Consider the following 72,089-nt stretch of genomic DNA (forward strand, 5'->3'; position numbering starts at 1 on the left):
TTAACATTTATAAAAAAAGGATATTATTGGGAGAAAAACGATTGTTTTTATATACAATTGTTAATATATACTTTGTTTAGAACAATTGTTTATAATTGTTTATAACTTTATTAAAAAATATTAATAGGTAAATGAAAGTTTCAAGATTTATTACAGTGGAAAAAAAAATTGTGCTGGAGAAAATGAAATCTTCACACTTTGTTGCTAATTTGCAATTTGTTTATAACAATTGTTTATAAAGTTGTTAAATAATAGTCAATTATTTTTATCTCAAAGATTCATTAAGAGAACAGTAAAAAAGTCGGTGGAAGAAACTATATTTTTCCACTTCAATTGTTGTCAATTCTTAATTTGTTTATAGCAATTGTTTATAAATTTTGTTATAAAATTGTTTATAAAATTGTTTATATTTGTTTATAACAATTGTTTATGAAATTGTTTATATTTGTTTATAACAATTGTTTATGAAATTGTTTATATTTGTTTATAACAATTGTTTATAACAATTGTTAAGTAATAATGTTAAACAATTTTTATTCTTCACATTCAATGCAACTATAAGAATAAGAGCACTATGGAAGCAAAAAATTTTCTTTTTATATTTGTGTCTTTTAAAAAACAATTTGTTTTCTAAAATTTGTTTAAAATTATTGTTAAATTAGTCATAGCGATAAAATTTCATCATAGATGTCAGTTTTAAATACTAATTTCAATAATTTACGAAGATGAAATATGTCAAAAAAATTTGTTTGTTTCCCCAATTTAAAATTTTAGATATTTTGTCCGCCATTTTCGAGCAGTTATTTTGAATTTCGAAAAAATTAAATAAAAGGTAAAAAAAATGTAAAAATAAAAATGTAAGCACTTTGAAAGCGATATTTTGTTATTTCAAATATTTTCTGAACTGATTTCCAATCAAAAATATAATTGTAATAAAAAAATGTAAAAAAATTTTTTTTGTTTAAACAATCATAATTCTTTTAATTCGTCAAGTGCGTTAAATTTTCTTTACAGATTCTGAAAGAGGATTGAAAAAATACATAAGAAACTAAGTATTAATTCTTTTTATCCCATCATCTTTGAAATAATCAAATTTTAATTTTCTGTTGTTCTTAATTAATAACAATAATAAAAAATTAAATTTTAATTTTCCGAAATTCTTAATTAATAACAATAATAAAAAATCAAATTTTAATTTTCTAAAGTTCTTAATTAATAACAATAATAAAAAAATTAATTTTTAATTAATAAAATTCTAAATTCTTGTTACATTCTACATATATATATAGTATAGTCGATAGTAAACGAACAATGAAAGAACTAAGGAATGCGTTGTCTACGAGCGCGTAAAAAAAATGAAAAGAGGATCACGATGTGACTTTAAGGGGTTGTTCGGAATTATCCATGGCGAGAGTATACGTGCTCTTTTTTGAAATATATATTCGTTGAACGAGAAGGGGCAAAAAGGGAGTAGGAGACGGTGATAAAACCATGTGAAATGAATAAAGATAAAAAAAAAGAATACAATGGAGCGAACCTGCACACAAGATATTATAATAAACGTATATTACAACTCGGGGTAGGTATTTATTTTCTCTTCGGAAATTTAAAAAATTGGACCCTGTGGTCCGCTCTCTACTCTAATATTTCACTTCATTGACAAAAATTTAAGAATGTGCCTTTCTTTACCTTTTTTTTATTTTATTACATCAAGGGTTTAAAAAGTATTTTTTCAATTAAAGCCAAAAAAGACGAAATGTTTCAAAATTGATATAAAATTTCTTTACCTTTTTTTATTTTATTACATCAAAGGTTTAAAAAGTATTTTTTCAATTAAAGCCAAAAAAGACGAAATGTTTCAAAATTGATTAAAAAATTGATTTAAAAATTAACTAAAAAATTGATTTAAAAAAATTTGATTAAAATTGATTTAAAAAATTTGATGAAAATTTTGTCAGAAAATTTCGTGGATCAAAAATGAAAAACAGAGGGAGGGGAGAAGAGTGGGGGAAGATGAAATAAAGAGTCTTTCTCTCTATTTCTCTTTTTTCTACTCATGAACGATGCGGTAGCTTACGGAGCCTATGGACCTAAGCGCCGTACTGCATTGTGCGAACACGTAGCGGCAATCATTATTATTTATTACACATTTCAAGCCGCCAACCACTGACTTTTCACGTCTTCCGCTCTTCATATATATGTACAATATACATGCACAACCGAAACGATACTCTTCTTCTTCGTCGTCGCGTCGCCTCCAAACGACGACAGTTGGTACCTGCTACAAAAGTTCCAGATGTTCGTCAAAAGCATTCTGCGTGTAAATAACTACCGCTTTGGTTCGTGTTTAGTCGACATTGCGCAGATTTTATTGCCCGAACGTAAAAGTAAGAAAACTGGTATACTGTTAAAGGGAACAAAAGGAGCATTTTCTCTAAGATAGATATGTAAAAAGGCAGACGTGTATTTAGGCATGTAACGGAAATTCACTTGTGGTGCAAGTTTTTTCACTTTTTTTGGGTGAAAATCGGATTGAAAATGGGATGATTTTCTTGATTGACCTCCTGCAAGCTTTGTAAACCTGCAGCAAGATAAATACTTCCTTTATGAAGAAGCAATAGAAGATAAAATGTAATAATGCTGCTGAATGATATTCAGAAGATGTTGTTGCTACTGATTTTTATACAAATTCTTATGCTACTGTTAGTGCCAACTTTGGATCTTCTGCAAATGCTAATGATAATGCTAAAGACAATGATGCTGTATGATACTCATAAGATGTTGTTGCTACTGATTTTTATACAAATTCTCATGCTACTGTTAGTGCTAACTTTGGATCTTCTGCAAATGCTAATGATAATGCTAAAGACAATGATGCTGTATGATACTCATAAGATGTTGTTGCTGCTGATTTTCACAAATTCTTATGCTACTATTAGTGCTAACTTTGGTTCTTCTGCAAATGATAATGATGATGCTAAAGACAACGATGCTGTATGCTACTCAGAAGATGTTGTTGCTACTGATGCTAATGCTGTTAGTGACAATTTTAATTCTGCAAATGCTAATGATGATGCAAATGCTTAAGCTAAAGATGATAATGCTGTACGGTATTCAGATGATGTTGATGATTTTCATAAAACTGTTTATGTTGTCAGTGCCAAATTTACTTCTGCAAATGCTAATGATGAAGCTAAAGATGATAATGCTGTACGGTATTCAAATGATGCTGCTGATTTTTATACAAATGCTTATTTTGTTGGTCCCAATTTTAATTCTACAAATGCTAATGGTAATGCTAATGGTAATGCTAATGGTAATACTAAAGGTAATGCTGTATGTATATTCAGATGTTGATGCTGATGGTTTTTATACAACTGTTTAAGTTGTCAGCGCCAAATTTACTTCTGCAAATGCTGATGATAATGCAAAAGACAATAATGTTGTATGACACTCAGAAGATGTTGTTACTGCTGATACTTCTACTGTCATCATTGACGAATTTCAATTCTACAAATGCTAATAAAGAAGCTAAATATAATAATGATGTGTGTTATTAAGAAGATGTTGTTGCTGCTGTTTTTTTTTTAATAAAAATGTTAATGCTAAACAATAATAAAATAAAACGAAAATGTTAATGCTATTAGTGCCAATTGTAATTCTGCAAATGCTAATGATGATGCTAAAGACAATAATGCTGTATATAACAATAATACTCAGATGTTGTTGCTGCTGATACTTCTGCTCTTAGTGAAAATTTCAATTCTGCAAATGCTAATGACAGATTTCGCACTTGATAATTAATTTTAAAAAAGTAGCAAAAATACAGCTTTCAAACTAAAAAAAAGTAGTAAGAAAGTAGCTATCGAAAAATTAAACTTGACGAAAAAAAACTCGTTTTAGACACTTCACAAAACTGACAAGAATTCCATTCTATATTTCATTTTCCTGACTTTTTCCTAATTTTCATCAAAAATATATACTTCTTTCTCATCCTGACGCTAATAATTATTGAATTCCTGCAACGAATTTTATTATTCATTAAAGAATTCAAATATTTGTAAAAATAATTTCCTTCTTGCGAAAAATTTTATGAAAATTTTCAAATAATTGATTTCTTTCGACTAATTTTATGCAAATTCTAAATTGAATAATTGAATTCCTGAGAAATTTTTATTATTGATAAAAAGAATTAAATTTTTAAGAAGACTTTTACAAAAAAACTTTTTAAATAATTTAATTCTGTTTGGAAATTTTATGAAAATATCAGATATTGAAAATCATTGAATTGCGAAAAGTTTTTTAAAGTAATTAAATTTTACAAAAGAATTCTATTAAAATTTTTGAGAATAATTAAATGTCTGTATGGCATTTTATAAATTTAAAAAAAAAATAATTAAATTCCTAAAAAGAATTTTATTATTTATAAAAATAATTGAATTCTTGCGAATGATTTTTTTTAGAATTTTGAAAAATAATTGAATTTCTATAAAAAAATTCATTACTTTTAAAAATAATTGAATTCTTGTAATGAATATTGTTATTTATGAAAATAAATGAATTTTGCAAGGAATTTTATTAAAATGTCTCAAAACAATTAATTTTTTGGAAATAATTTTGTTATTCATCTACATAATTAAATTCTTTCGATGAATTATTTACGTAAATAATTGAATTCCTGGAAAGTATTTTATTAAAATCTAAAAGAATAATTGAATTATTTAAAAAAAAGTTTAATTAAAATTGTATTCATAATAATTGATTTCTCTCGAACAATTTTATTAAAATAATTGAAAATAATTGAATTTCTGTGAAAAATTCTAATATTTTTGTAAATAATTGAATCCTTCCAAGGAATTAAAAAGAAACTTTTTTTTTAAATAATTGATTTTTTCTAGGAATTGAAATTAAATTTTTAAGAATAATTACATTCTCTATTTTCTCTTAAACAATTCCTGTAAAATTGTATTAAAAATAATTGAAATCCTACAATGAATTTTATTATTTTTGCCAATAATTGAAATTTTAAAGAGTATTTTATCAAAATTTTCAAAAACAATTGAATTCTTAAGAAGAATTTTATTCTTTATAGAAATAATTGAATTTTGCAAAGAATTTTATTAAAATGCCTCAAAATAATTGAATTTTTGGGAATAATTTTTTTTTAACGACATAATTGAATTCTTTCGAAGAATTATTTATGTAAATATATTTGAATTCATAGGAATTGGTTTTTTCCAGGAATTGAAATTAAATTTTTAAAAATAATTAAATTTTGCAAGCAATTCCTGCAAAATTGTATACCTATTAAAAATAATTGAAATTCTGCGATGAATTATATTATTTATGAAAATAATTGAATAGTTGCAAAGTAAGTATTTTATTAAAATTTTCAAAAATAATTAAATTTTTGAGAATAATTTTTCTATTTATGTAAATAATTGAATTGTTGTAAAAAATTTAATTGAAATTTTAAAAAAAAATTGAATTTTTGTGAAAAATTTTGTTTTTTTTTTAAATAATTGATTTCTTGTGATGAATGTTGTTATATATTTATGAAAATAATTGAATTTTGCAAAGAATTTTATTAAAATGCCCTAAAATAGTCGAATTTTCTAGAATAATTTTATTATTTATCTGTAATAATTGAATTTTTTCGAACAATTATTTATGTAAATAATTGAATTCTTGGGTAGAACTTTATTAAAATCTAAAAGGATAATTGAATTATGTCAAAAAAATTTAATTAAATTGTATGTAAAATAATTGATTTTTTTCGATCAATTTTATTAAAATATTTAAAAATAATTGAATTGTTACTAAGAATTTAAAAAAAACATTTATTTAAATAATTGACTTTTTCTAGAAATTGAAATTAAATTTTTAAGAACAATTACATTTTTTGAGCAATTCCTGTAAAATTGTATTAAAAATAATTGAAATCCTGCGATGAATTTTATTATTTATGAAAATAATTGAATATTCGCAAAGAATTTTATTAAAATTTTCAAAAATAATTGAATTCCTGAGAAGATTTTTATTATTTATGAAAATAATTGAATTATGGCGAACAATTTTATTAAAATGCTTAAAAAGAATTGAATTTCTGTGGAAAATTTTGTTATTTTTGAAAATAATTGAATTTTTCATAAGAATTTTATAAACATTGTTTTAAATAATTAATTGTTTCGAAATATAATAAATAATATGAAAATTTTATTTTAAAAAATTGAATTCTTGTGGAAAACTATTTATTTGTGCAAAATAATTGAATTTTTTGACGTATTAATTAAAAATGAAATTAAAAATAATTGATATTTTTTTATAAGTTTTGTTATTTATGAAAATAATTGAATTCTTGTTAAAAGAATTTTAACAAAAATTTTTGTAAAAGTTAAAATTTTTATGAAAATTGTTATTATTAGTGAAAGTAATTGAATTATTGTGAAGAATTGTGTAAAAATTTTATGAAATAATTGATTTTTTCGAAAATTTTTTGCTATTCTAATTTAATTAAATTTCTGTGAATGCAGAAATAAAAGAATATGATAATAATGATGATATTGTTAAAGATAATTTTGAATATTCTCTTAATAAAATTACAAAAAACACATCTTCTCTAATGTCACTAAGTAAATATATTCTTGCACAACGAAAAAAAAATTACTATTAGTCCAAAAAGATTATTTGCAAAAAAAAAAAAAATTTCCACAGATAAATTGAATTAAAAAAATGTTTTCTATATTCTCTCCCTCTTTCACTCCTCTCGAATGCGGCAGACCGCAGTGAATATAAAATAGCATTTAGTTAAGCAGTTATAGTATTTCTAGAGATTAGAGGTTATTAAAGTTAGTGTCCCTGTATTTATCTTGAACGTTCGTATATAGAAATCCTCTCAACTTTTTTGGGCGTGTGGGCTGACTTAGTTTGGATGTTTTTCAACCCCACGGATCTTATGGGTCCCGCACACATAAACGTACAAACATATATATAGCAACATGAATAACATGCTATTATACGTGTCTGGAGGAATATAAAAGAGAAGTAAAGAAATACACCAAGAAAAAAAAAGAAAAAGGAAAAGTGACCATTGTTTTAGAAATTTTTATCAATTTTAAAAAACTGAAAGATAAAAAAAATAGCAGAATTCTAAAAATTGATTTTCGATTTTTAGAAATTGGAAACAATATTTTTTATTAAAAGGAAAAGGAAAACAAAAGGGAATACAAAAAAGTAATTTTAACTGATGGAGACAATGAGTGAAAGACAGAATTATCAGATTATTATAGTTAATGTTATACCTAATTTTATTTTTAGTTCCGATAAAATTAATTTCACTCGAGGCGCTCGTCGCGTCGTCCAGGACTCGTGGCAACAATTTTGGAAAAAAGGTTTAAATTTACAAAAGTTTTGATGCTTTGGGCGAATCTCCCATATTATATATAACGAAATACATGCGATGGAAGAAGGTAAAGAAGAAAAAGGGTGAGGGGGTGTATTCGACGGTATATAATATTCAATAGGTGCGCGCTTCTCGAGAGGCAAAATCTTCCAAGAAGCCAATGTAGTATTTTTTATTTTATATTTTATTTTTATTTTTTAAAAAGTTTTTTTAGCTATAATGGAGCACTGAATTGGGATATAACGTGTCTTAAATTGTCTAATGAGTGACCGAAGGGTACTCTAAATTCAAGGTCACTCACTTTTTTCCTATTCCTTTCAAAGGGACGCGCGGATCATCATCTAAAAACTTTTTTGCCAACCCCAACAGGAGAAAAAAAAAAATAAAATTCCTCTTTCTAGGAAAATAAATCTCATTCTCTTTTCTTTTTTTTTATTTTTTATTTTCCAACTGACCCCAGAGACCTGTGACCAGAAGGCATAATAATCTCTATATAGATACACGAAACTATGTATATAGAAAAAAAGAGGGGGATTTTTTTTTCTCTAAATTATTCTTTAAAAGAATATAAAAATAAAATTGGGACAGGGGAAAAATATATATGAGAGAAAAAGAATTTAATTTTTAAGTCTTCCCCTCATGTGGGAAATAAATTATTGGAGTTTAGAGTACCTAAGGTAAAATTTAATTTTGTAAAAAATGAAAATGGTAAAATATAGAAAATAGGAAATAGTAAAATATAAATAAGGAATAAATATCAATAAAGTGCAAAAAGAATTCGTTTATAAATTTTTTTTCCATATTTTATAAAAATTAGTTATCATCGTAAATTAAAAAAAAAAATTCCCAGCAATCAAGAAGAAGCAGTCATCGTCTTCCGTGTAAAATGAAATTTCGTGTGAGAAACCACAACGAATTTCGTAAATAATATACACTTTTGACGATATTGGCTTCAAGTGTCCCTTCTGGCAAACCACAGGAATCTTTGGCATGTGCGGCGATTTGGACAGAAAACAAAAAAAAAATCACCTGCTTCTGAACATGCGATAACATTATAAAAACGAAAGAAAAAATTAATTTTCTATAACTAGAATTTCTGACTTTTCAAAAGTAATGTTAAAAATTATTCCAAAGAAAAATATATTCTCAGAATTTTAGTGGAATTCGGTTAAAATTTTCCAAGAGTCACTTTCTGATACTTAAATCTTTCCAAAAGTAAGATTTATCAAAGTGGTAACTTAAAGAAAAGTCACAATACAAAAAAAAATATTAAATAACTTTTCTTGAACCCCAACTTTTCTTGAACAATACATTTTATCTAATCTTTCCCTTTTTTTAAATATTTTGTCTTTTGAGCAAAATGGAAGAGAATATTGTGGTTTCTTCTCTAAAGATACGATAATGTTTTCGAAAGGTATAGTGATGGACAAAAGAAAATGAAGAGAAAAAAACTCAAACAATTCATATTCGATACATTATAATATTCGTGTATAAATGGTTGTTGTATATAGACGCAGAGTCACAATGAACCGTTGACCTATAACTTTTCTTTTCACATCAGACAAAAAAAATAAGAAAAATGATGATTCTGGGAAGAGCAAGATAAGAGGAATGATAATAAGCTGTAAGTGGGACAGGTAACCGCAACGATAAAGGTGTTAAGGCACCTGAAAATTATGCATAGGCATGCACATAACTGTCTCTAAGAATCTGCAAAAAAAAAAGAAGAAAAAGTAAAATAAAATAAAAAAGAAAATGTGACAACTGGAAATGGCAAAAGATTATTGTTTTGATTGCGGATGTTGGAAACATATGTTGAAGAAAAATTAAGTGATGATTTTAAAAAAGATGCTATTCAATCGGTTAATTGGTACAATTAACTACAACAACATCAGGGTTTGCATAAATATTTGCAGTGACAACAACATCAGAAATAGTGCAGTGAAACTAGCAGTCGCGCTAAGCGTAAATGTATAGGCGGCGCAACACAAAAAAGAGCAGGGGCACAACAAATCACAATACACATTTTAACAGACAAAAACATAAAAAGAAAATCAGAAAGCTTCTGTACTACTAGTAATAACTCTGTAGTCCTTCATAAAAAAATTATAAACAACCAATATTATTATAAACAATGCACACAAGTCGACATTATTTATCGAAAAAGGACTTTTTTCGAAAAAGACTAATTTAAATAAAATCTAAAGGGGAAGAAAACGTCCAAACTTCTGGTATTTACTCTCAAGACATAGACATTGATTAAAAAAATTAAAAACCACTTAAATTGTTTATTAACAATAGAATCTTTTGAAGCCCTTAGCTTCGCAAAACTCGAAAATTCGATTGTCTGCTAATTGGCGGATGGAGTATTTTGACTAGTAAACTTGACAAAATTATTTAAAAAATTAAAATTCTTGTAAATAGTCATCTGGTGAACAACAGGAAACAACAAAACCAATTGTTTATTAACAAATAAAATTTTTAAAGCCCTTAGCTTCGCAAAACTCGAAAATTCGATTATCTGCTAATTGGCGGATGGAGTATTTTGACTAGTAAACTTGACAAAATTATTTAAAAAATTAAAATTCTTGTAAATAGTCATCTGGTGAACAACAGGAAACAACAAAACCAATTGTTTATTAACAAATAAATTTTTTAAAGCCCTTAGCTTCGAAAACTCAAAAATTCGATTGTCTGCTAATTGGCGGATGGAGTATTTTGACTAGTAAATTTGACAAAATTAATTAAAAAATTAAAATTCTTGTAAATAGTCATCTAATGAACAACAGAAAACAACAAAACCAATTATTTATTAACAAATAAATTTTTTAAAGCCCTTAGCTTTGAAAACTCGAAAATTCGATTGTCTGCTAATTGGCGGATGGAGAATTTTGACTAGTAAATTAGACAAAATTATTTAAAAAGTTAAAATTCTTGTAAAAAGTCATCTATTAAACAACAGGAAACAACAAAACCAATTGTTTATTAACAAATAAATTTTTTAAAGCCCTTAGCTTCGCAAAACTCGAAAATTCGATTGTCTGCTAATTGGCGGATAGAGTATTTTGACTAGTAAATTTGACAAAATTATTTAAAAAATTAAAATTCTTCTAAATAATCATCTAATGAATAAACAAGAAACAACAAAACCAATTGTTTATTAACAAATAAATTTTTTAAAGCCCTTAGCTTCGCAAAACTCGAAAATTCGATTGTCTGCTAATTGGCGGATGGAGAATTTTGACTAGTAAATTTGACAAAATTATTTTCTTAAAAAAAATTCTTGTAAATAGTCATCTAATGAACAACAGGAAACAACAAAACCAATTGTTTATTAACAAATAAATTTTTTAAAGCCCTTAGCTTCGCAAAACTCGAAAATTCGATTGTCTGCTAATTGGCGGATGGAGAATTTTGACTAGTAAATTTGACAAAATTATTTTCTTAAAAAAAATTCTTGTAAATAGTCATCTAATGAACAACAGGAAACAACAAAACCAATTGTTTATTAACAAATAAATTTTTTAAAGCCCTTAGCTTCGCAAAACTCGAAAATTCGATTGTCTGCTAATTGGCGGATGGAGAATTTTGACTAGTAATTTTGCCAAAATTAAATTACTGAAGAAAATTCTTGTAAAAAGTCATCTATTAAACAACAGGAAACAACAAAACCAATTGTTTATTAACAAATAAATTTTTTAAAGCCCTTAGCTTCGAAAACTCAAAAATTTGATTGTCTGCTAATTGGCGGATGGAGTATTTTGACTAGTAAATTTGACAAAATTATTTAAAAAATTAAAATTCTTGTAAATAGTCATCTAGTGAACAACAGGAAACAACAAAACCAATTGTTTATTAACAAATAAATTTTTTAAAGCCCTTAGCTTCGCAAAATTGGAAATTTCGATTGTCTGCTAATTGGCGGATAGAGAATATTAACTAGTAATTTTGCCAAAATTATTTTACTAAAGAAAATTCTTGTAAGAAGTCATCTATTAAACAACAGGAAACAACAAAACCAAATGTTTATTATCAAATAAATTTTTAAAGCCCTTAGCTTCGAAAACTCAAAAATTCGATTGTCTGCTAATTGGCGGATGGAGTATTTTGACTAGTAAATTTGACAAAATTAAATTACTGAAGAAAATTCTTGTAAAAAGTCATCTATTAAACAACAGGAAACAACAAAGCCAAATGTTTATTAACAAATAAATTTTTTAAAGCCCTTAGCTTCGAAAACTCAAAAATTCGATTGTCTGCTAATTGGCGGATGGAGTATTTTGACTAGTAAACTTGACAAAATTATTTAAAAAATTAAAATTCTTTAAAATAGTCATCTATTAAACAACAGGAAACAACAAAGCCAAATGTTTATTAACAAATAAATTTTTTAAAGCCCTTAGCTTCGAAAACTCAAAAATTCGATTGTCTGCTAATTGGCGGATGGAGTATTTTGACTAGTAAATTTGACAAAATTATTTAAAAAATTAAAATTCTTCTAAATAATCATCTAATGAATAAACAAGAAACAACAAAACCAATTGTTTATTAACAAATAAATTTTTTAAAGCCCTTAGCTTCGCAAAACTCGAAAATTCGATTGTCTGCTAATTGGCGGATGGAGAATTTTAACTAGTAAATTTGACAAAATTATTTTCTTAAAAAAAATTCTTGTAAATAGTCATCTAATGAACAACAGAAAACAACAAAACCAATTGTTTATTAACAAATAAATTTTTTAAAGCCCTTAGCTTCGAAAACTCAAAAATTCGATTGTCTGCTAATTGGCGGATGGAGTATTTTGACTAGTAAACTTGACAAAATTATTTAAAAAATTAAAATTCTTCTAAATAATCATCTAATGAACAACAGGAAGCAACAAAACCAATTGTTTATTAACAAATAAAATTTTTAAAGCCCTTAGCTTCGCAAAACTCGAAAATTCGATTGTCTGCTAATTGGCGGATGGAGAATTTTGACTAGTAATTTTGCCAAAATTAAATTACTGAAGAAAATTCTTGTAAAAAGTCATCTATTAAACAACAGGAAACAACAAAACCAATTGTTTATTAACAAATAAATTTTTTAAAGCCCTTAGCTTCGAAAACTCAAAAATTCGATTGTCTGCTAATTGGCGGATGGAGTATTTTGACTAGTAAATTTGACAAAATTATTTAAAAATTTAAAATTCTCCTAAATAGTCATCTAATGAACAACAGGAAACAACAAAACCAATTGTTTATTAACAAATAAATTTTTTAAAGCCCTTAGCTTCGAAAACTCAAAAATTCGATTGTCTGCTAATTGGCGGATGGAGTATTTTGACTAGTAAATTTGACAAAATAATTTAAAAAATTAAAATTCTTGTAAATAGTCATCTAATGAACAACAAGAAACATTAAAACAAATTGTTTATTAACAAATAAATTTTTTAAAGCCCTTAGCTTCGAAAACTCGAAAATTCGATTGTCTGCTAATTGGCGGATGGAGAATTTTGACTAGTAAATTTGCCAAAATTATTTAAAAAGTTAAAATTCTTGTAAATAGTCATCTAATGAACAACAGAAAACAACAAAACCAATTATTTATTAACAAATAAATTTTTTAAAGCCCTTAGATTTGAAAACTCGAAAATTCGATTGTCTGCTAATTGGCGGATGGAGAATTTTGACTAGTAAATTAGACAAAATTATTTAAAAAGTTAAAATTCTTGTAAAAAGTCATCTATTAAACAACAGGAAACAACAAAACCAATTGTTTATTAACAAATAATTTTTTTGAAGCCCTTAGCTTCGAAAACTCGAAAATTCGATTGTCTGCTAATTGGCGGATGGAGTATTTTGACTAGTAAATTTGACAAAATTATTTAAAAAATTAAAATTCTTCTAAATAATCACCTAATGAACAACAGGAAACAACAAAACCAATTGTTTATTAATAAATAAAATTTTTAGAGCCCTTAGCTTCGCAAAATTGGAAATTTCGATTGTCTGCTAATTGGCGGATAGAGAATATTGACTAGTAATTTTGCCAAAATTATTTTACTAAAGAAAATTCTTGTAAGAAGTCATCTATTAAACAACAGGAAACAACAAAACCAAATGTTTATTATCAAATAAATTTTTAAAGCCCTTAGCTTCGAAAACTCAAAAATTCGATTGTCTGCTAATTGGCGGATGGAGTATTTTGACTAGTAAATTTGACAAAATTAAATTACTGAAGAAAATTCTTGTAAAAAGTCATCTATTAAACAACAGGAAACAACAAAACCAATTGTTTATTAACAAATAAATTTTTTAAAGCCCTTAGCTTCGAAAACTCAAAAATTCGATTGTCTGCTAATTGGCGGATGGAGTATTTTGACTAGTAAACTTGACAAAATTATTTAAAAAATTAAAATTCTTTTAAATAGTCATCTGGTGAACAACAGGAAACAACAAAACCAATTGTTTATTAACAAATAAATTTTTTAAAGCCCTTAGCTTTGAAAACTCAAAAATTCGATTGTCTGCTAATTGGCGGATGGAGTATTTTGACTAGTAAACTTGACAAAATTATTTAAAAAATTAAAATTCTTGTAAATAGTCATCTAGTGAACAACAGGAAACAACAAAACCAATTGTTTATTAACAAATAAATTTTTTAAAGCCCTTAGCTTCGCAAAACTCGAAAATTCGATTGTCTGCTAATTGGCGGATGGAGTATTTTGACTAGTAAATTTGCCAAAATTATTTAAAAAGTTAAAATTCTTGTAAATAGTCATCTAATGAACAACAGAAAACAACAAAACCAATTGTTTATTAACAAATAAATTTTTTAAAGCCCTTAGCTTTGAAAACTCAAAAATTCGATTGTCTGCTAATTGGCGGATGGAGTATTTTGACTAGTAAACTTGACAAAATTATTTAAAAAATTAAAATTCTTGTAAATAGTCATCTAGTGAACAACAGGAAACAACAAAACCAATTGTTTATTAACAAATAAATTTTTTAAAGCCCTTAGCTTCGAAAACTCAAAAATTCGATTGTCTGCTAATTGGCGGATGGAGTATTTTGACTAGTAAATTTGACAAAATTATTTAAAAAATTAAAATTCTTCTAAATAATCTTCTAATGAACAACAAGAAACAACAAAACCAATTGTTTATTAACAAATAAAATTTTTAAAGCCCTTAGCTTCGCAAAACTCGAAAATTCGATTGTCTGCTAATTGGCGGATGGAGTATTTTGACTAGTAAATTTGCCAAAATTATTTAAAAAGTTAAAATTCTTGTAAATAGTCATCTAATGAACAACAGAAAACAACAAAACCAATTGTTTATTAACAAATAAATTTTTTAAAGCCCTTAGCTTTGAAAACTCAAAAATTCGATTGTCTGCTAATTGGCGGATGGAGTATTTTGACTAGTAAACTTGACAAAATTATTTAAAAAATTAAAATTCTTGTAAATAGTCATCTAGTGAACAACAGGAAACAACAAAACCAATTGTTTATTAACAAATAAATTTTTTAAAGCCCTTAGCTTCGAAAACTCAAAAATTCGATTGTCTGCTAATTGGCGGATGGAGTATTTTGACTAGTAAATTTGACAAAATTATTTAAAAAATTAAAATTCTTCTAAATAATCTTCTAATGAACAACAAGAAACAACAAAACCAATTGTTTATTAACAAATAAAATTTTTAAAGCCCTTAGCTTCGCAAAACTCGAAAATTCGATTGTCTGCTATTTGGCGGATGGAGAATTTTGACTAGTAATTTTGCAAAAATTAAATTACTAAAAAAAATTCTTGTAAACAGTCATCTAATGAACAACAAGAAACATTAAAATAAATTGTTTATTAACAAATAAATTTTTTAAAGCCCTTAGCTTCGAAAACTCAAAAATTCGATTGTCTGCTAATTAGCGGATGGAGTATTTTGACTAGTAAACTTGACAAAATTATTTAAAAAATTAAAATTCTTGTAAATAGTCATCTGGTGAACAACAGGAAACAACAAAACCAATTGTTTATTAACAAATAAATTTTTTAAAGCCCTTAGCTTCGAAAACTCAAAAATTCGATTGTCTGCTAATTGGCGGATGGAGTATTTTGACTAGTAAATTTGACAAAATTATTTAAAAAATTAAAATTCTTCTAAATAATCTTCTAATGAACAACAAGAAACAACAAAACCAATTGTTTATTAACAAATAAAATTTTTAAAGTTCTTAGCTTCGCAAAGCTCGAAAATTCGATTGTCTGCTAATTGGCGGATAGAGAATATTGACTAGTAATTTTGCCAAAATTATTTTACTAAAGAAAATTCTTGTAAAAAGTCATCTATTAAACAACAGGAAACAACAAAACCAATTGTTTATTAACAAATAAATTTTTTAAAGCCCTTAGCTTCGAAAACTCAAAAATTCGATTGTCTGCTAATTGGCGGATGGAGAATATTGACTAGTAATTTTGCCAATATTATTTTACTAAAAAACATTCTTGTAAACATTCATCTAATGAACAACAGGAAACAACAAAACCAATTGTTTATTAACAAATAAATTTTTTAAAGCCCTTAGCTTCGAAAACTCAAAAATTCGATTGTCTGCTAATTGGCGGATGGAGTATTTTGACTAGTAAACTTGACAAAATTATTTAAAAAATTAAAATTCTTGTAAATAGTCATCTGGTGAACAACAGGAAACAACAAAACCAATTGTTTATTAACAAATAAATTTTTTAAAGCCCTTAGCTTCGAAAACTCAAAAATTCGATTGTCTGCTAATTGGCGGATGGAGTATTTTGACTAGTAAATTTGACAAAATTATTTGAAAAATTAAAATTCTTGTCAAAAGTCATCTATTAAACAACAGGAAACAACAAAACCAATTGTTTATTAACAAATAAAATTTTTAAAGCCCTTAGCTTCGAAAACTCAAAAATTCGATTGTCTGCTAATTGGCGGATGGAGTATTTTGACTAGAAAATTTGACAAAATTATTTAAAAAATTAAAATTCTTGTAAATAGTCATCTGGTGAACAACAGGTAACAACAAAACCAATTGTTTATTAACAAATAAAATTTTTAAAGCCCTTAGCTTCGCAAAACTCGAAAATTCGATTGTCTGCTAATTGGCGGATGGAGAATTTTGACTAGTAAATTTGACAAAATTATTTTCTTAAAAAAAATTCTTGTAAATAGTCATCTAATGAACAACAGGAAACAACAAAACCAATTGTTTATTAACAAATAAAATTTTTAAAGCCCTTAGCTTCGCAAAACTCGAAAATTCGATTATCTGCTAATTGGCGGATGAAGTATTTTGACTAGTAAACTTGACAAAATTATTTAAAAAATTAAAATTCTTGTAAATAGTCATCTGGTGAACAACAGGAAACAACAAAACCAATTGTTTATTAACAAATAAATTTTTTAAAGCCCTTAGCTTCGAAAACTCAAAAATTCGATTGTCTGCTAATTGGCGGATGGAGTATTTTGACTAGTAAATTTGACAAAATTATTTGAAAAATTAAAATTCTTGTAAATAGTCATCTAGTGAACAACAGGAAACAACAAAACCAATTGTTTATTAACAAATAAAATTTTTAAAGCCCTTATCTTCGAAAACTCAAAAATTCGATTTTCTGCTAATTGGCGGATGGAGTATTTTGACTAGTAAATTTGACAAAATTATTTAAAAAATTAAAATTCTTCTAGATAATCATCTAATGAATAAACAAGAAACAACAAAACCAATTGTTTATTAACAAATAAATTTTTTAAAGCCCTTAGCTTCGCAAAACTCGAAAATTCGATTGTCTGCTAATTGGCGGATGGAGAATTTTGACTAGTAAATTTGACAAAATTATTTTCTTAAAAAAAATTCTTGTAAATAGTCATCTAATGAACAACAGGAAACAACAAAACCAATTGTTTATTAACAAATAAATTTTTTAAAGCCCTTAGCTTCGAAAACTCGAAAATTCGATTGTCTGCTAATTGGCGGATGGAGAATTTTGACTAGTAAATTTGCCAAAATTATTTAAAAAGTTAAAATTCTTGTAAATAGTCATCTAATGAACAACAGAAAACAACAAAACCAATTATTTATTAACAAATAAATTTTTTAAAGCCCTTAGCTTTGAAAACTCGAAAATTCGATTGTCTGCTAATTGGCGGATGGAGAATTTTGACTAGTAAATTAGACAAAATTATTTAAAAAGTTAAAATTCTTGTAAAAAGTCATCTATTAAACAACAGGAAACAACAAAACCAATTGTTTATTAACAAATAAATTTTTTAAAGCCCTTAGCTTCGCAAAACTCGAAAATTCGATTGTCTGCTAATTGGCGGATGGAGAATTTTGACTAGTAAATTTGCCAAAATTATTTAAAAATTTAAAATTCTCGTAAAAAGTCATCTCTTAAACAACAGGAAACAACAAAACCAATGGTTTATTAACAAATAAAATTTTTAAAGCCCTTAGCTTCGCAAAACTCGAAAATTCGATTGTCTGCTAATTGGCGGATGGAGAATTTTGACTAGTAAATTTGCCAAAATTATTTAAAAATTCAAAATTCTCGTAAAAAGTCATCTCTTAAACAACAGGAAACAACAAAACCAATGGTTTATTAACAAATAAAATTTTTAAAGCCCTTAGCTTCGCAAAACTCGAAAATTCGATTGTCTGCTAATTGGCGGATGGAGTATTTTGACTAGTAAATTTGCCAAAATTATTTAAAAAGTTAAAATTCTTGTAAATAGTCATCTGGTGAACAACAGGAAACAACAAAACCAATTGTTTATTAACAAATAAATTTTTTAAAGCCCTTAGCTTCGCAAAACTCGAAAATTCGATTGTCTGCTAATTGGCGGATGGAGTATTTTGACTAGTAAACTTGACAAAATTATTTAAAAAATTAAAATTCTTGTAAATAGTCATCTAGTGAACAACAGGAAACAACAAAACCAATTGTTTATTAACAAATAAATTTTTTAAAGCCCTTTGCTTCGCAAAACTCGAAAATTCGATTGTCTGCTAATTGGCGGATAGAGTATTTTGACTAGTAATTTCGCCAAAATTAAATTACTGAAGAAAATTCTTGTAAAAAGTCATCTATTAAACAACAGGAAACAACAAAACCAATTGTTTATTAACAAATAAATTTTTTAAAGCCCTTAGCTTTGAAAACTCGAAAATTCGATTGTCTGCTAATTGGCGGATGGAGAATTTTGACTAGTAAATTTGACAAAATTATTTTCTTAAAAAAAATTTTTGTAAACAGTCATCTAATGAACAACAGGAAACAACAAAACCAATTGTTTATTAACAAATAAATTTTTTAAAGCCCTTAGCTTCGCAAAACTCGAAAATTCGATTGTCTGCTAATTGGCGGATGGAGAATATTGACTAGTAAACTTGACAAAATTATTTAAAAAATTAAAATTCTTGTAAATAGTCATCTAGTGAACAACAGGAAACAACAAAACCAATTGTTTATTAACAAATAAATTTTTTAAAGCCCTTAGCTTCGAAAACTCAAAAATTTGATTGTCTGCTAATTGGCGGATGGAGTATTTTGACTAGTAAATTTGACAAAATTATTTAAAAAATTAAAATTCTTCTAAATAATCTTCTAATGAACAACAAGAAACAACAAAACCAATTGTTTATTAACAAATAAAATTTTTAAAGCCCTTAGCTTCGCAAAACTCGAAAATTCGATTGTCTGCTATTTGGCGGATGGAGAATTTTGACTAGTAATTTTGCCAAAATTAAATTACTAAAAAAAATTCTTGTAAACAGTCATCTAATGAACAACAAGAAACATTAAAATAAATTGTTTATTAACAAATAAATTTTTTAAAGCCCTTAGCTTCGAAAACTCAAAAATTCGATTGTCTGCTAATTGGCGGATGGAGTATTTTGACTAGTAAACTTGACAAAATTATTTAAAAAATTAAAATTCTTTTAAATAGTCATCTAGTGAACAACAGGAAACAACAAAACCAATTGTTTATTAACAAATAAATTTTTTAAAGCCCTTAGCTTCGAAAACTCAAAAATTCGATTGTCTGCTAATTGGCGGATGGAGTATTTTGACTAGTAAATTTGACAAAATTATTTAAAAAGTTAAAATTCTTGTAAATAGTCATCTAATGAACAACAAGAAACATTAAAACAAATTGTTTATTAACAAATAAATTTTTTAAAGCCCTTAGCTTCGCAAAACTCGAAAATTCGATTGTCTGCTAATTGGCGGATGGAGAATATTGACTAGTAATTTTGCCAAAATTAAATTACTGAAGAAAATTCTTGTAAAAAGTCATCTAATAAACAACAGGAAACATTAAAACCAATTGTTTATTAACAATTAAATTAACAATTGATTTTTTTGTTGGCTTTTGTTCATTAGATGATTATTTACAAGAATTTTCTATAGTAAAATAATTTTGGCAAAATTACTAGTCTAAATACTTCATTCGCCAATTAGCAGACAATCGAATTTTCGAGTTTTGCGAAGCTAAGAGCTTTAAAAAATTTATTTGTTAATAAACAATTAATTTAGATGTTAAATTATGTTTGTAGAATGTTTATATTCTATTCTATAGTAAAAGAATTTTGCACGATAAAGAAGGAATTAAGAGTGGATCATGTCTTATTATGGAGTTGCGACGTCTATGGATTTGTTAGGCTTCTGGCGGATGGCGGGTCGCTAGCTTCACGGCACCAAACTTTTATGCCATCAGAATCAGAATTTGTACATTTAACTTAACTTTATCATACTTAACAATCATTAGGATTAGCCTAATGAGAATTAACAAACATCATGCTAATTGACAAACAATATCATTATCTTAATGCCAATTTACTATCATCAGGATTAGCTTAATGGTATTTAACAAAGATGATAGGATGATATTAGGATGTTAGGATGTTAAGATGATCTTAATGCTAATTAATAAACATTAGGATTATCTTAGTGCCAATAGACAATCATTAGGATTAACTTTAGAACCATTATCATTTAGTTATACCATTATCAGAATTTGTACAATAATCCGTAACATCAGCAGCATTAGCATAAATATCTGCAGTGACGATACAATTAGAATTTGTACAATTGTATGCAATAACATCAACAACAAATGCATAAATGTCTTCATTAACAACACAATCAGAATTTGCACATTTATTCTTAATAGCATCATCGTCATTTGTAAAATGTTTCCTAGTGGAACATCCATTGGCATCATTGTCCGTAATTCTGACTATTAGTAATTAATAATTGGTAATAATCAGTTGTATTACTTTTAGCATTAGCTTTAGCGACGCAGTTTTAAATTTATCTATATTATTATCTTTAGGTTTTGCTTCAGCATTAGGTTTAACATTAATAGTATTATTTATTTTAGCATTAGGTTTAGCCACAGCTTTAGCTTAAGGTTTTTCTTTTGTATAGCTTTATCGTTACATTTAGCTACAGGTTAAGCATTAACATTATTGTCTTTAGCTCTACCTTTATCTTTATCTTTAGCTGTAGGTTGTGTTTTAGCATCAGCTTTATTTTTAGCTGTAGGTTCTGCTTTAGCATTAGGTTTATCTTTACCTGTAGGTTCTGCTTTAGCATGAGCTTACCTGTAGTTTCTGCTACAGCATTAGCTTTATCTTTACCTACAGATTCTGCTTAAGCATCACCATTAATAAAATTATCAGCAGTTGCATTATAATCATTACCAGCATGACTTTAATTATATGCTATTAAAACAACATTCTTAGCACTACTAACATCACCATATAATATTCCTCTACAGAAAATTATCATAAAACACAACAATGATCACATCATTACAAATTAACAATTCCCGGAATTATCATCAATTTTCTCCTAAAATCCCAAAATCATCCAATTTTTCTAAATTACAACCCATATACTGCACAAGGGTCAAGATAATTTACTAATAACCCATTGATGCTAGAGTATATATAATTTTTAAATATAATACACTGATAATTTCTAATAATACAGCCTTAATTTTTAATAACAATGATTAACCATATACAATAATTATATCGATTCTATCGGAAATAATTCGTAGGAGACGAGATGTTTTTTTTCTTGCTTTCTTGTTTTTTGGTCTTTTTTCTCCAAGGCGTCATATTTAAAGCCTTATGATTAGGATAATCGTCTTTCTTTGACACACGCGAGGACCGTATAAGCGTTAGCAATTTTTTCGCTCACGGCGACAATCAATCGCGTGCCGTCTCGGCTAAAAAAAAAAAGAAAACAGTTCGAGAAGTTTGAGAGAAAACCGTGGAAACGGTAATGATCTCTCTTTAGAAAAAAAGGATGAAGAAAAAATACAAACCCTGTAATTTTCAGCCTATTCCCGCATCACGAATCGCCGAAAAAAAAGAATCTTGGGTAATTTTTGTTTCCGTCTCGCACATATCGTTTCTTTTAAGATAATGATCATTTCTTCATTTACCGGTATGTTAAAAATTGTATACTCACGAAACATTTTTCTTTTTCTACATTGAAATATACTTTTTAAGCCCTGTTTCAGCTTTAGAATTAATTTTATAATTAGTTCCATTTATTTGAGAAAAATAAATACTTTCCTATCAGATATATAAAGTATTTTGTTTCTTGTAACAAAATCAAAATGTCCCATGAAACGAAAATTGAATTTATTTCTTTCCATTTCACGAGAAATGATTGGCAAAAGGTGTTGACCTTGATATCGAAATAAAATAGTACCGGAAATCCTCACCCCTAACCTAAGACCTGAGCCGTGAACCACGAGATCACGTGGCCCGAGGCGCACGAGCCTTATTGTTTCTTCATTGTATTATATTCTCGGTTGGACACCTTTTCCGTAAGACGACTTCCGTTGGGGGTCATTCGACAGGAAATCGCCACCCGAATGTTTCCCAGTGATTGTCCCTATGCTAATTAAATTGCCTCTGTGTCGATTCCTGTATAGTTTTATATATAATATATATGTGTATAAATTAAACGGAATTTTACTGACGACATTTTCTTGTGATTGATCAAATCATCATCATCATTATCATCATTGCACATACTGTTCCATTTCTGCTATATAATGAAGAGGATGAGACTTTTATGAATTGACAGTTTGCATTTTGTTTTGGTCATCGAATCTAATATTGTGTCTGCAGTGAAACGTCTTTGGAATACTTAATTATGTGAATACGAATGCTTTTGAAAATCTTAATTGTTTGTAATCATGATGAAGAAATTTTTATTTTACTTGTTTAATTTTGTTTTTGATAAATAAAAATGTCAAGAGCTGTTTTAGTAAGTGTTGGAATACAACGATAATTATTAATATCAATGTCAGAAATGAATCTTGAAGGAAAATTGTGTGGAAAGGGAAACCAGGTAAATGCATTACCTGAGTCCCACTTAGGGTTGCAATTTTTCGTTAGTCGTACAAAAACGGTCCTGCGGTAAATACATAAAGTTGTACGGTTCAAAATAAAGTAAAGCCTAAAGAACCCATGAAATCTATGTTAAATACTAAATTATTAATTGTTCAATAAAGTCTCAATATTTGTATCTTAATTCCTTTCTTTTGTCTCACACGTGTAATATTCCTACATATTTCCTGTAAGTTCCAACAGGTTATGGGCCCAGGTAGATAAAAGGAAAGGAATAAAGTGTTAAAATAAAGTTTAAGTGAATTTTAACTTCAAGAGAACGATTAAAATAAAGAACAGTGTACCAAGAGATATAAAGCTCAAGTGACAATTCGGACATTAAAGTGAATTGAATAAAAGTGACAATTTAAAGTTTAAAGAATTTTAAGTAATAAAGTGTTTGTTATTTCACGATGGCTCAAAGTTTTAGACCAAGTTTTCAAATAGAGAAGCTGAACAATGATAACTACGCCGTGTGGAAATATAGAGTTAAACAAATGCTTGTTAATTTGGAAATATGGTCAGTGGTGAATGAAGAAATTCCAGAAACTCCGGACGCGACTTGGAAAAAGAAGGACGATCAAGCTTCTTCCACCATAGGTTTGCTTGTGGATGATAACCAGTTAGTTCACATTATCAACGCCAAGTACGCAAAAGACGCATGGAAAGCTCTAGAAGATTATCACCAAAAGTCTTCGGAAGCAAGTATTGTTCATCTCTACAGAACTTTATGCAGAATGCGATTAAGTGAAGACGGTGATATGGAGGACCATGTCAATAAAGTGCAAAATACGGTAAACAGACTAAATGCTTTAGGTGAAGAAATCAGAGATAAGTTTGCGGCAGCAATGTTACTAGAAACTCTACCAGATTCGTACGATACGTTAGTGACAATGTTAGAAGGTAGACAAGAAGCACTTTCATTGTCGTTAGCAAAAAGTAAATTAATCGACGAATACAAAAGGCGGAAAAATAAGAATGCGCTAAATGAAGGCTACAGTAAGGAATCAGCAATGAAAGCTCAAGTCACATCGGAAATAGAATGTTTCTTTTGCAAAAAGAAAGGACATTTTAAAAAGGAGTGTGAAAAATATAAAGTGTGGAAACAAAAGCAAGATAAAGCGAATACTGTTTCATATGTGGATAAAGATGACCAATTTGCTTTTACAACAAAAGACAATATGTGCTCAAAAGTGTGTAGTGCAAGTGAAAGCATAAAGGACAATTGCTGGATCATGGACTCAGGAGCAACAAGCCACATGTGTAACAACAAGGAATTTTTTGAAAAACTCTTTTGTGAAAAGAAAGGGAAAGTGCAGTTCGCGGATAAAGCCGAATTTACAAACGTCGAAGGGATCGGTTCCGGGACACTTAAACTTGTAAACAACGGCAAAGAAATCGCAATAAAAGTGACAGATGTTTTGTACGTGCCAAAACTGAGTTCAAGTTTATTGTCGGTAACTAAGTTAATAGAAAAAGGTTTTAGTGTACAATTCAAAGATAAAATTTGCAGTGTTATTAGCCCTACAGACGGAAAGGTGAAAGCAACAGCGGTCTTGACAAAAAATAAACTCTTTGAGTTGCAGACTAAAGATTCGAGTGAAAAAGAAGTAATAAAAGTTAAAGAAGATATCCAAAATAAACATGCAGTGCAATTAAGGAAAGCGACATCGAGGCCCGTCAATCCAGGTATAAAAGTCTCAGCCGTAGCAGGAAACAACGGTCAGTACAAATCCGGAAATATGGTGTATGTCGATTGGATCCAGGTAAATATAGACGAAAAGGGCAAGGATTTGCAGAACAATGTAGGCAATAAAAATTCAGATGAAAAGCAAATAGAAGAAGAGGATCAAAATTCAGGGAAAGAAACAAGTGTAGAAAGTGCATCGGAATCAAATTATTCATCAGAATCATTTGAGTCATTCACTGATGATGAAAGTCATCACGAAAATGACAATGGGTTAAGAAGGTCGAGTAGGGAAAATAAAGGTATACCACCGGAAATTTATGTGGATTTATCAAATGTTAAAAAGTGAAATCTATAGAACAGCGATACAGAACAAAAAGGGGTACTAAAGACAATAATTTAAAGGACAATAAGTTTAGAGTTTAATTCTTCAGTGTATTTGCATACAACTAAATTTCAGTTAATGCTTTTATAGTTTTCAGATGTGTAAAGTGTTCAATTCAGTTTTATATTATGAATTTATTTAATACAGAATAAAATTATCGTTGAGGGAAAGTGTTGGAATACAACGATAATTATTAATATCAATGTCAGAAATGAATCTTGAAGGAAAATTGTGTGGAAAGGGAAACCAGGTAAATGCATTACCTGAGTCCCACTTAGGGTTGCAATTTTTCGTTAGTCGTACAAAAACGGTCCTGCGGTAAATACATAAAGTTGTACGGTTCAAAATAAAGTAAAGCCTAAAGAACCCATGAAATCTATGTTAAATACTAAATTATTAATTGTTCAATAAAGTCTCAATATTTGTATCTTAATTCCTTTCTTTTGTCTCACACGTGTAATATTCCTACATATTTCCTGTAAGTTCCAACAGTAAGTGCTAATGATACTACAATGGTAATTAATAAACAGCAGAATGATCTTTATGCTAATTGACAAACATGAGGATTAGCTTAATGATAATTCACAAACATTAGAATTATTTTAATGGTAATTAACAAACATTAGGATGATCTTAATGCTAATTGACAATTATCAGGATTAGCTTACTGGTATTTAACAAACATTAGAATTATTTTAACGCTAATTGACAAACTTTAGGCTTAACTTAACCATACTTAACAAACATTAGAATTAATTTCTTGATAATTAACAAACATTAGGATGATCTAAATGCTAATTAACAAACTTTAGCTTTAGCTGAATGATAATTAACAAAGATTAGAATTACTTTAATGGCAATTATCAAACATTAGGATGATCTTAATGCCAATTGAGAACCATTAGGATTATCCTAGTGCCAATTGAGAATCATCAGGATTAGCTTAATGATAATTAACAAACATTATGTTTAGCTTCAGAACCATCATCATTTAGTTACATTTATTTATTATTGTGTCATTATAATTAATTTCAGTAAAACTTTCAAAAATCTTATAGCAACATTTTCAGCAATTGAAACAGTATTATCATCCATTACAGCAGCATTAACAACCATTACAACAGCATTAGCAACAATTTTAGCAGTATTATTAGCAATTTCAGAAGCATCATCAATCACTGCAGCAGCATTTTTGAAAATTTCATCAGCATTATCAGCAATTTCAAAAGAATTATACTATTATCAACCACTACATCAGTATTATCAACAATGTCTTTATCATTATCACCAATTTCGGTAGTATCTTCATTAATGTCATTAGATAACAAAACACCCAAAACAATTTCTCTAGATGATAACAAAATGATTGATTATGATGACAGTGCATCATCAATAAAACCCATACAGTAACATCATTATCATTCAGCATCATGTTGAGTTGTACAAGAACAAAAATAATGAAACAAAGATGACTCCATATCTAATGGCATTAATGGTATGAAGGAAACTCCTGTTTCGATATCCATTATTTTAGAGGAAGAAGAATTTATAAGATCTCGTAGAATGGTAGCAGTTGGTGAGACGACTCGAAAAGAGGAACCCTCTCGTCTATACTATACTTCCTTGTAGATTTTCTTAAAAAAGGGAAAATGGAGTTCACCCTCTCTTAGTGTGTATAGGCTCGCCTATGCAGAGGCACGTAACACACCACAAGGGGAGAAAACGAGAATCGGGGTCGATCGATTTTTAAAGCAACCGCAATATTTGACAGCTACAGCATCGACGTTGGTTTCGGCGCCACCTGTTTCGAAAAAAAACCGCAGAACCCTCCTTCCCTTACGTTCATTCGTGAATTTTTTTTTCTCTCTGTCTTTCTCTCAGAGAAAATCCAAATTCACCCACACACATTCAAGTAAAAGAGAGAGTCCGAGAGTGCAAGGGAGAAATAAAAAGCGAAAGAGAGAAATTTGCTCGCGTGTTTGCTTGCAGAAATTCACGTTGGGTGTTCTGCACCATGCCGGCAGACACGTCGCCAATAAGTGAACATCGGTTGCGTTCTACACCCTCAACCGCCCCCAACAAACGTCTCCCCTTGCCATCTCTTTCTCTCTCTCTCTCTCTCTCGCTCGACCTCTCTTTGACTCGAAATCCCAACGCTCCCGCACCATTGCTACATCGGTGGTTCGCAACATACCGCAACGATCCCAGTATTCCATCCCTCGATTAGAAGCTTACTCGTTTTCCACAACTGAAGCACTTGTGTGTTGTCAAAATAAAACTGTTTTTAAAATAGCTTACAGGATTTTGTATTCTGTTGCTTTTGCGTTTAATCTCGAGACGGATTTTGGCTTTTTGGCTGGATTGCAATTACTGTCTGCGGGGTGTTTGTTTTCCTCAATGCAGTATTTGTACTGTTGTCTTTAACAACAATCATTAGCGTCTTTATAATTATTTTCAAGAGCTTTTGTACTGTCATCTTTAGCAGAAATTTCATTAGCATCTTTATAATTGTTTTCGAGAGTATTTGTACTGTCATCTATAGCAACAACCATTAGCATCTTTATAATTATTTTTGAGACCATTGTCATTAGTATTCGGATTGTTGTCTTTAGTGGTAAAATCATTAGCATATTCATAGTTGTCTGCAGCAGCAACATCATTAACATTTGCAAAATTACTTTTAGCAACAACATCATTAGCATTTTCATTGTTGTCTTCAGCAGCAACATCATTGGCATTTGCATTTTTATCTTCAGCAGCAACACCAGTAACAGTAACAGCAACCAGTAATTGGTAATATTTCTGTTAGGAACATTATTAGAATGATTTGCAACATTACTTTTAGGAACAACATCTTTAGTACATTAGCAATATTTCTTTTAGGAACAACATCATCAGCATTATTACCAATATTTCTTTTAGGAATAACAGTATCAGCATCATTACCAATATCTCTGTTGGGAACAACATCATTAGCATCATTACCAATATTTCTTTTAGGAACAATATCATTACCAATATTTCTGTTAAGAACAACATCAGTAGCATGATTTTCAACATTACTTTTAGGATTAGCATCATTAGCAATATTTATTTTAGGAATAACATCATCAGCATCATTACCATTATTTCTTTTAGGAACAACATCATCAGTATCATTACCATTATTACTGTTGGGAATGATATCATTAGTATCATTAGCACTATTTATTTTAGGATCAACATCAATAGCATCATTAGCACTATTTCTTTTAGGAACAACATCATCAGCATTATTACCAATATTTCTTTTAGGAATAACAGTATCAGCATCATTACCAATATCTCTGTTGGGAACAACATCATTAGCATCATTACCAATATTTCTTTTAGGAACAACATCATTACCAATATTTCTGTTAAGAACAACATCAGTAGCATGATTTTCAACATTACTTTTAGGATTAGCATCATTAGCAATATTTATTTTAGGAATAACATCATCAGCATCATTACCATTATTTCTTTTAGGAACAACATCATCAGTATCATTACCATTATTTCTGTTGGGAATGATATCATTAGTATCATTAGCAATATTTCTTTTAGGAACATCATCATCAGCATCATTATACCAAACTCCAAACTCTTTGAAAATTAATTAAGAAAATGACAAATTTGAAGTGTTGGGCAAGAAGCTTTTCCTATGTTTCACTGTCACGCCAAAAAGTATATACATTAGAGGAGAGAAAGGCAGAAGAAGAAGAATAATAAGAAAGAGAAGACGAATTAAGGAAGAATAAGGTGTCATTCTAGTAGAAAAAGAGCAGGGGTGACGGGTTGGAAGTGATGTACGTCCGAACAGAGAGATAGGGATGACCGAGCTTACATATAGTCTTTGGAACAGACGCACACACTATGACTATATACATATTGTAGCTTTTGGATGACGTTACGATGCTATATGCGCAGAGTGTTGCAGAGAGACGTTGATTTATACCAGTGCCAAGTCAAGGGCGAACTTTGAATAATCCCCCACAACTCACAACTTTTAATCTTTCACCATAAAACAAAAAAAATCTACATTTTCTAATTTTTACTCTAATTTTTTGGATGCACCTCACAGATGCATCCTTTAAAAACTGCTTCTCCAAACATAAAAAATGTAATTTATTCAAAAATATATATAATTAATGATATTATATAAAAAATAATAGGGAAAAATATATTTATACTTCTATATTTAAAGAAATAATGGATATATATATATCCTCACCATAGACCTCGCGTATAGTCGAGGATCGCATATATGTACATGGTCGTTATGTTTTATGGCTAATTGTTTTATTATCTTTGACATATTTCCAGTTTACGGCCACGGCCCCGCCGTTTTGTTTCATGGCTGTCTATTGTGTGTGATGAACGCCGCTTTATGTGCGCCACCCCGTAGTGTATTAGTTGTAAATATATATATATACCAGGCCTACGCTGTATATATACATATACGCAACTCTCTCGCTTCAATGTTCACTTAACGCTCCAACAATGAAAATTAAAGACGAGGAAAAGTGTTTAATGGCATTTTGGAAATTCATCAATCTTTTTCACTTTTTACACGCACTAAAGTTGCTTTTTCTTCTTCTCCTTCTTCTTTCTTAATTAGCCGCACGACAATGGACAATTTTTTTCCATAAATTTTTTTGCATCTTGTATATATGTACAATATATAAACGCTTGAAAAAAGGGAAAAATAAATCAAAAATTTGTAATAGTTTTAGTAATAAAACAAGTTTTATATGAAAGTTTTAATAATGCACCTATATTAATGATAATTAATTTGTTCTATTAAGATTGAATTTTGATTTCATCTCTTTTAAAAATAAAATCTAAAAAAATTTCTCTTGTAAAAAAATAAAAATGTCAAAATCATTTTTAGTGGCTTTGAAAATTCTTGAATAATAAACAGACTTCGCACTCATCTACTAAAACCAACTATTTACTATATACTTTTTTACGTTATACTACTATTTGGGTACTTTTTTTTAGATTTCAGCCACTAAAAGATACTATTTCTGATTTTTTTTGAGAATTTACTTTAAAATCACTAATACTAGAAATAAAAAAACTTCTAAAATATTATAGTCTCAAATTCTTTAAAACGATTCAATTATTTTCAAAAAATATTCGAAATTCATTTTCAATATCCAGTATTTTCAATAAAAGCAAAAGAATTCAATTATTTTTAAACAAAATTGATAAAATTCATCCAAAATTCAATTATTTTCATAAATTATAAAATTTTCACAGAAATTCAATTAATTTAGAATAGCGTTTAAAAAAAAAAAATTCGAAAAAATGAAATTAATTAATTATTTAACAAAATTTTTATACAATTTTTTACAATAATTCAGTTACTTTCACTAATGATAACATTTTTCATAAAATTTCAATATTTAAACAAATTTTTGATAAAATTCTAAGCAAGAATTCAATTGTTTTCATAAATAGTAAAACTCATCGAAGAATTTCAATTATTTTAAGTACTATTTTAAATTCATTAATCGAAAAATTCAATTATTTTGACAAATAATGATATCCACAAGAATGTCTTTATTTATAAACATTATAAAATTCTTCTGAAAAATTCAATTATCTTCAAACAAAAAAATTTTCTTACAGAAATTCAATTTTTCTTAAACATTTTAATAAATTCTTTAGCAAAGATTCAATTATTTTTCATAAATAATAAAATTCTTCTCAGGAATTCTATTATTTTTGAAAATTTTAATAAAATTGTTCGAATAAAATCAATTATTTCAAAATACAATTTTAGTTAAATTTTTTTTTGAAGTAATTCAATTATTTTTTTAGATTTTTATTAAATTTTTCGCAATAATTGAATTATGTCGATAAATAACAGAATTATTCCCGAAAATTCAATTATTTTGAGCCATTTTATTAAAATTATTTGCAAAAATCTATTATTTTCATAAATATTCATTATAAGAATTCAATTATTTTTTAAAGTAGGGGAATGTAGTCAAGGTTGGCCTACTGTCTAGGTAGGCCACTCGCGTTTTTTTGTCAAGTTCACTAGCGCCACCTACGCGCATTTTTGTCGAAGCTTGTCTTAGTGAAACCTAACTTTTTGTTCAATTACATTTTCGGAAAATCGAAAATTGTGTTTTCTGTGACGTCGGTACAAAAAAAGCTCAAAAAAAGTTTTGTGCATAATGTGAAAAACCATTAATAAAAGATAAAAAACAAATTGAATCGTCAAGGCAAGTATGCAGAAAATTTGTGGGACTCATGGTTGAAAGGAAAACAAAGTAAAAAATCGAATCCCGAAACGTATTTCTTTATGGTTACAACAATTCGGTAATGTTACTTACTGTCAAGGTCGGCCACTATGTGTTTAAAATGCGCAAAGTTGAGGACGAGCTACTTCATTTGCAAAAACTGCAATTCTGTATAACTCATAATATAATTGATCATCTTATTAATATTTTTATTTAATTTTATTAATATTTTAGTGCAAAACTTTTTTTTATTTATATTTATTTTTTTATATTGTTTATTGTTATTATTTTGTTATTTCATTAAGTTACAAACTGTAAACAATAAAGAATCAATTTTCCGTAACTCCAAACATGTTATTTTATTTTTTAACGATTAATGCCCTTTGAATTTTAAACATGGCCGACCTTGACTGTAATGGCCAACCTGGACTACAAATTTTTTTTTTTTTAAATCTTTATAACTTTTTCATTTTTAAACCTGTCAATTTACTTTGTACAGAAAAAATGTTCCTATTAAACAGGACTTTCCAACCATATACTTCAATTGTCCAAATTCATTTTTAAAAAAAAGTTATAAACAAAAGTCAAAAAGGTGGCCGACCTAGACTATGTTCCCCTAATATATTTTTTCTTGGAATTACAATTATTTTAAAAAATTCTATATTATAATCGTTCGCAGGAATTAAATGATTTTCAAAAATAACAAAATTCTTCACAGAAATTCCATTTTTTAAACATTTTAATAAAATTTTTCAGAATAATCCAATTATTCTCATAATTAATAAAATTCTTCTCTGGAATTTAATTATTTTTGAAAATTTTAATAAAATTCTTTGCAAATATTCAATTATTTTCTTAAATAATAAAATTCATCGCAAGAATTCAATTATTTTTAATAGTACAATTTTATAGGAATTGCTCAAAAAATTATTAAAAATTTAATTTCAATTCCGTAAAAAAATGAATTATTTAAATAATGTTTTTTTTTTAAATTCTTTGGAGGAATACAATTTTTTTTTAACAAAAATGTTAAAATTTTTCACAGAATTTCAATTATTTTCAATTATTTTAATAAAATTCATCGAAAGAAATCAATTATTTGAAATAAAATTTAAATTAAATTTTTTGAAATAATTGGATAATTTTTTTAGATTTTAATAAAATTCTTCCAAAAATTCAATAATTTACATAAATATAATTCTTCGAACGAATTCAATTATGTCAATAAATAACAAAAAATTATTCCCGAAAATTTAACGATTCTAAAGTATTTTATAATAAAATCCTTCCCAAGAATTCAATTATTTTCATAAATAATAAAATTCTTCTCAGGAATTCAATTATTTTTGAAAAAAGAAATTTAATAAAATTCTACACAGACATTTAATTATTTTCGAAAATTTTAATAGAATTCTTTGTAAAATATAATCATTTTTAAAAACTTTTCACAATTCAATGATTTTCAATATCTACTGTTTTCATAAAATTCCCAAACAGAATGCAATTATTTAAAAAATTTTCTGTATAAATATCTTTGTAAGAATTTAATTCTATTCACGAATAATACAAATTTCTGAGGAATCCAATAATTAAAATTTGAATTTGCCTAAAATTAGTCGTGAGAAATCAATTATTTAAAAATTTTCATAAAATTCTTCGCAAAAATTAAATTATTTTTATAAATATCAAAATTTTTTCATGAATAATTAAATTCGTTGCAGGAATTCATTTTTATTAGCAGGATAAGAAAGAAGTAAATATTTTTGATGAAAATTAGGAAAGAGGGTGGAAAATAAAATATAGAATGAATATTATAGAATAAAATGTAGAATAAAATATATGAAGTTTTGTCAGTTTTTCAAAGTGTCTAAAACGAGTTTTTTTTTATGGTCAAGTTTAATTTTTCGATAGCTATACTTTCTCACTACTTTTTTTCTAGTTTGAATGCTACTTTTTTAAAAATTAATTATCGAGTATGAAGTCAAAATAAATTTCATTCGATTTTTCCAAAAAGCTTTCGCCATCTTGGTTCGGCCATTTTGAATTTTTGAAAAGTGGCGCTGATTACCATATATACAATCAGAACCCTCGAGTTACAATGCTGTACCATTTTTTGGACATTTTTTATCCTTACACTCGAACCTTTCCAACATTAATCAGAAATTGAAGGCTATAACGCGAAAAAGAAGAAGAAAAAAAGAAAGAAAAAAGGAGTTAGAGAAGGCAGGAAGTATTTATTTGTTTTAAGAAGGCAGGCATCCTCTCTTTCAAACGAATTCCTCAAGGGATGGTGAGGAGTTGCATTCTTACGAGGCGTCACGTATTAGGAGTGTGGGTTTGTACGAAGGGAAAAGGCGATATATTGGCATACCATACAAAAAAGAATTTTCACACTGTCCATTGGTTTGTGCGCTGTCTCCTTTGCACGTGCATTGTCCTTCCTTTGCCCGCACATAATACAAAGGAAGGAGTGCACGTCTATCCGTCTGTCTGTCCCAACTGTCGTGCGAATGTCGTCTTTTCCTATACGACCTTCGGTGCGGTCAGACTCTCTCTCTCTCTCTCTCTCTCTCTCTCTCTCTCTCTCTCTCTCTCTTTCGCAGTTCTCAATTGCGAATAAGCTGATGGTGTAGGAGGAAGGGGGGGGGGTGGGGGTTTGTGATAGATGTCCTCCTAGCGTTGGAATGCATGGAGGTCCTGACACACCAAAGACGTGATGGCATTTCATGTCCTTCAAACCACCAAAAAGACTTCTAATGTTTTTCTTGTCCAATATATACTCTATACTTGTTTAATCTAATTCGAAATCGATTTTTATTTGCAGACCATCCAAAGTGAAACAAAAATACATGAAAATTATTTCCAGCCACTTGAAAATTCCTTTCTATGGATGGGTATCCACCTGGATTGTTGCTGGAATGTTGCTGAACAAGTCATTGTTGAGGTGCATTTTAAAGTTCCCATTTTGAGATGCATCCAAAAGTATTAAGTGCATTCTTAATTGTTTTGTTGATTTGCATTTTAAAACATCACTTTTAAGCTGCATCCAAAGGACCAAGGTGGAAAAGTTAACGTTAGTTAACGTTAGCTAATGCTACTAACGTTAACTAACGTTATAGACTAACATTAGGCTAACGTTAACTAACTCTAGACTAAAATTAGGCTAACGTTAGTTTAACGACATTTTTTGATCACTAATATCAGATTATAACGTTAGTTAACATTAGTCTAACGTTAGACTACTGTTAGTCTAACGTTAGTTAACGTTAGTCTAACATTAGTAACATTAGCTAACGTGAAACTTTTCCACCTGGGGAATTAAAACCAAAGTACATAATTTTAAGTGCATCCTTAATTTTTGAAGTGCATCCAAAAGAATTAAACCATCAAAGTTCTTTTAAGTGCATCCTTAATTTTTTATGTGCATCCAAAAAAATTAAATTAAAAAACTTTGAAGGCACTTTCTTAAATAGTTTTTGCATGCATTTTAGTGCGCGACACATTTAGAGGTGCATCCAAAAGAATTCAAAGCACCATAAAAATTCTACAACTTGTAATTAAATAAATTAATAAACCAAGAATAAAAAAAAGAAGGCACAAAGAACTGCAAATCTGAATCGACAACAAAAAAATCAAACTTTTAGTTCACTAAAAAGAAACAACACAAATCTGGTGCAATTTCTATAAGAATATTTTTCTCTCGTCTTACAAGATATACATACATTATAATAAGCATTTCTTTCTCCTTTGAAAAAGTTTCAAACTCTGAATCATTAAACAAGTGACATTGTCTTTACAAACAATAGAATTAGTCCTGCACATTAGTATAATCATTTGTCTCTGAATTCATTATATTGTCGACCCTCTATTTTCTCGTGGCGACCCCATCGTTTCAAATGGCCATTTCTTTCTGCATGCTTGACTTTTTTTTTTCTTAAACCCTCCCCATACTCTTTCTTTTAACGTTGAGGGTTAGAAAAAAAATAATTTCTTTTTTCTTCACACTGTCCGGAGAAAAATTCTCTCCTCCAGTGCCCAACCCCCCCTCACCAATAAACGTTATTTGCCCTCGAGGAAGCATCGACTATCGACAGATGCCTTAGAGACTCTTATTAAAAGTCATTTCGTTGGTGGTTCACCCCACTTGTTAGAAGACACGGGGAGAAAGATCGTTTCATTTAAATACTCTCCCGTCGCGAGTCATTTATCATCCCACATTTGCTACACAACAATATATACTCCCTGTAACTTCTTTTTCTTCTTCTTCGATTTTTTTTTTTTTATTCTTTTCTGCGGGTGTAGACTAAACATTTTTTGCCACACACTGTAAAAATAATTAATTTTTGAATAGTGCACCTTAAAAGATAGTTTTTTTAATACAGGTGCATCTGTCACTATTCTAGCGATGCACCTCACATTTATGCTTAAAAATTCAACTCAAATATTCGTTAAAGTTATATATTTAACAGGTAATATTGTTTCTTTTATTCTTTGTAATTAAAAAATTCACAGGTGCACCTGAAAAATAAAATTCAGAAGGAAGAGAAAAAAAATCATGTGGGATGCACCTCAAAAATATAACTCGAGAATATTGCACTTTGCTAGTGTTTTTTAAGAGTTGACATTAAGAGGCCCTCCTCCTAGTTCTTAGTCATCATCGATGCACCTCACAGATGCACCTAAAAGTCAATTTAGTTTACTCTATAGAAATTTACAAATAATTCCCAAAATAAAATAAACTAAAAATAATAATAAATAAAATAAATAATTTCCTTTAATTAAAATAAAATTTCACAAACACCTGTTTGTGATAGGCTACAATCCATCACAAACAGTTTGTGAAATTTTTTCAAATTTCTTAAATCTTTGAAAACTCGTAAATTCTTTGTAATTTTTTTATGCAGTTTTGCAAATTTTTGCAAAGAAAAAAATTTAACCAACGATAAAACTATAAACTATTCTTTTTCTCAAACGAAAAATTCATTTTTTGAAAATTTTTCGAAAACTCATAAAATTGCCTCAATTTTGAAAATAATTTCAAAAAAAAAATTCTTAAAACACTTTTCAAATTGAAAGTCATTGTTACTAAAATTTGCTTTTTTTGAAAATTCATATTTAAAAAAATAATAATTTTATTTACAAAAAAGACGTTAGCAAAAATTTTCGAAAACTCATAAAATTGCGTTAATTTGAAAATAATTTCAAAAAATATTCCTTAAACATTTGTCAAATTGAAAGTCATTGATACTAAATTTGATTTTTTGAAAATTCAATTTAAAAAAAAAATTTTTTATTTACAAAAAACTATTAGCAAAATTTTTCGAAAACTCATAAAATTGCGTTAATTTAAAAGTAATTTCAAAAAATATTCTTAAAACATTAGTCAAATTGAAAGTGATTGGTTTAAAAATTTGGTTTTTTGAAAATTCAAATAAAAAAATAACAATTTTATCTAAAACGTTAGCAAAATTTTTCGAAAACTCATAAAATTGCGTTAATTTGAAAATAATTTTAAGAAATATTCTTAAAATATACATCAAATTGAAAGGACAAAGTACTAAAATATTTGATTCTTGAAAATTCAATATTGAAAGAAATAAAAATTTTATCTTAAAAAAGAGACGTTAGAAAAATTTTCGAAAACTCATAAAATTGCGTTAATTCAAATATAATTTCAAAAAAAAAATATTTTTAAAACACATGAAATTGAATGCAATGTGCACTAAAATATTCGATTTTTTAAATATTCTAAAAAGGAAAAATAACAATTTTATCCAAAGAAACAGGCGTTAGCACAATTTTTCGAAAACTCATAAAATTGCGTTAATTTAAAAATAATTTCAAAAAATATTTTTAAAACATATGTCAAATTGTAAGCACTGCAATTGGTACTAAGATTTGATTTCTTGGAAATTCTAATTTTAAAAAAATATCAACCTTATCGCAAAAGAAGCGTTAGCAAAATTTTTCGAAAACTCATAAAATTGCGTTAATTGAAAAATAATTTTAAAAAATATTCTTTAAATATTTGTCAATTTAAAATTCATTGGTACTAAAATTTGGTTCTTTGAAAATTCAAATTGAAAAAAATAACAAAAAAAGCTAACGTCAAAAAATACGTTAGCAAAAATTTTCAAAAACTCATAAAATTGCGTTAATTTAAAAATATTTTCAAGAAATATTCTTAAAACATATAAGTCAAATTGAAAGGACAGAATACTAAAATATTGGATTCTTAAAAATTCGATATTGAAAAAAATCAAAACTTTAGGTTTCCAAAAAAAGTTGTAGCAAAATTTTTCGAAAACTCATAAAATTGCATTAATTTAAAAATAATTTTAAAAAATTATTAAGCACTGTAATTGGTATTAGAATTCGGTTTCTTGAAAATTTCCAAATTGAAAAAATAACAATTTTATCCAAAAAAAGGCGTTAGCGCAAAATTTTCCAAAAACTCATAAAATTGCGTTAACTGATATAACACGGCAAAAACGACTCATAATAAAATTTTATACCTCACCAAAGATTTTCATCTCAAAGGAGAATTCTAACAAGAAATTTATGTACCTTTTAAAGTTACACCTTGCTTTGAGTATAAACTACGATCAAAGAATTTTTGAGTATGAATTTTAGTAGGAAAAAAAAAATATTTTGTACTGGGGGGGGGAGGAAAAGAGAGTTTCCAAGGCAAGAAAAGGGCGATATGCACGAGTGACGTTCTCGATGGAAAAATTAATAGAATCATTTCGCTGAACTGCTCGCATTCGTTCGCACACACACACACACACACACTAACACACAAAAAATCCACGACTAGTATATATCTAGTATTAAAATGTGTGTCGAGAATGGCATGGAAAAAAATAGCATGACTTTTTTTCTCCCTTCCAACAAAAGCCATCCGGGGATAAGGAGAGTTTTATGCGCTTAAGCGACTCGACTAAGATTTGTCACGAGCTATTTTGCCAACTCGTGTCAAACTTGTGAAACCACTCAACGATAAACGCGGGAGAATTGATACTGAATTCAAGGGAATTATTCTTAATTTGGCAAATTAAAATTAAAAGAAGAATTTTTCTTTTGAAATCAATTTTTTGTTTTGGGAAAATTTTGTAATCAACTGTTTTTTTGGATAGATTTTTTAACGCGAAAGTGTATTTTTCTTAGTCTTTTTTTTTTTTTTTGTTTTTCGAAATTTTTTTTAAACTCTTAAAAAATGCGTTAATTTTCTACTTGAAAATTATTTGAAAGTAAAAATTTCTAAGAACGAAAGAAAGTGTAATAACTCTAATTTCATTTAATTATTTCACTATTTTTTCAAATCAAAAAAATTTTAAAACTTTTTTGAAACTTTTAAAAAAATTTTTGAAACTCATAAATTTGCGTTAATTAATAACTATATGAAAAATATTCACAAAACAGTGACTGAATAGAAATTTTGTAATTAAATCTTTTCATTGCACTTTTCAACGTAAAAGACGATTTTTTTTAGAATTTTTCTCATTTTCGAAAAAATTTTCTTAAAACTCATAAAAATGCAAAAACTGCTATACTGAAAACTATTTTTTTATTATTTGTAACGAAAGAAAAATATAAATAACTGTGTCAGAATGATTTTTGTATAAAATTTTTAAAAATACGAAATATTTTTTTTTTTAAAAGTTGAAACATTTAACAGTCTTTTAAAAAACTCATAAAAATGCGTTAATTCACTGAAAAAATTATTTTTTTGCACCTATTTACGAGACTAAAGTTTTTCGCAGTTCGTTTAAAAAAATCAATTTATGAAAATATTTCTATCAACACTCGTGAAATTAATTTGATCATTTTTTAATAAAAATGCGTTAATGACTCATAAAACGAATAATGCTGGGAAATATTTTTTACTGTCGAAAAAAATAAAGCTGAATAACCGTCAGAATTTATTTCATATAAAACTTTTAACAATAAAAAATATTTTTCTTGCTATGTTGTATTTCAAATATTCAACAGGATTTTTAGAAACTCATAAAAATGCGTTAATTCATTGAAACAAAAGTTTTTTGTTTCTTTTTTGTCAGAACCAAATTTTTTGGTAGTGTATTTAAAAAAATCCCTTAAAAAATAATATTTTCTTTCATCATTCGTAAAATTCATTTATCCAAATTTAAGAAAAAAATAAAAATGCGTTAATGACTAAAAAAAATTTTTTTTATTAACAGAAATTCGTTAATGACTCAAAACCAATTTTGATTGATAAATATGCGTTAATAACTCAAAATAAATGTGCGTTAATAACTCAAAACCAATTTTTTTTTTAAATAAAACGCGTTAGTGAATCAAAACCAATTTTTTTAAAAATAAAAATTAGTTAATGACACAAAACGAATTTTTTATTAATAAAAATTTGTTAATGATTCAAAACAAAATTTTTATTGATAAAAAATGCGTTAATAACTTAAAATAAATGTGCGTTAATAACAAAAAAACAATTTTTTATTGATTAAAATGCGTTAATTACTCAAATAAAATTTTTTTATTGGTAAAAATTAAAAAAAACTTTTTTAAACAAAAATGCGTTAATGACTCAAAACAAAACTTTTATATTAATAAAAATGCGTTAATAACTCAAAAACAATTTTTTTAAAAAATAAAAATGCGTGACTAAAAACGAATTTTTTATTATTAAAAATTCATTAATGATTCAAAATAAATTTTTATTGTTAAAAATGCGTTAAGAACTCAAAATAAATGTACGTTAATAACTCAAATTAATTTTTATTGATTAAAATGCGTTAATTACTCAAATCAAATTTTTTTTATTGATAAAAATGCGTTAATAACTTAAAACCAATTTTTTTATTGATACAAATGCATTAATAACTTAAAACAAATTTTTTTAAAAATAAAAATGCGTTAATGCCTCAAAATGAATTTTTTATTGATAAAAATTAGAAATAATTCAAAACAAATTTTTATTGATAAAAATGCGATTTTAACTCAAAACAATTTTTGATTGTTTAAAATGTGTTAATGACTCAAAGCAAATTTTTTTATTGATAAAAATGCATTAATAACTCAAAACCAATTTTTTAAAAAAATAAAAATGCGTTAGCGACTCAAAACAAAAATTTGTATATTAATAAAAAATAGATATGGTCAATAACAGCCTGTGTATTTTTGAATAAATAAATAAATAAAAATGCGTTAATAACTCAAAACCAATATTTTAAAAAATCAAAATGCGTTAATGACTCAAAACGAATTTTTTATTAATAAAAATTGATAATGATTAAAAACAAATTTTTATTTATACAAATGCGTTAATGACTCAAAAAGAATGTGCATTAATAACTCAAAACAATTTTTTATTGTTTAAAATGTGTTAATGACTCAAGACAAATTTTTTTTATTGATAAAAATACGTTAATTACTCAAATCGATTTTTTTTAAAAATAAAAATGCGTTAATGACTCAAAACAAAATTTTTATATTAATAAAAATGCGTTAATGACTCAAAACAAATTTTTATTAATAAAAATGCGTTAATAACTCAAAACAAATTTTTATTGATAAAAATTCGTTAATAACTCAAAACAAATTTTTTAAAAATAAAAGTGCGTTAACAACTCAAATAACATCATTGCAAAACATAATTTTTACCATCGACAAAAAAACACTGTCAAATTGTATTTTTGAAAATGAATAATTTTTTAATGATTCATATGCGACTTAAGAATAAAAAGAATTTAAAAATAAAAAAAACCCTTAGACTGTATTCTGAAGACCACTTTTTTGATCTTTAATAAAAAAAAAAAAAAAAGAACGCGAGGATCAAAGATTAAAAGAAAAATTTCAATTTCTGTTACATAACTGTTAAGCAATTAAACTGTATGACTAGATATGAATGGAAAAAGGGAAGTATAAAAGAAGAAAAAAGAAGAATATGAGAGGAAGAAGAAAAAGAAGGAAAAGAAGAAGAAGAAGAAGAAGAAAAAGGGTCGAGACACTCATATAGCAGAAGAGAGCATAAAATCGAATATGCCTATCTGTGAAACGAAAAGATTTGTGGTCGACGGTCCGCGTAGGTAGCTTCTTGGCAGGCCGTAAAACTACGTTTTGTAACGAGAATGATGATGCTTGGAGGTTTTGAAAACTTCTATTTCGACGTGTGACCCCGGAAACAAAAAGTGGCAAAAGCCGCGGTTTTCTGTATCTCTATTTTCATACAACTTTTTTTTTTCTCTTTTTTCCCCCGTGACCATTGATGGTTTTTCTTTTTTTCCCAACTCAAGACATTATACTCTTGGTGTGTATGTCGCGGTATTTACTATTATCTTTGTACATTATAAAAGAAGACGCCTTCCACATATAACGACTGCGGTGAGACACCAGGAGGAGACACACTCTCGCTTAATATTATTTGTTACCTCCCATGAGGCTTATAGTTTACAATCTTTAGTTGTGAACATTGTGTACAGGAAGTGGAATTTGTCTCTTGAAAATATTTTTGCTTTGTTTGAATTTTTCCTACACTTCTGCTATATGTATGTTTGCTTTGGAAAAATTTTCTGTCACTATTTTTTCATAAATGAATTATTTGTAAATTTTTTTTTAAATTAAAAATTTTTTTTTTTTTTTTAATTTTTTCTTTAGTTGTGAACATTGTACAGGAAGTGAAATTTGTCTCTTGAAAATATTGTTGCTTTGTTATAATTTTTCCTACACTTCTGTAGTTTATGTTATTTATGTATGCTTTGAAAAATTTTCTGTCACTTTTTTTTTTTTTTTTTTTTTTTTTTTGTTAAAATTCAAATCTACGTTTAGGTGCATCTTTGAGGTGCATCCTTGAACATGGAGAAGAAGCAGTGGCACCTCTGAAGTTATTTGGAAATATTTTTCTCGGTTAAAAATTGAATCCCACTTTTAGGTGCATCATTGAGGTGCCCCCTTGAACTGTAGGTCATAGTAGGTCGTAGGTCAGAGGGCAAATATAACCTCGAAGTTAGGTCTATATTTAATTAAAGGCTTTTAGGACAAAAAAAATAAAAAAAACCTCCAAATTAGTTTATGAATTTTAAAATAACTTATTATTGATGGAGGGGGGGGGGGTGATACAATACAATAATAATAATAATAGTAAAAATAATACAAATAAAGATAAAAATTGAACTAAAATTGAATTCTAACAATGAAAAAAAAAATTGAAAGAAAAAGTTTACAAGTGGGGGGGCTAGAGTGATAGAGTGATTATCAGTCATCTTTTTGAGAAGAGAGTGAGTGAGAGAGAGAAAAAAGATCATTGGCCGATCTTTATTTCTGAAGGTCTGTGAATAACAATGATCAATAGAAAAAAAAAAAAGCGTGGGCTGTGAAACGGGAACTGAATGGATGAGGACCGTATGGTGGAAAGGTGAGTGAGTGAGTGTGTGTCTGTCTGGGGGTCCACCCACGCAACTCATTGCATTCGGACATCTCTATTGTCTTTTGAAACAGAGTTTTAACCCTTTGGCTACACAAAATAACGGTGTCGCACATTCACGGTCTGTTATTTGCATGCAAAAAAAAAAAAAAAAAAAAAAAATGAAGAAGAAGAAGAAATTATTTTGTCTTTGGAAAAACCCCCTTCCGTCAATGATGAAACAATTATTGTTCCTTTAGACGAAGAGAAAGGAAAAAAAATTTTTTTTTCTTGATTTCAATAGAGAGATCGTTAACAGGTTGAATAATAATAATAATAATAATAACATAGGTACACGTTCTGATGACATTTAATTGAACTTTTGATAAATTTATGTTAATTATTATTATTAATAAAATATTAGTCTAATTATTAGTGTTAAAATAGTAGTCTAATTATTAGTGTTAAAATAGTAGTCTAATTATTAGTGTTAATTAAATAATAACGTAATTATTAGTCTTAATGATTTAAATTTTTAAATATTGAAAATGAAGGTTTGAAGCAAACTATTTACAGTTACTGCGCAGCATTTTCGTGAACCGAATTCTACTGCGCAGGATCAGAAAAGCGATGCGCAGTAAATTAGCGTGCGTTCTTTCGCTGCGCAGTCGCTTCCAGATTAATCTAACCAATGCGCAGTAACAAAAAATTTTCTTTATTACACATTAGTAATGGAGTTAATAAAAAAAATACCGAAATTAAATTCATTTTTCCGAATTTAAGGAAAAAAATTTGGTTTATCCACTTTTTTTTTGTTTTATTTTCGCTTATTAACTTTCTTTTGCTTTTATTTTCGTTTATTAACTTTTTTATTTATTTGATTTATATTATTTACATTAAAAGAAAAAAAAAGGAAAATGAATGTTGGAAAAAAAGTTTTTTTTGTACTTAGTGTTTTATTTATTTTTATTTAATTAAAATAATAAAATTTAAATCAAGAATGGAAAAAAAATTGAAACTAATTTTTTCTAAAGGCTATTTTTGAAGGCAAATTGGAAGTAACACAAGGATTTGGCATGGACACCATTCTAACACCTCTCTCGACCCTAAAACCATTCGTCACTCCTCGAATCAATGTGTGCGAAGAATTAAAGACTCATGCGGTCATGAGGAAGGCCGCAGTGTTCTTGCCCTATCCATAATTCTTCTTCATTCCCAATGATATATATGTAAACCAAATAATATGGGGTAAATTTACAAACTAACACCTGTTAATTATTTTTCTCTTAAAATTTTATCAAAAAAAAAAAAAAAAATTGCTCTTTAAAGTTTAAAAACACAATTTTAATACAGCATCAATTTTGAATTTTTTGTGGTAATTAGAGTTTTTAAAGTTGGGTGATTTCGAATTTAATTTAGTTTTCTCAAAATACAAAATGTCGGATCCAAGATGGCGGACAAAATATAAAAAATTTTAAGTAAAGTCTCGAAAATTACCACTCTCGGCTTTTCGGAGTTGCTAATTACGAATTCAGTGTCTGCTTTTGAAAATTCAAAATGGCGGATCCAATATGGCGGACAAAAATTTAAAAATTTAATTTAATCTTATCAAAATTACGACTATGGATTTTTTGGAGTCTCTACATACAAGTTCGGTGACTGCTTTTTAAAATTCAAAATGGCGGATCCAAGATGGCTGATTATATTACATAAAAGTTATTAAAAAATATTTTTATTTGTATTTTGAAAAAAATGTAATATTTATCATGAAAAAATTGTTTTTTTAATGATGGGTACATCATAAAAAACAATTTTTTCCTTTTCAAAGTGCTTCAAAAAAAAAAAAAAAAAATTGTGCCTGTTTTGAAATAAAAAAAATAAAATCGGTCATTCTTATTGTCAGTAAAGATCCATTGTTCGAATACGCGCACAGTCCTCCACCTCTGAATAGATCCGGCATTAAGATTCGTCGAGACGATTAGACAATTTGTAAACACGAGCATGTAGGAGTTTGTCGATGACCCCGCAGACTTTTTTTTCTCTCTCTTTAGCTCTTTCTCCTTTTCACTGGAAATCTGTCTCAGATTTTATACTTTTGCTCAATCATTCTATTCATTCACTCATGTTCATTCATGTTCGTGTCGATCCACTATATAGAAGAATGACTGCCAGATTTTATTAAAAAAAAAAAAAAAAAAAAAAAAAAAAGAATGACTATGACATACATATTATATTGTATGTATACACTTGATGGATCAAAATAAGCGTGGATGTAGAACTGTTACGATCAATTGATATTGACACGAAACAAGGTCTTTTTTGGGTTCTGTCATTCATTCATTCATATATATATATCTGACACACCTCGAAAATGAAAAAAAAAAATTTATTTTTGCACAACAATGAAATATTTTACGGATGTTTAGAGAGAGTTTCAATTTTTAATTTATTTTTGTAAAAGAAAATATAGTCAATTGGCAATTTTTGACAGCTAAGTTCAATTTTTAAATATTTGTCCGCAATATTGCTATTCTATTTTCGAATTTCATAAAACGGTCATTGAATTTGTATAATCAACAATGACCTCAAAAATCCCCGAGTAGTGATTTTCAAAAACTTATAGAGAACGTTTTTTTAATTTTTTTCTTCCTCCGCCATATTGGATCCGCCATTTTGAATTTTGACAAAAGACACCGTTTTTATTATTTAAAATGAAATTTTCATAATATTTATTATTATTTCGGAAAAATTAATTATTTAAAACAATATTTATAAAATTCTTATGCGAAGAATTCAATTATTTTTTAACACTGTAATAATATTTTTCGCAATAATTCAATTATTTTCATAAACAATAAAATTCTTCTCAGAAATTCAATTATTTTTGAAAATTTTAATAAAATTTTTTCCAACTATTCAATTATTGTCTCAAAAAAAAAAAAAAAAAAAAAAAATTCATAGCAGGATTTAATTTATTTTTAATTTAGTTCATAAATAATTCTTCTTTCAATTCGCTGATATAGAAATCAAAAAAAATATTCTCCAAAATTAATATCAAATTCTTTAAAACGATTCAATTATTTTCAAAAAATAATCGAAATTCAATTCAAGTACCTATTTTCATGAAATTCCGTAAAAAAATTCAATTATTTTAAAAAAAAATTGATAAAATTCATCCAAAATTCAATTACATTCACTAGTAATAACATTTTTTAATGAAAATTCAATTTTTTAAAAAAATTTTTATAAAAATCTAAGCAAGAAATAAATTATTTTCATTAACAATAAAACTTCATTGAAGAATTTCAATTACTTTTATACTATTTTAAATTAATTATTCAAAAAATTCAATTATTCTTACAAATAAAATTTTCCACAAGAATTCAGTTATTTTCAAAAATTCTTTGTAAACATTTTTAAAAAAATTTTCGCAATAATTCAATTATTTTCCTAAATAAAAAATTGATACGAAAATTCAATTATGTTCAGGGATTTTAATAAAATTCTTTGCACAATTCAATTATTTTCATAAATAATAATATTCGTCGCAAAAATTGAATTATTTTTTAAAGTAATAAATTTCTTCTTGGAAATTCAATTATTTAAAAAAATTCTAGTATAAAATCGTTCGCAGGAATTCAATTATTTTCAAAAATAACAAAAAATTTCCACAGAAATTCAATTTTTTTTAAACATTTAAAAAAAAATTTTTCACAATAATTCAATTATTTTCCTAAATAACAAAATTGTTTCCGAAAATTCAATTATTTTGAGGGATTTTAATAAAGTTATTGGCAAAATTTAATTATTTTCATAAATTAATAATCATGACAAGAATTCAATTATTTTTAAAAGTAATAAATTTCTTCTTGGAAATTCAATTATTTTAAAAAATTCTTGTAAAATTGTTATCAGGAATTCTATTATTTTCAAAAACAACAAAAATTTTCACAGAAATTCAATTCTTTATGAACGTTTGAATAAAATTTTTCTCAATAATTCAATTATTTTTCTAAATAATAAAATTATTCCCAGAAATTTAATTAATTTATAAAATTCTAATAAAATCGTTTCCAGGAATTCAATTATTTTTTTCAAATAAAATTTTCTACAAAAATTCAATTATTTAAATTAAAATTTTTATAATGTTTCTTATATTTCAAAAAATTAATTATTTAAAGCAATGTTTATAAAATTCTTACGAAGACTTTAATTACTTTCAAAAATAACAATTTTTTTTACAGAAATTCAATTCTTTGTAAACATTTTAAAAAAAATTTTCGCAGTAATTCAATTATTTTCCTAAATAACAAAATTGTTTCCGAAAATTCAATTATTTTGAGGGATTTTAATAAATTCCTTTGCAAAATTCAATTATTTTCATAAGAAAAATATTCATCAGAAGGATTCAATTATTTTTTTAAGTAATAAATTTCTTCTTTGGAAATTCAATTATTTAAAAAAATTCTAGTAAATCGTTCGCAGAAATTCAATTATTTTCAAAAATAACAAAATTTTTCACAAAAATTCAATTCTTTGTAAACATTTAAAAAAAAAATTCTAAATAATTCAATTATTTTTCTAAATAACAATATTGTTTCCGAAAATTCTATTATTTTGAGGGATTTTAATGAAATTCTTTGCAAAATTCAATTATTTTAATTTTTTAATAAATAACAATATTTATCACAAGAATTCAATTATTTTTAAAAACACTAAATTTCTTCTTGGAAATTCAATTATTTTAAAAAATAACAAATTTTTTCACATAAATTCAATTCTTTGTAAACATTAAAAAAAAATTTCGCAATTATTAAATTATTTTCCTAAATAACAAAATTGTTTCCGAAAATTCAACTATTTTTTAGGGATTTTAATAAAATTCTTTGCAAAATTCAATTATTTTTAAAATCAATGAATTTCTTCTTGCAAATTCAATTATTTAATAACATTCTAGTAAAATCGTTCGGAGGAATTCAATTATTTTTGTAAATAATAAAATGCTTTTCAGGAGTTCAATTATTTTAAAAAAAAATTTAATAAAATGCCACACAAAAATTCAATTATTAATGTCATGAATTTTAATAGAATTCATTGTAAAGTATAATTATTTTTAAAAACTTTTCGCAATTCAATGATTTTCAATATCTATACTATTTTCATAAAATTTCCAAACAGAATTCAATTATTTAAAAAAATTTTTGTTTAAATCTCCGTAAGAATTAAATTATTCTTTTTATCAATAATAAAAATCTTTGCAGAAAATCAATTTATTACCAGGATAAGAAAGAGGTAAATATTTTTCATGAAAATTAGGAAAAAGTCATGAAAATAAAATATACAATGGAATTTTTGTCAGTTTTGTAAAGTGTTTAAAATTAATTTTTTTGGTCGTCATGGTTAATTTTTCGATAGCTAATTTTTCTCTATACTTTTTTTTTTAATTTGAAAACTACTTTTTGCTACTTTGAAGTCTAAATTTTGTTTTTTTTTTTTTGCTAAATTTTTGCTGTGAAGTCTAAATAAATTTCATTAGATTTTTACAAAAATTTACGCCATCTTGGATCCGCCATTTTGAATTTTTAAAAACTGGCAAAGTTTGTAATATGTAAATTTGCTAAGTCTGTAAATTGCAAAAAAAATTTAATTATTAAAATTTCATGGCACTATTTAAATTTTTTGTCTATTTATATTTTCAAAAATTTAAACTTATTATGCCATGGCAAGTTTAAATTTTTTGAAAATTCAATTCGACAATAAGAATAAAAAAATAATTTTTTTGTTCAGATTGGAGAATTATTTTCTCTTTAAATTTCAAATCCTCTTGACAATACGAATACACTAAAGTGCAATATCATCTCTAGAGGTATACGTATATAAGATGAATATTAACTATATTGACACACGAAAATTTCTTTCTTATATTTTTTTTTTATTCATAATGACGCACCTAGAAATCAGGCGCCCACGTTGTTTCCGGTCCGAAAAATTTATAGTGCCTTCCTCTTTTTTTTTTATTTTTGGTTCTTCATTATTATTTGTGAAAAAAGTGGGAATAAATAGACGCATAGTGAGAGAGAAAGAGAGAGAGAGAGAGAGATCTCCTCGGGGGTTTTTCTGATAATTGCGGTGCTCTCCAACTGTTATTATTAAGCCGATATTTTACCACAAGGGGACACACGTTCGCGCATATAATTTTTGCAAAAGCCCTCTAATTATGGGTTATAGTGGATTGCACCAAGCTTTGGTTGCACTAGAATGGTCCATTGGAAAGGAAAAAGGGCGAGGCCGGATTTATCTATCTCTCTTTCCTCCTTCAAAAAGCATCTCATTCTCTTTCCTTTCGCCTACGCGTCAAACCAGGGTTCATCCTTTTGTGCTTTATCATTAACATCGTCTCATCTTCTTATTTCAATAAGAAGGCCCCCCCAAATTGTTTGTTCCTTTCACTACTTCAAAAAAAAAAAAAAAAAAAAAAAAAAAAAAAAAAAAAAAAAAAAAGAGTTGAGACCTTTTTATTGAATATTATTTTTCTTAACAATTGGAATCACTTGACTCTGGAAAAACGTCCTGGGTGTTATTTTCGCACCGCTTGACAAAAAAAATGAGAAGAATGAACCCGGGTGTTCTTGAGACACCCGAGGTGATCCATTGTTGATTTATTCAATAAAAAAAAATCAGATATAAATTTAGAGAAATTTTTATCTTGAATTTTAGAAAATTTATTTTTTTTTTCGTGGAATATTATCTGCGTGTGATTATAAATGATTGTTTGGGATGAAACGTGACGAGACGATAGGGGGATGTTAGAGGGATATATAGCTTAAAGAGGAAAAAGAAGAGAAATATTGTGGAGGCGGTGGTCGTGGCTCGCGGCTTGTATTGCGCGCCTTTTTGGACCCCAACAGAGTAGAGGGAGATGTTTTGAGTGACGTGAGCATAATGACGCTATGCACCGGCTACGACGTGTACACCTCGCGGAGATGAGTGTCTCGGTACACGCCTTCGGGCCACGGGGAGAAACTCTCCTCTTCAGGGTCCCGCCCAAGGTGACGCAAAGTTCATCATGGGAATGAGGAATTTCTTTTTTTTTTAATTTTATTTTTAACTGAGGAGAGTATTTTTCTGCTTTGGACACCAGTGCGCAGCTTATTTGTTACTTTAGGAACTACTGCGCAGTCTAAATGTCGAAAAAATGGCACTGCGCAGGCAGAAAGTGTGAAATTTGACTTCTAGAATAGTGAAATTAGTAATATTTTAGGTTTTGGCACTACTGCGCAGCTTGTTTGTTACTTTAGGAACTACTGCGCAGCTTATTTGTTACTCTAGAAACTACTGCGCAGACTAAATGTCGAAAAAGTGCAACTGCGCAGCCAAAAGGTCTAAAAATTGACTTCTAGAATACTGAGACTAGTAATACTTTAGACTTTGGCACCACTGCGCAGCTTGTTTGTTACTTTAGGAACTAGTGCGCAGCTTATTTGTTACTCTAGGAACCACTACGCTGCACTGCGCAGGCAAAAGGTGTAAAAATTTCTTTCTAGAATACTGGAATTAGTAATACTTTTGGTTTTGGCACCACTACGCAGCTTGTTTGTTAATTTAGGAACTGTGAGGCCATTGACTTTTATAATACTGAAATTAGTAATATTTCTGCTTTAGACACCAGTGCGCAGCTTTTTTATTACTTTAGAAACTAGTGCGCAGCCTAAATATTAAAAAAAAACGGCACTGCGCAGCCATAAAAAGAAAAAATTGACTTCCATAATACTAAAATTGATGACATTTCTGCTTTTGACACCATTGCGCAGCTCGTTTGTTACTTTAGGAATTAGTGCGCAGCCTAAATCTCGAAAAGACGGTACTGCGCAGGCAGTAAGTGAGGCCATTGACTTTTATAATACTGCAATTAGTGACACTTCTGCTTTAGACACTACTGCGCAGCTTCTTTATTACTTTAAAAACTAGTGCGCAGCCTAAATATAAAAAAAATGTCATTGCGCAGCTAAAATGTGTGAAAATTGACTTCTATAATACTTAAATTAGTAATATTTTTATCAGAGACAGACTGCGCAGCTTATTTATTACTTTAGCAAATAGTGCGCAGCCTAAATCTCATAGAAAACTGTACTGCGCAGCTATAAAGTGAAAAAATTGACTTCTGAAATACTAAAATTAGTAATATTTTTGCTTTAGCCCCCACTGCGCAGCCGTTAAATTAATTAAGGCACAAGTGCGCAGCCTTAAATTCAAAGTCGTGCTACTGCGCAGCCTTAAAGTGAAAATTGTTTACGAATTCAATGTCTGCTTTTCAAAATTCAAAATGGCGGATCCAAGATTGCGGAGTAAAATTCTTTATCAGAATTAAATTTTTCTAAAACATTCAATTATTCAATAAATATTTCTATTTTTTCTAACAAGATAACTAGCGTTTTTTTAAAAAACTTTTTAATTAAAAATTAAATAGAAAATAATTATCCAATCTGGAGCATAGAAAATTTTAATAAATCCAAATTAATTGAAATTGTTAATAGAAATGAAATGTCAAGTGACTATTTATCATTTTGCTACTTATTTTTCATTCTGTAAACAAGTGCGCAGAGTAAAATTGAAAATTGATCTACTGCGCAGTATGGACAATTTCAACTGCGCAGTAGATTAGAGTTTGATGAAAAGCTGCGCAGATGGTCCCAAAAGTTGTGAAACGTAGTGATTTACTAAAAAACAGAGCAACAAAATTTTCATTGATGAATATAATTAATACTCACACAGTTCAGAAATATCACTAAAATGTTAAGAATCCTTATCAATACGATTTTGAATTAAATGAAAATTTTATTTTAATTTATTTTTCCAGACAAAAGAACTTTTTTCCAATTCAGAAAGAGGATTATCACACCATCGTATTTTTTTTGCTTCATCACTAAATTTTCATAAATCGCAGTCGAGAGGAGTGCATTTAATTATATGGCGAGTGATTTTTTTTCATTCGTACTGCGGTCATAATAGATTTACTCTTACTCTTTTGTTTTTTTTGTCAGCTAATTGGTAATTAAGCGGGGTTAAATACCGAGCAGCCAACGCTTTCTTGCTGCGCTCGTTCACTGTGGGGCTAATTTAATTTGCGGTTTCGTCGCCTGTAACTCTCGCGGCTACCTGGTTTTGTTGCAGCAAAATTTTCCAGCGGTGCCAACAGGAAAAAAAACAATTTCTTGACTCAAAGTTCGAAAAAAGAAATAGATTTTCAGTTCGGAATATTAAAAAAATAAATTTTTAGACGCGAGGAATTTTTTCCTTGATGTAGAAGTGGACTAATGGGTAGGTAGAGCTTCTAAGCTATTATGCAACTTTACTGCGCAGCTATTGGTCCGTTTTTGCAGTACTGCGCAGCCTTTACGCGTCTGGACAATTTCGCTGCGCAGTAGATTAAATCGTAACGAAAAGTTGCGCAGTTGGGCTCACCATCTTCAGTATGGTCAATTACTATAATCACCAAAAAAGCAAAACAAAATACTCGCAAATTTTCGAAGAAAACTAACTCTTTTGTTTTTTTCCCTCTAGAAAAACATGTTTCACGTCCTTGTGAGCGCACCTGTCATTCACCAGTGAATTTACGCGTGGGTTTTCTTGCGCCTTTCTTCACAACTAACTGGTGCGTGTCTATCTTCAATTCTCCGAGGCAATTTCTCGCTATCATTTTTCCCGTCCAGGAAATGATCTACAATGATACAACATGCTGACGTGCCTAATGGACGGGCGAGAAATATATATATAGAAACTGCTAGTTATACCCTATGTCTATATTATGAACAATTGCATAATGAATACATATACAGATGTTGCTAGGATTTCTTTAAAAAAAAAATTTTTTTTTCTTGCCCGAGACAGTGGAATTTACTGTCGACAAGAAGTCGATGCAAATAATCTTTTCTTCTCAGGATTATATGTATAGAGAAAAACAATGCACCGGATTCAATACTGGTAGCGAAGAAGAGCACAACCACTTGAAAGATCGTGCACGCGCTGTGGGTGGGCTTTTTACTTATTGTGCAACAATATATATATATATATATTGTTGTTCTGTGGCTAAAAATTTTTTATGGGGATTGAAATACATTAAATAATGGATGCACGCACATTGCAGTGTACAAATTTATTTTCTCATACGTGGCGGATTTCTTTCGACCGATATATTTATGATTGTAAAATTGTTTCTTGATGGAATTTTGGATTGATATTCGGATTAAATTTCAATTTCACTCGTTAAAAAAATGTGCGAATTATATTAGGATTTATTATTGAAACGTAAATAAAAATAAAAAAAAAAAATTATTTTTGCCAAGTTTCAAAAAAATATTTTAGCAAAGTTTTAAAATATTATTTTTTGAAAAAATATGTTTTTTTTAATTTATCCGCTTGTTCAGGAGTTGAATGAAAAAAGAATTTAAATCATTTGACAATGAAAAATAATAAAAAAAAATGTTTCATTTTTAAAGTAACATCTGTAAAATTTTAAGAAAATTATATAGTTGACCTCATTTTGGGGCATCTAATATTTTTTGCAATTCTTTAATCTTTCAGTACCTAAAATAATATTATACACTACAAGAAATTTAAAAAAAGTAACTATATATTTACGTTTTACACTTTTTCTTTTTTTCAAAACATTAAATTTTTGAAAATTGAAAAAAATTTATTTTATTTTTCAAAAAATTCATTGAAAAGAATTGAATTCTTACAAAGATTTTTACAAAAAAAATTTTTAAATAATTGAATTCTGTTTGGAAATATTATAAAAAAAAGTAGATATTAGAAAACATAAAATTGTGAAAAGCTTTTAAAAATAATTTAAATTTTACAAAGAATTCTATTGGAATTTTTGAGAATAATTGAATGTCTGTGTGGCATTTTATTAAATTTTTTTTGAAAATAATTGAATAATTGAATAATAATAATAATAATAATAATAATAATAATAATAATAATAATAATAATAATAATAATAATAATTGAATTCCTAAATATTGTTATTTCTGAAAATAATTGCATTTTCCAAAGAATTTTATTAAAATGCCTCAAAATAATTGAATTTTCGGGAATTTTATTATTTATGAAAATAATTGAATAATTGCAAAGAATATTATTAAAATTTTTAAAAATAATTGAATTCCAGAGAAGAATTTTATTATTTATGAAAATAATTGAATTTTGCAAAGAATTTTATTAAAATGACTCAAAATAATTGAATTTTTGGGAATTTTATTATTTACGAGAATAATTGAATAATTCCAAAGAATAATATTAAAATTTTAATAAATAATTGAATTCCTAAGAAGAATTTTATTATTTATGAAAATAATTGAATTCCTGAGAAGAATTTTATTATTTATGAAAATAATTGAATTCCTGAGAAGAATTGTATTATTTATGAAAATAATTGAATCCTTAAAATGTATTTTTTTATTTATGAAAATAATTTAATTCCTAAAAGGCAATTTATTATTTATGTAAATAATTTAATTCCTGCGAACGATTTTATTAAAATTTCTTAAAATAATTGTATTTCCAAGGAAAAATTTATTACTTTCAAAAATAATTGGATTTTGCAAAGAATTTTATTAATATTCCTCAAAATAATTAAATTTTCGGTAATAATTTTGTTATTTATCGACAGAATTGAATTCTTTCAAAGAATTATTTATGTAAATAATTGGATTCTCAGGAAGAATAAATTTTATTAAAATCTAAAAGAATAATTAAATTTAAAAAAAAATATATAATTAAAATTGTATTTAAAATAATTGATTTCTTTCAAATAATTTTTTTTAAATTACTTGAAAATAATTGAATTCGTCTGAAAATTTTTAATATTCTTGTAAATAATTGAATTCTTCCCAAGAATTTAAAAAAAACAATTTTTTCAATAATTGATTTTTTTGGAGGAATTGAAATTAAATTAAGAATAATTACATTTTTTGAGCAATACCTGTAAAATTGTTTTAAAAATAATTGAAATCCTGCCATAAATTTTATTATTTATGAAAATAATTGAATAATTGCAAAGAATTTTATTTTAATTTTCAAAATGAATTCAATTCCTCAGAAGAATTTTATTATTTATATGAAAATAATTGAATTATGGCAAACAGTTTTATTAAAATGTTTAAAAATAATTAAATTACTGAGAAAAATTTTGGTTTTGTTTTGAAATTAATTGAATTCTTTATAATAATTTTTAGAAACATTGTTTTAAATAATTAATTTTTTTTGAAATATAATTAATATTATAAAAATTCTATTTTAAATAATTCAATTCTTGTGGAAAATTTTATTTGTAAAAATAATTGAATTTTTTATTAATTAATTTAAAAATAATATTGAAAATAATTGAAATTCTTCGATGAAGTTTTATTATTTATGTAAATAATTGAATTCTTGCTTAGAATTTTATCAAAAATGTTTTCTAAATAATTGAATTTCCATGCAAAAAGGTTATTATTAGTGAAAGTATAATTGAATTATTGTGAAGAATTGTATAAAAATTTTTGTTAAATAATTGATATTTTCGAAATTTTTTTTCTAAATTCTAAATTAATTAAATTCCTGTGAATATTTTATTATTTATGAAAATAATTGAATTTCGCATGAATTTTATAAATTTTTTCTTTTAAATTGAATTCTTTTTGCGAAATTTTATGAAAATACAAGATATTGAAAATGAATTTCGAATATTTTTTATTTTTAAAAATAATAGAATCGTTTCAAAGAATTTGAGACTATAATGTTTTAGAAGTTTTTTGATTTCTAGTACACTGAAAAAAAAAAATTCAGCAGAATGTGCTTTTTACTCAGGCAATTTTTGCCTAAGAACAAAAGCAATACACGTAAAGCAATTGTTTCTTTTAAAAAAAGTCAATTTTTGCCTTTAAAAAAAGGTAAAAATTGCCTTAGTTAAAATTTTTGCCTTTTTTAAAAGCAAAAATTATGCCTTTTTTTAAAAGAAACAATTGCTTTACGTGTATTGCTTTTGTTCTTAGGCAAAAATTGCCTGAGTAAAAAGCACATTCTGCCGAATTTTTTTTTCAGTGTATTTGCGATTTTAAAGTAAATTCTCGAAAAAAATCTGATATAGTATAGCTTTTAGTGTCTGAAATAAAAATATTACCCAAATAGTATAGCATAATGTAAAAAAAGTAGTAAATAGTTGGTATCAGTACACTGTTAGAAAATTCTGTTGTGATTTTACAGCAAAAGTACAAGAAACAATTATCCATCAAAATAATATTGTAATTTTACTTCACTAAAGTGCTGTAAATTTACAGTATACCATGTATTTCAAAAATATTCCCTACACTGTTAGAAAATTCTGTTGTGATTTTACAGCAAAAGTACAAGAAACAATTATCCATCAAAATAATATTGTAATTTTACTTCACTAAAGTGCTGTAAATTTACAGTATACCATGTATTTCAAAAATATTCCCTACTATTAATTCGGAAATTCTACCATTTGAATATTTACATAAAAAATCAAAACTGTTTATATTGTTTTCTGATATGTTATAATAAAAGTAAATTAACTAAAAAAAAAAGTTTTATTAGCATTTTATTATCATTATTACGGAAATGCGACGCCACGATTTGAACCCTTAGTCGTATATAGTGTTGTCTATCTTGTATGGAGCCATCAACCTTGGGAGCTGCGCCTAGACGCGCTCGACCAAGGGAGGCTATGAAAGTCTCTTGCAAAGTATTATGTATATATTGTCCCGACGCGAAATAGTCATTATAATAATCAAATTATTTATTATATGAATGTTGAATGACTTTTCTTCGATCGACAGTTAAAAATGAATTAATTTAATGTAATAATCGCAAATTAATAAGGAATAAAATATTATCTTTTTGTCAAATTATAAAAATTAATGTTATATTTATTAAAATTATACATCTCCGAACTAAAGTAAAGTTAAATTAAAATTTTGCATAAGACAAAAAATAAAAATAAACTAAATTTGTTACAGTATCAAATATAAGAAACATGTGTACCATACTCTATTCTTCTTTTCAGTCCAAAATTATTCACTAATACTAAAATGCAATATAATTAAAAAATAGTTTTTATTGAAACTATTTTTAAGCTTAAAAAATGATTCAGCTATACTTTTAGGACTTAAAATCATATTCTTAAGGTTAAAATTCAGTCAATGCTATAGTTATAATGTAAAAAACCTCAGCTAAAATCACAAAATGAATATCTGTAAAATTCTTTGAGTTTTATACTGTGATTTCGCAAACAATTTACTGTAAATAAAAAGTACAATTTTTTTTTGCTGTGAATTATTCAAATACAATGAAATTTTGCTGTATTTGTAAGGTTTTACTGTAAAAATTACAACATTTTTGTGAATTTACTACATTTATGTGTTATTACAGCAAAAACTGTAAATTCACAATATGTTTGTACTGTAAAGTTGCTGTAAAATTACAGAAATTTCTAACAGTGTAGATGAGTACGAAGCCTATGAAATACTTAAAATTTTTCAGATCTAGAGAGGAGTTAATTTTTTCCAAAAAGTAATTTACAGAAAATTATATCTAAAAACAGAAAAAAGTATGCTATAAATTAAATAATAGGAGAATATAAATAAAATTGAAAAAAGTTTGAAATCGCCTGTTCTAACCCAGGTGGGAAAGTTAACATTAGCTAACGTTAGACTAATGCTAACTAACGTTAACTAACGTTAGACTAACGTTAACTAACGTTAGACTAACGTTAGACTAATGCTAACTAACGTTATAATCTGATATTAGTGATAAAAAAATGTCGTTAGACTAACGTTAGCCTAACGTTAATTTTTTTTAAATTAATAGAGTTAAGGCCTATAGTTAGGTCCATACTGACAAGTTAGGACATATCCTTTGACCTAATATTCATATTTTAGGCGCACACCTTGACAAATCTACAATATTTCGAATTTCATGTCCAAAAGCCAATACGAAAGCATATACATAAAAGCTTCTATAAAAAAAAAGAGTCGCTCGCATATTGCGGCTACTGTCGGATGTATTAAAGATGCCTTTCTCAAAGAACTCGATCTTTGCTTGTTATTATTTGTACTATTGTTGGCTCGTGACTTGCAGCTCGAGCCATATACCTTACTCTCTGGGGCCTGAGGCCCAGGCCCGCCCACCAGAAAACAAACATTGCAGTTGGAATATGTTTCTTCGATACTTGAGAGAGAAAGAGAGGAAGAATATCTTCTATATACACTATACCAGTAGCACTACTCCTTGGGTCTGTTTTCTGATAAACCACTTTTTTTCTTCCCATCAGTTCTTTTTTTCTTCTCAATCTTACAACAAGTTGAGGGCCCAGTGGATAAAGAAAACACTTGCAAATCTAAGATTCGAGATGAGGAAGAGCAACATTCTTGAATTTTTCCTTTTTTTTTTTGATCATCTCATCTTACGAAGGTAAACAGCAGGAGAGATTATGGAGAACTTGTTCTGCGTATAAATTTTTAGGAAAGGATCTAGTTATTGGCATAGAATCGAATGTCCTTGTTGTCTGTTATCTACGACAAGGTATGTATATACGTAGACTACTGATAATCGTCGATATATACAAGTATTGAAGTCATATTGCTTGTTGCGTATATTTACGGCAGCAGAGCATTTATAACGAGAGTGGGCGATTCTAAGATTTCTAGTTGTGTTCCGGTTTAATCCTCGGTCACCACACGGTGGTTCTATATAGTGAGATTGTACAATCTTGTTTTTGCGTAAGATTAGTAGTTCTATGAAATGCAATCAGAAAACTGGTCTCTCACTCTCTATAATAGACTTTAGTGCAATTTCTTTGGAGTTTTCAACGTTTTTTTTTAAGTTTAGTTTGGTTTTCCGATTCGGAAATTCAAGTTCAAGGAGAAAATTTTAAATCTCTTTTGATAAATAACTTATGTTGTCGCGGCTCAAAATTTCCAAAGCTTGCCACTAATTTTTCGATAGAGATATTTTCATTTTGCATATCAATAAATAATTTTATAGTATTTTAAATTTTTGTACCAAAATATGACCCCAAAGTTGATTTTGCAAAATATTAATTTTAATAGTTATTAATTATTAGTTATTAATTTTTAATAGTTATTGTTGAAATTTTTGCAATTTAACTTTTTTTTTTAATGAAATCCTAAGTTTTGCGATAATTTTTCCTAATTATTTAAACAATTTTAATTGACAATAGCATTCTAAGGACATTTTTAGACAGAAATAAATCGAATTTTTACAATTAAGTTTTTTTTCTAACTTGCCCAGAGATTGTCATCGAATAATAAATTATTTTTTAAAAAACCTTTATCATTTTTGTAAACAAATTGAATAAACATTCATCAAACATTTTTGCCCAAAAATTAATCGTCTGTTTTATAAATTAAGATTAAATTATACATATTTAATTTGTTCTAATAAAAACGAATTTTTCCTTCAATTTTCTCTTATTTTTACAAAAAAATATCATTAACAATTAAATTTTAATGAAAATATTTTAATAAAAGAATAAAAGTTTTTAAAACTTGTTCAAAATAAAGTTTATTAAAATTTCTTTGATGATTTATTTTATTTCTGTCTAAAAATATCCCTAGAATGCAATTGTTTATTAAAATTGTTTAAATAACTTATAAAAATTATCGCAAAACTAAACTCATATTGCTGAATTTCAATTATTTTTAATACAATTTTAATCGAATTCCTCGAATTATTCTTAAAAATATTATTAAAATTCTTGGAAAGACTTCAATTATTATTATTTCTGGAAACTATAAAAAAAAATTTTTCACAATAATTCAATTATTTTCATAAATAGCAAAATTCTTCAAATGTACTAAATTCTTTTGAATATTATATTTTAAAAAAATATTCTTCACAAGAATTCAATTATTTTCAGAAATTCCCATAAAATTCTAAAAAACAATTCAATTATTTTCAAAAGCAAATAAAATTCTTCGAGCAGAAATTATAAATTATATGCTGAAAAAAATTTTTTTAAATTCTCCTCAAAATTTCAATTATTTTCATAAATAATTAAATTGTTCTTCACAATTCAATTATTTTCAAAAATTTTAATAAAATTCTACGCAAACATTAAATTATTTTCATATTAATTTTGTAGTAACATTTCTGTGAAAGAATTCAAATTACTTTTATAAATAGTAAAATTAATTGCAGAAATAATTTTCAATTATAATTATGTACAGACAAGATTATTTTAAAAAATTGAAAAAATTCTTTGTTTAATTCAATTATTTTCCAAATTTTTGAATTAAAATTATTTTAAAAAATATTATTTTCAAAAAATTTAAAGAAACTTGTCAAAAGAATTAAATTATTCATAAAAATTCTAATAAAAATTTTGGAAGCCATTTATGTATGTTCGAAATCAAATAAATTTAAATTTGTTGCGAAAAAAAACTGCAATTAAATTGTGAAATATAAAAGTTTTTAATTTATCATTTTTTGAATTTCCCGCGCTTTTTTATCCTAATTATAATTAATTTAGACCTAATTTAGGTTCTAATTCATGTAGTGCCTTTAAGTTAAAATAAAATTTATCAGCACTTTAAAAGCTTCAAGAAAAACTGCAATTAAAAATTTTGAAGAAAATAGAATATTTTAATTTGTCATTTTTGAATTTCCCGCGCTTTTTTTTATCTGTTTTACGAGATACCTATAATTATGATTAATTTAGATCTAATTCAGGCCCTAATTCATTTAGGATCTAAATTATATTTGACGCTATCAAACGTCTAGAAAAACAGAAATTAAATTTTGAAAAAAATGGAAAATTTTAATTTATCATTTTTGAATTTCTCGCGCTTTTTAAAATAAATTTCCACAGCACATGAAATTATTCAGGTTCAATATTAACAGATTTTACAGTTTTTATGTTTAGTTATATTGAAAATTCGAAAATAGTAAAAGCCTTAATAAAAAATTCGATTTTCATAAAATTCAAGTATTTGAATTTCGCGCGCTTTTACTATACTTTAACTGCTCTTTTAAATTGATTACGATCTACAGTTGCGCAATAGATCATTGTTTCATTTTCAGCTACGCATTCACTTGGGGGACGTTCTACTTCTGCGCACAAGTTTCTTCAATCAGTTTTTTTTCAATTTTACTCAGAATTTTTGTTTATAGTTGTATAGAAGTTACTTTTTCTACTTTCAACTGCGCATTCATAGAATTTTTTTTAAAGCTGCACAGTAGATCTCTGTAGGTTCTAGGAACTCGGGAAATTTTTTTAGATCCCTGCGCAGTAGATCTTTTTAGGCTCTATGTTCTATGGCTGCGCATTAGATCTTTTCAGGTCCTATAAATGCACAGGAAATCTTTTTAGATTTATGGATGCGCAGTAGATCTCTTTATATTTAATGGCTGCGCAGAAGATCTTTTTAGATTCTATGGCTGCGCAGTAGATCTGTCCAGCTTCTAGGGAAGCACATTAGAGCTCTTCAGGTCCCATGAATACTCAGGAAATCTCTTTAGATTTTATGTCTGCGCAGTAGATCTCGGTAGATTTTATGACTGCGCAGTGGATCTCTGCAGGTTCTATGGAAAACGGTAGTGGCACAGTAACAAATATTTATACCTTTACGTACTGAGAGTGATCTATTAATCCGCGGTTATTTATTTAGCAATTTTAGGCTGTGAACTTACTCTAAAAACGATCTTCAAATGCGCAATGGATCATTGTCTCATTTTCAGTTGCGCATTTCCTCTTTGGATAATCTGCAGCTGCGCAGACCCGTTTTTTCAATTATTGTAAACTGCGACGTTTTACTATAAAAGCGTTCTGTAGTTGCGTAGTAGATCATTTTTTCTTTAACAATTACGTAGTTGATCTGAGAATGTCCTACACCTGCGCGGTAGATCTCTCAAGGTTCAATGGCTGCGCTATTGAACTCTCTGGGTTTTATGGATACGCAATAGATCTCTTTAGATTCTATGGCTGCGCAGTAGATCTCTCCAGGTTCTACGGCTGCGCAGTTGAACTCTCTGGGTTTTATGGATGCGCAGTAGATCTATTAACATTCCATGGCTGCGCAGTAGATCTCTCCAGGTTCTACGGCTGCGCAATTGAACTCTTTAGAGTCTATGGCTGCGCAGTATATCTCTCCAGGTTCTACGGCTGCGCAGTTGAACTCCTTGGATTTTATAGATGCGCAGTAGATCTCTTTAGAGTCAATGGCTGCGCCGTGGATCTCTCCAGGTTCTACGGCTGCGCAGTTGAACTCCTTGGGTTTTATAGATGCGCAGTAGATCTCTTTTTAATCTATAGCTGCGCAGTAGATATTTTCACGTTCTATGGCTGCGCAGTAGTTGTTCCATGAATCCTCAGCTGCGCACTAAATTCCACAGACATTTTTAGCAGTCAGTTAAGTGAGAATTTACGTAACCGAACTTCTGGATTCCTCTGAATGGTAGTCTTGTTTTTATTCTCGTAGACTACACGATAAATCTCTGTTAAGATGAGATTCTCGAGAGCGGAATATGTATACCTTAGCATATGGGGAGCTTGTACATATCATAAAATCCGAAAGAGAAGAAGCAGACTGCGAAAGAGTAAGAAAAGCTTGCTAAGGCGCATTCACGAAGCAAACGGGCTACTGGCCTTCGAGGTGCATCGAGAAATGGATGAAGAAGAAGAAGAAGAAGAGGAGGAGGAGGATGAAGAGAGGCTCACCAAGGTAGAGAGCGCGTATGATATTAAACACTATAATTATTATTTAAATTCCAATAGGATGGCTCCCGGTATTGCGGGAGCTCTCTGTGCTTATACAGTTTGTCTCTGTCCTTCTGACCTGAGGCAATTGCTCTTCTCCCCTCTCGATTTTTCTCTTCTTTTTGCCCCTTTTTTTTGCCTCTTTGATTCGCTTCATGCTTTTACTTGATCGCTCCGCCCGCGCGTAGGCGCTCCACAACCATAGGCTCTGGTCATATAACTATGACCACCATGAGATGGTTTATTGCCAAGACCTGACCCCATGTAATCACTATAAACTATACCTTCTTCTTCTTCTTCTTGGTCTTCTTTTTCATCTTCTTACGTATCGCCCCGTATTAGGTGCCATTAAGGCAGCACAGAAGGCCGCTCTTGTTTCTCTTTTATCTCTTGTGAAAATTTTTCTCTCTCTCGCTCTTTCTCTTTTGCTTCTCGTGACTCGCGTGCGCTCCGCAAAGTCAATCAGAACCGCGCGGTAGTTGCATTTGAAATTCAAATTGATAATTGTAAGTCGCACTGTCCACTTTAGGGAGCGTAAATGCGGCATAATCATTCGCTGTATCTGAATCTTAAGTACAACTCGTGTGCTCGCTTGTCATCTTAATTATTTCCACTCAAAATGCAAAATTAAAATGTATCACTGAAAGGGCCTTTCATCAAAAATTTTTATTCTTTATTTACTCTTCACTTTAATCGCTCTTAAATGTTTCTTTCCACTTTACGGCATTTAAATTCATTCCCCCCTTTGCGACTAAAAATTCACTTCTATCTTAAAGTACTTTTTTCTAAATTATATTTTTTTTTTGGGGGGGGGAAGTCAGCCACATTTTCTCTAAGAATCTAAGGTTGCCACAAGTCAGGGAAAAGTCTGGGAAAATACAATTGGTCAGAGAAAATTCAGGGAAAGTACAATTGGTCAGGAAATAGTCAGGGAAAGTACAATTGGTCAGGGAAAATTCAGGAATTTTGATTAAAAGTACTAGAAAAAATAAAATTTTTTGTGTCTTTTTGTTTGCCTCATATAAAATTGCCACGAATTCCCAAAAAAATCCTTCAATTTTTTTTATTTCTGACAAGAATTTATTTTAAATAACTTAATTCTATTGAAGAACTGCCATAAAGATAATACTCATAAATCATTAACTAAAATATTTTTTTGAAAAATTTTAATTTCAATTCTGTTGAAATTAGACAATTATTAGTTTCAATTTATTTTAAAAACCTTAAGGCAAATGTTTTAGAAAAATTCACGATCTCAATAAATATCAAAATTTTTTCTAAAAATTCAATTATATTCAAATTTTTTTTAAAAATCATTGCAAAATTCAATTATTTTAAAAAATCATTGTAAAATTCAATTATTTTCAAAAATTACAAAAAAAAAATCATTCCAAAAATCAATTATTTTCAAAAATTACAAAACAAAATCATTACAAAATTCAATTATTTTCATAAATAACAATATTCATCATAAAAATTCAATTATTTTCAAAAGTAATAAAATATTTCGCTAAAATTCAATTATTATCAATAAATCTAAAAAAATGTCAACATTTCAATTATTTTTGTAAATGAATAGCAAAATTCTTCGACAAAATTCAATTATTTTGAGGAATTTTAATAAAATGCATTGAAAAATTTCAATTATTTTCAAAAATTATTCTTAATTTAATGATTTTCAATATTTTGCTATTTTAATAAAATTTACCAAAGAATTCAAATATTTGAACTAAAATTGGTAAAATTCTACACGAAAATTCAATTATTTTCAAAAAAAAAAAAAAAAAATTTCACAGGAATTCAATTATTTAAAATAGAATTTGGAATACTTTTTTTTTTGGAAATAGTAAATGTTTAAAAATTTGGTATTAAATTCTTCGCAGTAATTCAATTATTTTCATAAATAACAACATTCATCACAAGAATCCAATTATTTTTAAAATTAATAAAATACGTCGCTAAATTTCAATTATTTTCAATAAATCTAAAAAAATATCAACATTTCAATTATCTTTATAAAAATGAATAGCAAAATACTTTGACAAATTCAATTATTTTCAGGAATATTAATAAAATTCATGGCAAAATTTCAATTATTTTCAAAAATTATTCTTAATTTCATAATTTGTGTATTCAATTATATTATTAAAATTTACTAAAAAAATTGAATTATTCAATTATTTTTAAAAGTCATGACATTCAATTATTTTCAAAAATTGTTCTTACTTTAATGTTTTTCAATATTTATATTTTACTATTTTTATAAAATTTCGCAAAAGAATTCAATTATTAAACAAAAATTTTAATAAATTTTTACACAAAAATTCAATTATTTTCCCAAAAAATAAAAATTTTACATTAATTCAATTATTTAAAATAGAATTTGCAAAAAATTTTTTCAAAAAAATCAATTGTTTTAAAAATTTGTCACTAAATTCTTAGCAATAATTCAATTATTTTCAAAAGTAATAAAATTCAATTATTTTTAAAAATTTTAATAAAATTCATTGCAAAATTTCAATTATTGTTAACAATTTTTCTTAATTTAATAATTTGTATATAAAATTTCCTAAAAGAATTCAATTATTTAAAAACAATTTCGACAAAATTCTACACAAATATTCAATTATTTTTATTCAATTATTAAACATAGAATTTGCATAAATTTTTTCGAAAAAATTCTATTGTTTGAAACTTTTTTGTAAAAATTCTTCGCAATAATTCAATTATTTCCATAAATAAGAAAACCCATTGCAGAATTTTAATTATTTTTAATACAATCAAATTTTAATCGAATTCCTCGAAAAATGTAATTAATCTTAAAAATTTTATTCAAATTTGTCGAAGAATTCAATTATTTGAAAATTTGCCTATAAAATTATTATAATTGATTTAGAAAAGAATTTTCGTTAAAAATTCTAGAAAATAATTGATTTAGAAAAGAATTTTTGTTAAAAATTCTAGAAAATAATAATTGTAATAGAACATTTTTTTGAATATATCTAACAATTTTTCGAGTAAAGCAGAATATTCTTTAGAATCAGGAAAAAAAAATTTTGTCTGGAAATCAAGGAAAAACAAAATTAAATTTTTGTGTCAACTCTGAAGAAACTTTCCGGAAGAATTTTATGATTGTTGATGCCACACATCCGTTATAGAATTTTATAGTTTTAAAAAGAGAGAAAAAAAAACAATGCGGTGAATGTATTAATAAAATTTATTAGTCAAAATGTAAGTGTAATGCGATAATGAATTTTGAGTCACACACCGCAAAAGCAGTAGCTGGATAGATGGTTCATAATATTTCTAACCATAACATTGCGATGAAAACCCAACAACAGAGACAAATGCAACCTCGTCAGGCAACGCGAACTGTTCAGAAAGCCGTAATTTTGTATCCGTATCGCTCTTCCACGCCTTAATGCGTTAAAACCTTCACTGAAATTATATTGCGGTACGTTTTATTAGGAAGCCTCAAGGGGGTGAAGCTGGAGAGACCTCAGACCACATATTCTTCTCTCTCTCTCACTTTTTGCAGTCAGTATTTCATTTCCAGAGTTAAATCAAAAAAAAAAAATAATAAAAAAAACAATATTCAATTATTGGATTAAATTTAAGGTTTTGAATAACGAAACGATTTTGCAAAGTTGCTTGTTAACAGAATGCTATCGAAAATCCTTACTGCGCAGCTATTCATAGCCCCCATTGCTACTGCGCACGTTTAGCGTTTTTAGCGTGCCCAGATGCGCAGTAGTGTTCACAGCGTCCTAGCACTGCGCAGTTGTGCCAGAAACATTCTACCCCAACCTACTATTCTTCTTCTTCACCCAAAAACTACTAAATCTTCCCTCAATACCCCATTTTTAAAAAAAATAATTCCCACATCCATATTCATAACAAATTCATTATTTTACTCAATAAATTCAGTTTCTTTTTTTTAATCTCAGTTATTTAAATAGAGTTTAATATTTATTACACTTATGCTGCGGCGATTGGAACGAAATTCCGTGGAAATTAGTAAATATTACAATAAAAACAAAATTATTCTCTGTAACGTTATATATATATACCATAACGAAAAGGTCCACCCGACAGATTGAAGTAACGTATAATCTCGATGATTATTAATGACGATGGTTTGGGGAAACTGCTACTGGGCAATTTTTTTTTAAATACACATTCTTGCCTCTTAATCTTTCTGCCTTCTCTTTCTGTCCCTCCCTCTTCCATCGTTCAACCATCATTCCCGACAGCTTTCTATCTTCCTCTCTTCTTCTTCCTCGACCATCAAACTGCATTCCACTCGTCAAACATATATATAGTCTTCCAAAGTTTGATTAGCGCAGACGCTCAAAAAAAAAAAAAAAGATTTATTACCCGTCCATATTTAACCCTTGTTTACAATTCAAAATACTTCATTTAAACTTTTCTTTTGTATATAGAGGGCAAAATATAAAATTGATCAATTTTTTCTTGTAACTTTGGAACTTGATTTCTAAAATCAAGTTTTTGATTGATAAATGCTGTGCTTTTGATCGAATTTTATTGAGTAGGAGACTAGTAGGCGTTGTTGGAATGTTTTGGGCACAAGTGCGCAAGGCTAGGACGCTGTGAACGCTACTGCGCATGTTAGCACGCTAAGAACGCTAAACGTGCGCAGTAGCAAAGGAGACTGGCAATAGTTGCGCAGTGACGATTATTCGATGCGCATTAGTTTCTTTTATAATAATTCGATGCGCTCTTATTATAAAACGGCCCTATACCTGCGCAAAAGCATAAAATCCATTTATTGACTGCGCACTTCAACCGTAAGTCACCCAAAGTTGAGCAATAATTTTAAAAAACTATCAAAAAATTACTTTCACTAATAATAACATTTTTTGTGGAAAAACAATTTTTTTAAAAGAAATTTTTGATAAAATTCTAAACAAGAATTCAATTACTTTCATAAATAATAAAACTTCATCGAAGAATTTCAATTATTTTTAATACTATTTTAAATTAATTAATCGAAAAATTCAATTATTCTCAAAAATAAAATTTTCCACAAGAATTCAATTATTTAAAAAAGATTTTCATAATATTTATTATATTCCGAAAAAAATAATTATTTCTAACAATGTTTATAAAATTCTTATCATCAACTCAATTATCTTCAAACATAACAAAATTTTTCACAGAAATTCAATTATTTTTGTATTTTTTGTATTAATGAAATTTTTCGCAATAATTCAATTTTTTTCATAAATAATAAAATTCTTCTCAGGAATTCAATTATTTTCAAAAAAAAAAAAATACAAATTCAATTATTTTTCCAATTATAATTTCCACAGGAATTCAATAAATTTAGAATAGCATTCTCAAAAAGATTTCGAAACAATCAATTATTTAACAACATTTTTATACAGTTCTTCATAATAATTCAATTACTTTCACTAATAATAACATTTTTCATGCAAAATTAATTTTAAAAAATTTTTTTGTTAAAATTATAAGCAAGAATTGAATTATTTTCATAAATAATAAAACTTTATCGAAGAATTTCAATTATTTTTTATACTTCTTTAAATTAATTAATCAAAAAATTCAACTATTTTTAAAAATAACAAAATTTTTCACAGAAATTCAATTCCTTTTACACATTTAAAAAAAATCTTTTCGCTATAATTCAATTATTTTCCAAAATAATAAAATTCTTCTCAGGAATTCAATTATTTTTAATGTACAATTTTACAGAAATTACTTTAGTTTGAAAATTACTTTCTTAAAATTAATTATCGCGTCCAAAGTCTGCTTTTTTACAACACGAATATTTTTATTCCCATGTGGGAGGGAGAATTTTACTAAAAATTATCTGAAATGATTACAAACGAAAAAAAAAGAAACGATTATTTATGGTAAAATTATAAATTTAACCCTTCCGGGGGTTTCTTACTAACTAATTATCGACTTGGAGATTACTTCTAAAGTAACTGCGCAGACTTTTAATATTCAGAAAGCTACTGCGCATACGACATGCTATTTTAGCATACATGCTGCGCAGTAGCACCGAATACTGTCAATTCCTGCGCAGATCGACTCAGACACTTCGTCATCAATTTTCCCTTCGAGAAAATATTTTTTCTAAATTTTCGTAATGGAAAAGTATACAAAAAATACTGTATTATTAAAAATTAAATTTATTTTAAATTTATTTTTTGTTTTTCTAGTAGGTTATATAAATTTTCTCCGAGATTTAATTCTTTCGATATTAGATCAATATTTAGTTTGATAATCATTGTTTGTTTGATAATTAAAAAGATTTTAATTGAAACAAACATATATTGCGCTTACTTTTTCACTTAAAAACGAGTTTAAAAGTGTAAGCTTCGAAATTTACAGGATAAGATAAGAATTTATTTTTTCATTTTTTTTTTTGAAGTGGAAAAAAAGGGTTGCGAACTAACGTGGTGAGTTCGATTCCATGATTTGGTCCGTGGACGTGAGAGAGCTGCCGCGCACGATCGTTGGTGATTAATGATCCAACCAATCGGATATAGTGGGCAAGTAGTGAGACAGCCGGGAAAGAAAGGTTCAGAGAGGATGGAGAGAGAGAGAGAGAAAGAGAGGTTTTGAAGGAAAAGAGAGCAAAAGTTGATTCGAGAGTTTTGTGTGCGGTTTATATATGTTGCGCTCGCTGTCACACTGGAGACTTGTACCTGCTGGGATGTTGTCGTCGTCGTCGTCGTTGTTGTTGTCGTTGCCTGAATTGTAATATCGTATTGTTACTGTTTTGTTGTCCAGTGTGTTTCCACTGGTCGTCCAAGGCATGACAGCTTGTCAAAATATCGCCACCGAACCACTGGCGCTCACAACTTGCTCATTTACTCTCCCCAGTCACGTTCCTCGCCCACTCTCTGCTTTTATTCTACAGCGAAAGAAATTTACTTGTTTTGCAAAAAATTCCCTTCTTCGTGAAGACATTTTTTTTAAATTACTTTCCAATTAAATTATTTTTCCCATTTGATTTCCTATCAAAATAAATAGATTTCTTATTCTCTAAATTTAGTCAAAATTCATATTTTTTCAGTTTTGGTAGTATTGATATTTTTGGAAAGAAAAATTCATATTTTTTAGTTTTGGCATAATTTTAAAAAAGTAGTAAATAGTAGGTGTTAGTAAATGAGTGCGAAGCCTGAAAAAAGTAGAAAAAAAAAATTAATTCAGGATTTTTTTTTGAAAGAGTTGGAAAAAGAAAGTCTGTAAGCTGTGTGACAGTATATATACCTATACTTGACCGAAAAGTGTTTAGATCCTTTAGGATAAAAAAAATATCCTTATATTGGAAAAAAGTAGTTTCAGTCAATAGAGAGGACAAATTGGCAGAAAGCTAGGATGACCTGACCTTTTGCAAAGTCCATCGTGAAGCCGATCTATATTGGCTCCGGTGACCTCAGATTCTCCAAAGGGACATCCCTAATAGCCGGATTATCTCTTCTCTCGTGTTTCTTTTCCTAATAGCAAATATAAACTTGTCCTAAACTCACCGTTTTTTTGCTTCTTCACCATCAATATTGACCTTCTTTTCGTATCGATTACAAACGATTAAAAAAACGATTTTTTATGGTAAAATTATAAATTTAACCCTTCCGGGGGTTTCTTACTAACTAATTATCCACTTGGAGATTACTTCTAAAGTAACTGCGCAGACTTTTAATACTCCGCAAGCTACTGCGCATACGTCATGCTATTTTAGCATACACGCTGCGCAGTAGCACCTAATACTGTCAATTCCTGCGCAGATCGACTCAGGCACTCCGTCATCAATTTTCCCTTCGAGAAAATATTCACCAGCTTATTTTCTCCTCGTAATTCACCCAAATTCGAAAGAAATTAGAAATTAAAACTTACAAAAATGGAATAGATGTAGAATATTCGATTTTTTTATTACCTGTAGATGATTTATTGATCAATTCAATTTATCTATAAACAATCTTCATCAAGTAACAAGTTATTGCCATTTTTTGTCTCGTTAATTGTTATTAACAAGTTTTAATTATTTTTTTGTTTCATTGAAAATCGATTATAGGAAGAAAAGTAAGAGTTATTATTGTAGGAGTAGAGAATAAAAGTATATTAAGAAATTAGAGATCGGAGGAAAAAAAATAATCAGATGGTATTTAAGTATAATAATGGACTGTGTTTTCAGATTGTAGTGACAACTATTCGGAAAATGCTTTTGTAATCCCAAGTCGTTAAAGTAAAATCCAATAAGGAAGATGTTAACGACATCGTAAGCTTTTAGTCGTTTAAAAGGTGGGTGGTGTGTGTAAATTGCATTTAACTCGATCAAGCCGCGCATCACTTCAAACCACTCTTTATTTCCAACAGGGTCGTGTTTATCGATTCGCAGGATCTTGAATAAATTAATTATCCAACAGTTTAATCGAGTTAGCTGACCGTGCCAATAATATCGTTTGTACTTTATTAATCACACACTCTCACACATTCTCACGATACACTAATTAACATTTTTTTTTTGTTCAAGTCCCAAAAAAGTAAATCGTAAAAATATTACCGATTAACGATAATAATCTGATAATAATAATCTGATTATAATAAAAATAATAATCTGAATTCCTAAGAAACATTTTATTATTTATGAAAATAATTGAATTTTGCAAAGAATTTTATTAAAATGCATCAAAGTAATTAAATTTTTGGAAATAATTTTGTTATTTATCGACATAATATGAAAATAATTGAATAGTTGTATAAAGAACTTTATTCAAATTTTCAAAAATAATTGAATTCCTGAGAAGAATTTTATTATTTATGAAAATAATTCAATTTAAAATAATAGATTTCTTTCGATCAATTTTATTAAAATAATTGAAAATAATTGAATTTCTGTGAAAAATTCTAAAATTTTTGCAAAAAATTATATTCTTCCAAAGAATTTTATAAAAATTGTTTTAAAAAATAATTGATTCTTTCGCGGAATTGAAATTAAATTTTTAATCATTTTTTGAGTAATTCCTGTAAAATTGTACTATTAAAAATAATTTAATTCTTGCGAACGATTTGACAAGAATTTTTTTAAATAATTGGATTTACAAGAAAAAATTCATTTCTTATAAAAATAATTGACTTATTGTAATGAATATTGCTATTTATAAAAATAATTAAATTTTTCAAAGAATTTTATTAAAATCCCTCAAAATAATTGAATATTCAGGAAGATTTTTGTTATTAATCGATTTAATTAAATTATTGCGAAAATTTTTATTAAAATCGAAAAGAATAATTGAAATATTTCAAAAAAGTTTGATTAAAATTGTATTTGATATAATTGATTTCTTTTGAATAATTTTTTAAAAATATTTGAAAAGAATTGAAATCCAGGGAAAAATTCTAATATTTTTGTAAATAATTGAATTCTTGCAAATAATTAAAAAAAGACATTTTTTTAAATAATTGATTTTGTCGAGAAATTGAAATTAAATTTTAGAGAGTAATTAAATTTGCAAAGAATTTTAATAAAATTTTTAAAATTAATTGAATTCCTGAGAAGAATTTTATTATTATTTATGAAAATAATTTAATTCTTGCCAACGATTTTATTAGAATTTTTTTTAAATAATTGAAGTTTCAAAGAATTTTATTAAAATGAACCAAAATAGTCGAATTTTCTAGAATAATTTTGTTATTTATCTTTAATAATTGAATTTTTTCGAACAATTATTTATGTAAATAATTGAAT

At 27.3% G+C, this 72,089-nt stretch overlaps 1 protein-coding gene across 1 annotated transcript; it reads right to left on the reverse strand.

Moving 5' to 3' along the window:
* Positions 1-27,438: 27,438 nt before the first annotated feature.
* On the reverse strand, positions 27,439-52,261 carry LOC122499591 (putative uncharacterized protein DDB_G0289263). The gene is made up of 3 exons (XM_043608039.1): positions 52,168-52,261; positions 27,770-28,533; positions 27,439-27,708 (listed from the first exon to the last, which is right to left on the reverse strand). Exons 1-3 carry the CDS (start codon positions 52,259-52,261, stop codon positions 27,439-27,441), a joined length of 1,128 nt encoding a protein of 375 aa, XP_043463974.1.
* Between the last annotated feature and the right edge of the window lie 19,828 nt (positions 52,262-72,089).

This window comes from Leptopilina heterotoma, unplaced genomic scaffold, assembly GCF_015476425.1.
Source record: "Leptopilina heterotoma isolate Lh14 unplaced genomic scaffold, ASM1547642v1 Lhet_17, whole genome shotgun sequence".
Lineage (NCBI taxonomy): Eukaryota > Metazoa > Arthropoda > Insecta > Hymenoptera > Figitidae > Leptopilina > Leptopilina heterotoma.

Bases quoted from the DNA above. Each gene is read 5' to 3' on its own strand.
- LOC122499591 (XM_043608039.1), bottom strand. From the start codon at position 52,261: ATGATAGCGAGAAATTGCCTCGGAGAATTGAAGATAGACACGCACCAG. The intron at 28,534-52,167 runs GTGAATGACAGG...TAATTTTCAAAG, and splicing joins ACCCACGCGTAAATTCACTG to AGTTTGGAGTTTGGTATAAT. The intron at 27,709-27,769 runs GTACTAAAGATG...TGTTCCTAACAG, and splicing joins CTAAAAGAAATATTGCTAAT to AAATATTACCAATTACTGGT.